Source organism: Nicotiana tabacum, chromosome 3, assembly GCF_000715075.1.
Source record: "Nicotiana tabacum cultivar K326 chromosome 3, ASM71507v2, whole genome shotgun sequence".
Taxonomy (NCBI): domain Eukaryota; kingdom Viridiplantae; phylum Streptophyta; class Magnoliopsida; order Solanales; family Solanaceae; genus Nicotiana; species Nicotiana tabacum.
Window position 1 is genome coordinate 188,221,918 of NC_134082.1, and position 63,520 is coordinate 188,285,437.

The 63,520-nt window shown below is 38.7% G+C and overlaps 2 protein-coding genes and 1 non-coding gene across 3 annotated transcripts; 1 reads left to right on the top strand and 2 right to left on the bottom strand.

The window, feature by feature from the left end:
* The first annotated feature begins 36,257 nt into the window (after positions 1 to 36,257).
* On the top strand, positions 36,258 to 39,581 carry LOC107774530 (myosin-3-like). The gene is made up of 6 exons (XM_016594082.2): positions 36,258 to 36,735; positions 37,636 to 37,768; positions 37,948 to 38,091; positions 38,175 to 38,290; positions 38,386 to 38,574; positions 38,858 to 39,581. Exons 1-6 carry the CDS (start codon positions 36,406 to 36,408, stop codon positions 39,293 to 39,295), a joined length of 1,350 nt encoding a protein of 449 aa, XP_016449568.1. The 5' UTR covers positions 36,258 to 36,405; the 3' UTR covers positions 39,296 to 39,581.
* A 1,297-nt stretch (positions 39,582 to 40,878) lies between these two features.
* On the bottom strand, positions 40,879 to 43,646 carry LOC107774531 (F-box protein At5g03100-like). The gene is made up of 3 exons (XM_016594083.2): positions 42,507 to 43,646; positions 41,607 to 41,777; positions 40,879 to 41,371 (listed from the first exon to the last, which is right to left on the bottom strand). The coding sequence occupies exons 1-3, from the start codon at positions 43,476 to 43,478 to the stop codon at positions 41,066 to 41,068; spliced, it is 1,449 nt and encodes a 482-aa protein (XP_016449569.1). The 5' UTR covers positions 43,479 to 43,646; the 3' UTR covers positions 40,879 to 41,065.
* A 53-nt stretch (positions 43,647 to 43,699) lies between these two features.
* On the bottom strand, positions 43,700 to 43,771 carry TRNAD-GUC (transfer RNA aspartic acid (anticodon GUC)). Its single transcript has one exon. It is a non-coding gene; the product is annotated as a tRNA-Asp (tRNA).
* Positions 43,772 to 63,520: the final 19,749 nt, after the last annotated feature.

Here is a 63,520-nt window from a genome sequence, read left to right on the forward strand (position 1 = left end):
TCCACTTCCTAGGATCGCGGCTGCGACCTTCATCGTAGCCTTGGAAATGCTAAACAGCGGGTTTGTACCAGGAAAAGGTTTGGGGGTTGATCTGCAAGGTATGGTCCAGCCAGTTTCTTTGCCCAAGAACTTGGAAACTTTTGGGCTAGGATTCAAGCCTACGGCAGTAGATGTAAGGCGGGCCCGAAAGTTGAAAAAGAAAGTCTAGGTCCTTCCCAAGCCCATCCCGCGCCTATCCAGATCATTTGTCAGGGCAGGTATCAGAAAGTTGTCGGTCCCGAAAGTTCTCGGACCATTGATTGGGCCAGATGGAGATTTGAATTAGGGTTTTGAAAGGCTGTTCGCCGATGTCAACATGATAGAAGCTGGAGAAGGGTCCCGTAGGTTAGATGTACAATTTGTGGACAACAATTGGACAGCTACTCCTCTTCCTACCCGGAGGGAGTCTTGGTAGTAGGCTCTGAATTTTCTTTCTTATTTTTGGATTATTTCAGGGTTGTAATCCAGTTTTGTTTTGTATTCGGCAAAGTGTGAAACTCCGTTATCCCGTATTTTTATAAAGTGAAAGCTTTTCTTTTCTTATTTTGTTTTAATTTTGTTTTCTTCTTTTCTCTTTCTGAACAGTTCTCTTTATATTGGTTCTAATGACATGACATGCACAACGAATCTTCAACCCAGTCTAAAAAATCAATCTGATTCCGAACTAATTGTACAAGAGGTCGATTATGATGATGAATCGAAATACGATGAGGATGAAGCCTTCGAAGAGATAAACAGAGAGTTAAGCCAGTTTGAAGAGAAATCCAAGCCCAACTGAAATGACACAGAAGCCATCAATTTAGGGGATATAGTTGATATCAGGAAAACTAAAATAAGCATCTACATTGCACCGAATATCAGGGAAGAACTAATCAAAGCACTTTTTGAGTTCAAAGACGTTTTCGCATGGTTTTATGATGACATGCCGGGGTTAAACACGGATTTAGTAGTTCACAAATTGCCCATTAACCCGGTATGCCCTCCCGTCAAGCACAAATTGAGGAAGTTCAAAACAGACATGAGTGTGAAGATTAAAGAGGAAGTAACCAAGCAGCTGCAAGCAAAGGTTATTCGGGTCACTCGATATCTTGATTGGTTGGCTAATGTGGTGCCAGTGCCGAAGAAAGATGGGAAGATCAGGGTGTGTGTCGATTATCACAATTTGAACAGGACAAGCCCAAAGGATAACTTTCCATTACCCAACATCCATATCTTGACCGATAATTGTGCCGGACGTGAGATCCGGTTTTTTGTGGATTGCTATGCTGGGTATCATCAGATTCTGATGGATGAAGAAGATGCGGAAAAGACAGCTTTCATTACACCGTGGGGGACTTATTGCTATTAGGTAATGCCATTTGGTTTGAAGAATGTTAGGGCAACGTACATGAGAGCAATGACTAATGTGTTTCATGACATGATACACAAAGAGATTGAGGTATACGTGGACGATGTGATCATAAAATCCAAGCATCAGGAGGACCACGTAGCAGACCTAAGGAAGTTTTTCCAAAGAGTTCAAAGGTACGATATTAAGCTCAACCCGGCCAAATGTGCATTTGGTGTTCCATCTGGAAAGCTGTTGGGATTCATCGTCAGTTGGCGAGGCATTGAGTTGGACCCGTCAAAGATCAAATCCATCCAAAATTTGCCACCGCCGAAGAATAAGACAGAAGTAATGAGTCTGTTGGGAAGGTTGAATTATATCAGCAAGTTTATTACGCAACTTACAACAACTTGTGAGCCCATTTTTTGGCTACTGAAGAAAGATGCTGCGGTAGAATAGACGGCAGAATGTCATGAAGCATTTGACCAAATCAAAGGATATTTATCAAATCCACCTGTGTTTGTTCCACCTGAGTCAAGAAGACCATTAATTCTTTATCTAACGGTCCTGGAGAATTCATTTGGTTGTGTACTGGGGTAACACGACATTATAGGAAGGAAGGAGCAAGCCATCTATTATCTCAGCAAGAAGTTTACAGTATATGAGGTTAAGTACACTCAACTTGAGAAGACATGTTGCGCCCTAACTTGGGTGGCCCAAAAGTTGAAACATTATCTGTCATCCTATACCACTTACCTCATTTCACGTCTGGATCCATTGAAGTATATTTTCCAGAAGCCTATGCCCATAGGGAGATTGGCGAAATGGCAAATATTGCTCACGGAGTTCGACATCGTCTATATGACGAGGACGGCCATGAAAGCCCAAGCATTGGCCGATCACTTGGCTGAGAATCCTATTGATAAAGAATACGAGCCATTGAGGACGTATTTTCCTGATGAAAAAGTGATGCATGTAGATGAGTTGGAATTATCTGAGGAACCAGGTTGGAAGCTCTTCTTTGATGGAGCCGCAAATGCGAAAGGAGTTGGAATAGGAGCGATACTTATTTGTGAAACAGGACATCATTATCTTGTTACGGCTCAGCTCCGTTTCTATTGTACCAACAACATGGCTGAGTATGAGGCATGCATTTTGGGTCTACGGTTAGCTGCAGACATGGATGTACAGGACGTCTTGGTCTTGGGAGACTCGGACCTCCTGGTGCATCAGATTCAGGGTGAATGGGAAACAAGGGATTTGAAGCTCATACCATATTGACAATGTTTGCACAATCTAAGCAAGCAATTTTGATCAGTGGAGTTCAGACGCATCCCAAGAGTTCATAATGAGGTTGTCGATGCTTTGGCCACATTAGCATCAATGTTGCACCACCCAGATAAAATTCATGTTGACCCATTGCATATCCAGGTTTGTGATCAGCATGCTTATTGCAACATGATAGAGGAAGAAATGGATGGCGAGCCATGGTTTTATGATGTCAAGGAACACCTCAGGATGGGGATATACCCGGAGCAGGCCACCGGAGATCAAAAGAGAGCCATTCGGCGATTGGCAAATGGATTTTTCCTCAGTGGAGGAGTGTTGTACAAAAGAACACCAGATTTGGGATTGCTGAGATGTATAGATGATAGTCAAGCCACGACAGTTATGACAGAGGTACATGCTGGAGTTTGTGGGCCACATATGAGCGGATATGTATTGGCGAAGAAGATTCTTCGAGCAGGGTACTATTGGATCACTATGGAGCGTGATAGTATCAGTTTCGTGCAGAAATGCCATCAGTGTCAGATACATAGAGATCTGATTCATTCTCCGCCGACAGAATTGCATACAATGTCAGCACCATGGCTATTTGTTGCCTGGGGCATAGATATCATTGGACCTATTGAGCCGGCGGCTACCAACGGTCATAGGTTCATTCTGGTGATCATCGATTATTTCACTAAGTGGGTTGAAGCTAAAACTTTCAAGTCGGCAACCAAGAAGGCAGTGGTAGATTTCGTTCATTCCCATATCATCTGTAGATTTGGGATCCCAAAAGTGATCATCACGGACAATGGTGCTAATCTTAACAGTGGTTTGATGAAAGAAGTATGTCAACAGTTTAAGATTACACACCGCAATTCCACCCCATATCGTCCCAAGGCGAATGGAGCAGTTGAGAAAGCCAACAAAAACATAAAGAAGATACTTCGGAAGATGGTAGAAGGTTCAAGGCAATGACATGAAAAATTACCATTTGCATTGTTCGGTTATCGCACTACTGTCCGTACTTCAGTAGGGGCAACTCCTTATTTGTTGATATATGGAACTGAAGCAGTAATACCGATGGAAGTTGAAATCTCGTCCCTTCGAATTGTCGTTGAAGCTGAGATTGATGATGATGAGTGGGTCAAAACTCGTCTGGAGCAGTTGAACTTGATTGATGAAAAAAGATTGGCAGCAGTATGCCATGGCCAATTGTATCAAAGGAGAATGGCAAGAGCCTACAACAAGAAGGTGCGCCCTAGAAAATTTGAAGTGGGGAAGCATGTGTTGAAATGAGTCCTGCCACATCAGGCCAAAGCAAAAGGCAAGTTCGCCCCGAATTGGCAAGGGCCATTCATTGTAACCAGAGTGTTGTCCAATGGCGCTCTGTGTTTAACAGATATCGAAGGGAAATGCGTCGACATGGCTATCAATTCTGACGCAGTTAAGAGATATTATATATGATGTATTTTGATTGTAATTGTTGTTTGTTTGTACTTGGCATTTATCGGAGAATGAAATGACGGAGACAATTATTTCTTCTATCCAAACACTTTAACCTTTGCTTCCCCTTTTGAGCCTTATTTATTCTTTCATACCCCTCTTTTGGAATCAGTAATGAAAATGAAAGAAAAAAAGAACAGAAAAATAATGATAATAAAGACAAAAGAAAAGTCATAAGAAAAACAAAGGAATTGGGAACTACGTTTGACCTGATTCCTCAAAGAGGATACGTAGGCGCCTCACGGATCGGTCATAGTGTAACAAAAAACAAAAAAATCCCCAAGCAAAAAAAATTGGGGCCGAAGTTGTGTTTATAATTTTGGGAAAGAAAGTTGATTCCAAGAGCTGTAATGTTTTACCCATCAAAATTATTTTGAACCTTTTACCCTTTTTCTTTTAGCCATATACAAAAACCCATACTGATGTCCAAAAAAGACCTCCCGATCAGTATCCGAGAAGTGCCAAGTCATACAAACGGAAGTCGGGAATAACCTCTGATCCCCAGCAGAGAAGAGGATCATAAGCTGGAAATGAATTAGTAGCCGAAAGAATCCCCAGCAGAGAGAGTCATATCGGTAACACTCCGATCCCCAACTGGAAAAAAATAAAATAAAATGAGAGAGTCTTATCAGTGAAAACCTCCACAGGCACCATAAGGCGACGTAAGTTGAGAGAAATAAAACGAGAGAGTCTTATTGGTGAAAACCTTCACAGGAACCATAAGGCGACGGGAGTTGAGAAAAACGAGAGAGTCTTATTAGTGAAAACCCCTCGAAGGGCACTATGAGGCGACAAGACAAGATTGGCGGAAAGGATCCGCATTTGGCAAAGAGTTGAGTGCATGTTTATCCCCAACAAGTTGAGGCCGTCCGAAAGATTGATTGATACAAGTAGACTGGGTGGATTAATCTAGAATGCACGACGTGATCGTTGGGATCGGTTATATCATTCAGATAAGTTCTTTTCTTTCCTTTTCCCCAGCATTTGTTCAGAAAGATTTCTTCTTTTTCTATCTTTTGAAATCATCACTTTTTCATTTCTTGGTCTAAAGACTTTATCTCCCCAGCAATTTATTTTTGAAAAGGATTTTCAGAGCTTATTACCAGTTGCCAAGATGGTGCAAAAACACAATGTGGATAGGACGGGCCGAAGATAAGGTGACAAAGCGAAAAGAAGTTTGTCGCAAGACCAAATGATGAATGAGTCTAGATTCCAAGAGGATCAACTTTCCAGGGGAAGTTGGAGAAAAACAGAAAAAACAACAGTTGAAAAGTTATGGATCAAATTCTAAGAGGATCCCTAGCAGATTTGCGAGGTGCAGGAACAACTCCGACATATTATCGACCAAATTCCGCGATGGTCGGACAACACAGAGCGGGGAAGGAAGAGAAAAGAAAAACCATCCCCAGCAGGAATATCATCCCCAACAAATAATATCATCCCCAACAAGTTTTGTAATAAAACGCAAAGCAGGGAAAGGGAAAAGGGAAAAAACCATCCCCAGCAGGAGTGACACGACCATTCACCATGTTTTAAACTAACAAAATTTTTGTCTTTGATTTGAATCAGGGATAGGAAATGTTATAGATGATGAAAAGACATCATGATACAAGAAAGATTGTCAAAATTGGGCAGAAAATTTTCTTTCATCTTGAAAATTTTCTGGAAGTCCGGTACCCATTTGGGGAAGAGGCAAAATAACACAAGTTTTGGGAATGGTATCCCCATGCAGTCTTCGGAAGAAGGCCAAACAAGTCTTAAGGGAAGTAGTTCCAGTGGAAGAAAGGCACCAGCTTTAAAGGAAGTAGTCTTTAAAGAAGGAAAATAACATATTTGTGAATAAAATACCGGTGTTATCCCCAACAGTTTTCAAAGGAATAAAACACCAGTTTTGAGGGAAACAGTTCTGAACGAAGATGATTCAAGTTAGAAGGAAAATGGTTCGGGAGGCAGGAAGGAACAACAACAATAAAACGCATTGTTTAAGAAGAAGTTGAAGTCAGGAACCCGCCTGGAGAATGGAGGTGTTATATTTTTTAAGTCATAATTGAAGTCAGGAGCCTGCCTGGAGAATGAAGGTATTGTATTTTTAAGAAGTTATTGAAGTCAGGAGCCCGCCTGGAAAATGGAGGTGTTATGTCTTTAAGAAATTTTTGAGGTCAGGAGCCCGCCTGGATAATGGAGGTGTTATATTTTTGAGTTGTAGTCGAAGTCAGGAGCCCGCCTGAAAAATGGAGGTGTTATATTTTTTGAGTTGTAGTCAAAGTCAGGAGCCTGCTTGGAGAATGGAGGTGTTATATTTTAAGAAGTTATTGCAGTCAGGAGCCTGCCTGGAGAATAGAGGTGTTATATCTCTAAATTGTAGTCGAAGTCAGGATCCCGCCTGAAGAATGGAGGTGTTATATCTCAAATTATAGTTGAAGTCAAGAGCCTGCCTGTAGAACAGAGGTTGTTAATTTTAAGTTAAAGGAGTCAGGAGCCCGCCTGTTAGAACGGAGGTCGTTATATTTGAAGTTGATGAAGTTAGGAGCCCGCCTGGAGAATGGAGGTGTTATATTCTAAGGTTTATTGAAGTCAGGAGCCCGCCTGGAGAATGGAGGTATTATGTTTTACGAAATAGTTGAAGTCAGGAGCCCGCCTGGAGAATGAAGGTTGTTGTCATTTCACGTTGAAGTTGAAGTCAGGAGCCCCGCCTGGAGAATGGAGGTATTACATTTTAAGTTGTAGTTGAAGTCAGGAGCCCGCTTGGAGAATGGAGGTTGTTGTCATTTCAAATTGAAGTTGAAGTGAGGAACCCGCCTGGAGAATGGAGGTGCTATGTTTTTGAGTTGTAGTTGAAGTCAGGAGCCTGCCTGGAGAATAGAGGTATTACATTCTGAGTTGTAGTTGAAGTCAGGAGCCCGCCTGTAAAACGGAGGTTGTTATAATTTTAAGTCAAAGAAGTCAGGAGCCCGCCTGTAGAACGGAGGTTGTTATAATTTTAAGTCGAAGAAGTCAGGAGCCCGCCTGTAGAATGGAGGTTGTTAAAATTTAAGTTGATGAAGTCAGGATCCCGCCTGGAGAATAGAGGTGTTATATTTTTAAGAAGTCGTTGAAGTCAGGAGCCCGCCTGGAGAATGGAGGCTTTATTATCTTTTAAAGTCAAGTTGGAGTCAGGAGCCCGCCTGCAGAACAGAGGAATACATTTCAAGATCAAGCTAGAAGTCAGTAATGTGGAGGGTTACAACAAAAATACCCCCAACATAAATCCCATTTCAGAAATTTGAAAGAAGACTACAAGAGCAAGTCGAAGATAGATAAGATTCTGTAATCATTAGTCTAGTCTAGCTTTTTGTTTTCTTTCTAACAATGGTGTAATAAGGAGGTCGGAAAGCAGTAATAACAGCATGCAACAGCAGTAACATTGCAGTCCCATGGTAGTCCCAGCTACAAAAACTTCCCGAACTACATTAACCTGATTCCCTTTTAGCCAGGGATATGTAGGAAACCTGTGAAGCAAAGGTTCGGTTAAATCTTTTCAAAAAATGCTTCACACGGAGTATTCCAACAGGCAAAAATTGCTCGTATCCGCTCACTTTATCTTTAAACGAAAACTCTTTGTGTTTTCGGACAAAGAGGGGCAGCTGTGAGCACGTGATTTTTGCTTCACGAAAACTACTCCCAAAGAAATCGAAAAATAAAACAAATTGCCTTTGGGTACAATTTTGAGAACTTTGCGTGACATTTTGGATAATTATTTTTGTCTGTAAATGTTTAGTTTGTTTTAATTAATTAAAAATACAAAAATATATGTTGCATGCACATTTAAGATTTAATTGTGCATTTAGGAATTAATTGAACCATGTTTTGTTTTTAAGAGAAAGAAAATCACAAAATAATGTATTTTTGCATTTTTAGCATTTCATGTCCAAGTTATGTGATTTTATTTAATTGTGTGTGTTAATTGTTATTAAAAGTTAGTTAGTACTTTAATAAATTAATCTAGTCCTATAAGTTAATTTAGGATTTTTGGAATTTTTAGTTTTATTAGTTTAAGAAAAGAACGGCAAAATAATGAGTGTTAAGTCATATTTGGGCCAAATCAATTTAAAGTCCATCATCCCAAATAATTTTTCTTCCCCTTTGAAATTGAAACCCAGATACCTAGCCCATACCTCATCCCCGACCCGGTCTGCCCCATAGCCCAAACGACCACCCCCTTCTCCATTTTTCATTTTCATTTCCAATCCAAAAACCCTAAACCACGCCCCCTCCTTCTTCTTCTTCGAACCAACGACCCCCCCCACTGCCATCTCCAAAGCTCCCTCGACATCCATGGCTGCCCTTCTTCTTCTTCGAACCAACGACCCCTCCACTGCCATCTCCAAGCTCCCTCGACCTCCATGGCTGCCCTCCTTCTTCTTCTTCTTCGAACTAACGACCACCCCACTGCCATCTCCAAGCTCCCTCGACCTCCATGGCTGCCCTTCTTCTTCTTCTTCTTCTTCTTCTTCTTCTTCTTCGAACCAACGACCACCCCACTGCCATCTCCAAGCTCCCTCGACATCAATGGCTGCCCTCCTTCTTCTTCGAACCAACGACCACCCCACTGCCATCTCCAAGCTCCCGTCGACATCCATGGCTGCCAACCTTCTCCATCGACGTCCAACGACCACCGACGACTCCATCACTCGTCGACAGCCCGCCTCACGCCCACCACGACCACCTCCCCTCATGCCAGCCTTACTACCAATGACCGCTGGACAGCCTTCTCCATCAGTTCGTTCGACCACCTGAAATAGCCCGCCTCACCTTCTCCATAGCCACCCTCCAGTCCAAAACGAGACCAGCCACCTGTCACACCTCCTTTTTCCGCGCCCGCGGGGGCGCAGGGGAGTTTTTCCAATTAAAGGACAATCGAAACGGGATTGGTTTAGTTATTTCAGAGTCGCCACTTGGGAGATTTAGGGTGTCCCAAGTCACCAATTTTAATCCCGGATCGAGGAAGATAATGACTCTATATTATAGTCTGCGTACTAGAAATCCGGATAAGGAATTCTGCTAACCCGGGAGAAGGTGTTAGGCATTCCCGAGTTCCGTGGTTCTAGCACGGTCGCTTGACTGTTATATTCGGCTTATTTATCTGATTTTAAATACAATATGAACTTATGTGCAAAAATTAATTTTTAAACCGCTTTTGTCATTTACTGTTATTTTATCAAGAATTGCAACGTCGTGAAAACATATCTCGAACCACGTTACATCAATGCACCCGTGGTTGTTGACATATTTCGACTCGGTTGAGATTTGGATTTGGGTCACATAAATGTGCACCCGAATTAAGGAGAACAAATTATTAGGACGTGCCTAAAGCAACTAGCGTATTGTTGTTTTAGGTAAGGCCGGAAAATTCGCTAAATGGCCTGTCCCGAATTCTAAGTGTTTTAATATATATACAGTTAGAGGGCCCCGCAGCTGTGTATATTTTTATTTGACGAGGCTCGTCTCGTTCTACTTTTAAAAGGAATTCGCGACGTCATGGATATGCCTCTCGGATCACGTCACAATCAATGTACCCGTGATTAGAAATATATTTCGAATCCGTCGAGATTTGAATTTGGATCACATAAATGTGCACCCGAGTTTAAGAAGGTAAGGCTTATTAAAGCGTATCCTAAAGAGACTAACGTGTTGTTATTTTAGGAGGGTTATGAGATTTACTAAGCAATCCGTCCTGGAAACTAAATGCTTCAATAATATACATTTAACAAGGGCCCCGCATCTGCGCGTTTTGTTTATTTTTCATCGAGGCTCGTCTCGTTCTTATTTTTAAAAAGGATATCCTATAGCAACTACGTTTCTTGCCGTGTTTGTCTCTATCAATTGAAAGCAGTAAATAGCCTTAGTCGATTATAAAACCGGATTTAAAGTGCTTTTACAGAATAATAAAACGTGACTGCACTTATGGACAACTAGTCGCAAATTATGGGCCCAAACCTAGCTCATGCGTGATGGCCAGACTTGGGCCCTGTTTTTCCGATACAGGCCTAGCTGATTTTTCGATTTGGGCTCGGCCTTCCTGAGGTTGAGGCCTAGAACTGATTCTTTGTTCTTTATCAATATATATGTGACAAACTAGCAAAAGGAGAAAGAACTTTAACTCATGTGGATAGTTTTCCTACTTGGCCTACATTATAGAATATACTACACCATCAGACTAAGTCTAAAATACAACTTATTACACTGGGAATGTTTTTTTTTTCACCTAACAGCATACATACATGACTATCATTCATTAACCTACATTGATATACTGAGCATGTAGGCTACTTCTATTATCCAAACGAAAATGCAACTATTTTATGACATTTAATGTAACAGTTCATGTATACATAAAAACAATCTGCAGGTCCTCTCTTTTGCATTCATGCTCAAACTCTCAGTTACATTGGTGGTATTAATTGTGTACCTGGTATAGAGGAACAGAAGAAGAAGGAAAAGGATCAGCTGAGTAGCACACAGCAAACAACAGCAATCAGCAGATTCACAGCAATAACACAGCAACAAACAACCAGCCGATAATGATGAAGCTCAGCAAAGAGTCGGACAACAAATGAACAATCCCAGTGGTGTCCACAGTCCACAGACAAACAACAATATTTCCCAGAACCAAAGAGGACCAGCAAATAGTCGAGTACCAAACCAGTGAACCCAGAAAAGAATGATGAAACAACAGCAACAACAGAGTATTCAATGCAGCAATACTACCAATTCAACAACTAGAAACAGTTCAGTCAATGCAAACACAGAACTTGGCCAAGACAGCTTGACCAAAAAGCACTCTTATACAGCTTTCAGACAGTGTTTGGTTGCAATGTCTTACTGGAACTCTCTTATGTTTTCAGTCTTTTCTTTTAACTCACAAACCTTTCTTAAGACTTAAAGATTCCAGCCTCAAGACTCAAAATTCTTCCTTTTTTCTGAAGACTAAAAATCCACTTTGTTTTTCTCTTTTTTCTGAAGACTAAAAGTCCAGCCTAAGACTCAAAACTCCAGCCTCGTTTAAGTTCTCGAATGGCCTCTTTATAAGCCAAATGACCAGTGCAGTTAAGCTGCACTCATGCTGCAACTTGCAGCCTGCCCATACTCTGTTAAACCCATGCTTGAGCATCTCTTGATGTCAGCCATTGGTTCCCCACGCTTGGTTTTTGTTTAATCAAGAGTTATGGGCATCATTTTATTATTCATTTTAAACCCCATACTCTTGTGTCTTGTTCCCCATTGGTATTAGTTTAATCCCAAATTAGTACCCTACTTGTCAGCTCATTTAAACTAATCATTTTTGTTCTTTTCACACCCCAGACTACCCCTGTCAACCTTGATTATTACTGCCCCTGCCTATTGCAGCATCAGGGCATTTTTTTGAACTGATGAAAGTTCGAACTCAAGACTGCCTGGGCTGAACCTTTTCAGTCAGTTTTACAGTGCAAACAAAACAATGCAAACAATGCTGGGCATCCAGTCAGTGACAAGGTACAATTAGACATGCGACATTATTAGCTCATTCGACTCATTAGTTATAGAAAACTAATCGACGACATTTATAGAGTCGACTATACTAATTATAACTGGTAATAACCAGTCACTCATATAAACAATACGTTCAGGGACCTAAAGGGTATCAGACAATTTTTGTTAAATTACTGGGCCTATATGAATTAATTCATTTGACGACTAATCTAACTGACGATCATGTTTATCATAGAGTGCATTTAGAACACAAATAGAAAGCAAATGACCAAATAAGAGGCCTTCTGACAGAGATGGAGGAAATCCGAATGAAAAATAACAAAATAACAAACAAACATAACGAAGCATGCTGACAACTTAATTAGAACCAAAAAAGAGAAAAGGAAACTTACCGAAAAAGTTTTGAAATCAAAACGGACCCAAATCAGATTCGACTTCGAACTTTTGAGGCCGAACAAACTTTAATCAGGGTGTTCTCACATGAGAACACCTTGATTAAGGTCTATTAGACCTCAAACCCTTGTCCAGACCGGCCGAATTCCCCAGGTGCATGTGTTCTAAAGTCTGGATTTCCAGATCTGATTTTTAGGGAGTTGTGGGTAGATTCGGACCAAACCAAGCTTGGTTTGGTCACGAGGAAGGTCAGGGGAGTGGCTGATACAAAAATGGTGAGGTTTGGTGTAGATCGAGTTTTGTCTCGAATCTTCAAATCCAGATTCGAGGCGATAGGAGATGATTCGAGGTTCGTGGTTAGTGGATTCGTGTTCAGGGGAGTGAGGGGGTCTCAGGGTGTTCAGGGGGTGGCCACCGGCGTTCGTGCCGCCGGCTTTAATGGCGAAGGAGACTAGGGCGGCTGCTAGGGTTTGGGGGTTTCAGGGTTCGGGGAAGGAGATGACTGAAGGGGGGGTTCGGATAGGGGGCGTGGGGTGAAGGGTTGGGTTTATATATGGGGAGGCTGATTGGATCTGAGCCGTTAGATCATATGATCTCAACGGCTTGGATCTGAGGGTGAGAAATGAGACGGGGTCGTTTGGTAGTTAAACGGGGTCGTTTGGTTTAAGTGAGGGGTTGGGTCGGATTGGTTATTGGGTCGGGTTTGAACACGGGTTGCTGAAAGGGATCCTGGACCGTTGGATTGGATTGATTGGAACGGCTGAGATGGCTTGGCCTGAAACGGTGTCGTTTCAGGAGGTGTCTGGGCAGGCCTGGACTTGGACCGGATTTTAACTGGGTCTGAGTGCTGGTTGGGCCTGTTATTTTTGTTTAATTTCTTTTGGCCCAACCCAATTTCCTTTTCTTTCACTTTTGTTTTCTAATTTCACTTTTCTTTTAAAACAAAAATAAAAATAACAAATAATAAAATAACGAAATTAAACTAAGCAACAATGCAACATTTTAACACAATTATCACAAAAATATTTAAGTAAGTTAGCTAAAAGCCTAGAACGAATGATGCACACATATATATATTTTTTGAATTTTCTTTTACTGACCGAATTATGGTTTAATCATCCTAACATACATATTTTGTATTTTGTTTGTTAATGATTAAATACAAAAATGGATAGATCCACAAATGATTAACAACACCTGTCAATGAAAACTTGAACAATTGTACAGCGAAACCATTTGTCACTATTTTTATTTTCTTTTGGAGCGATTGCTCGTAAAGCAAAAATCACGTGCTTACACCACCCTCCAGTCCAAAACGAGACCAACCATCCGAGGTCGTGCTCAGTCGTATGTCAAGGCAGTGCGTCGAGGTTCCGTCCGAGTCTGTGTTTGTTAGTCAAGCGTCGAAACAGTGTTGTGAATGAAGCTGTGTTTCATCGGAAGTTCAGCATTGTTCGACGTCAGATCGTTAGCATAAAGGTCAGCCATAACTCGTTCACAGATTTTTTGTTTTTTCTTTGGAGTTTCGTTTTCACTGTGCGTAACGGAGTAAGAAAGTGCAGTAGTAAAGGTCATATCTCTTACCTCGAATCTATGTTATTCACGGATCTATTTGTGGTTTCGTTTTAATGTGGGTTCATTTTGATAAAGTTTTCGCATGAAGTATCCTACTGCATATTCGTTGAAATTATATGTGTATGCATTTTGACGACTTTCCTACTGTTTTGAGTTCATTGATGATTGTGTTTAGTGATTTGGATATACTTGATTGTTCTGTTAAGTTTGTTCTGATATGAATCTGGCCTTGTTAAATTGTCCTAATGTTGTTGATTTGGAGTTAGTTTCATGTGTTTAATTAGTCAATTGTTAGAATTTTTCAATTAAGATTGGTTATAACTGCTATAGTTTGGTTAATTGATTAGGAGGATTGGATATAGCTGATGGGGTAGAATGATAATTTTAATAGTTTCAGGGGTATTTTGGGATTTAAAGTTTTAAAAATGATTAATTTGAATGCTCTGTCCACTAAGCACTAATAATATTAAAATAAGGCATTGTTTAATACATAGTGGGGGACAAGACATTTGCTAGTGGGGGACAAGACATTTGCTAGTGGGGAACAAGACATTTGCTAGTGGGGAACAAGGCATGCAAGTGTGGGGAACAAGGCATGCAAGTGTGGGGAACAAAACATAATGGTATGAAAAGCTTAAAAAAAGATTGATTAAAATATGTTGCCCATACCTATTTTTGGGTTATAAATAGGGTCATTTCAAGACAGAAAAGAGGCTAGTTTTTTGGAAGGAAAAGAGGAGTTCTCTTTCAGTCTTTTTTCCAGAGAGTTTAGGCTGGATTTTTAACATTTAAAAGTTCAGTAATTTAAGAGTAAAAAACAGGCTGGTTTTTAATCCTAAAAGGTTCAGTGTTCGGAGAGCGAAGAAACTGAAAAGTGAGTCTTTTCTTTTACTGCTGAATATCAGAACTAGTACTGTTGTTGTTTCATTGGTGTTGTTGTTTGGTATTTCTGGGGTTTCAATTGGTTCTTCCTGAGTTTGCTATTGGTTATTGGCTACTGTTTTCATTGGGTGTTGCTGGAACTCTGCTGGTTCCTTCCTTTTTAATCTGTCACTGGGTTGTTCTGTCACTGCGTTGCTGTGTTATTACTGTTGCTGACTGCTCCTTCATCTTCTTGTATTTCCATTATCCAGGTACACGTTCTAAAGCTCTCAAATTTAATGGAAAGGAAGTAAAGAGTTGTTGGAATAGATTTCTGAATTTCCCTTGTTTCTTTGTGTTTAATTTGATGTATAAGCAGTAGTTCACTTGATATTTCATAGTATGTATTGGAATGACTTTGAAATGCATAAACTGGACTGATTGAATCTATTTCTACAAACATGGAATATCAATTGTAATTAATCTTAGCTGGTGATTACTAGTTATGAAATATACTGTATTTAATTCTTTTGTTCAGTAGTCGTGAAACAGTTTCAAATAGTTTATGTCACAAAACAGGTTCAAATAGTTTATGGAAATTAGCATGTTGGTTTAATAGGTCTAATTCTGAAATTGCGAGTTCACTTGAGTAAATAACATCATTTTAAATAGCAATGTAAATAATGTTAGTAACTAATGTTAGTTCTCAAATGTTAGTGATTAATGTTAGCTTGATGACAATTTTTTAAGCATTGATGCATTTTTCAACAAATCGTAAAAAGAGTTCAAAAAATGGCTTTGTATTACACATAGTTAATTCCAATAGTCCAATTCATCTAATAAAGCTAAAGTTGAACTGGATCGAAATGGTAGCTGGTTTGTTAATATTTACAACGGCAGGCGGCAGATCTTAAGTTAGGTAGCGGGTTCAAACTAGAAGGTGTTTCCTTTTGTTTGGACCCGGACTTGAACTTGAAGCCCGAACTTTTAATACTAATTGATTAGGATTTTCTTTTATTCATAGAGACAAATAAATAGAAAATTAGTCACTTTAGGATATCCTTGAATAAAAATGAGATGAGCCTCGCCGAATAAAAAATACAAAATTGCGGGGCCCTCAATAAATATTTGTTTCAAAATACTTATATTTAGGGACGGGCCGTTCAGCGAATTTCACGACCTTCCCCAAAAGATAATAACGCGCAAGTCACTTCCGGCGCGCGCTAAAAATTTACTCTCTTAAACTCGGGTGCACATTTATGTGACCCAAATCCAAATCTTAACGAAGTCGAAATGTGTCGCTAATCACGGGTACATTGATTGTGACGTGGTTCGAGATGCATTTCCACGACGTTGCAAATTCCTTTAAAAAAATAATGAATGAGACGAGCCTCGACAAACAAAAATACACAAGCTGCGGGGCCCTCTATATGTGTTGGTAAAATTACTTAGACTTCGGGATGGGCCGTTTAGCAAAATTTCACGGCCCTACACAAAAATAATGATACGCTAGTCGCTTTAGGCGCGCCTTTAATAATTTACTTTCTTAAACTCGGGTGCACATTTATGTGACCCAAATCTAAATTTCAACAGAGTTGAAATGTGTCAATAACCACAGGTGCATTGATGTGACGTGGTTCGAGGTGTATTTTCACGACGTTGCAATTCTCGTTAAAAATAATAATAATAATAAAAGCGGTAAATAGTTAAAATTTGCACATAGGTTCAACATGTATTAAAACTAGATAAATAAGCTGAATATGACAGTTAAGCGACCGTGCTAGAACCACGGAACTCGGGAATGCCTAACACCTTCTCCCGGGTTAACAGAATTCCTTACTCGGATTTCTGGTTCGCGGACTGTAATACAGAATCAATCTTTCCTCGATTCGGGATTCAACCGGTGACTTGGGACACCTAAATCTCCTAAGTGTCGACTCTGAATCTTTAAATAAAGTCCCATTTCGATTGTCCTTTAATTGGAAAAACTCCCTTTTACGCCCCCCTGCGGGCGCAGGCCAAAAAGGAGGTGTGACAACATGTGCCTCGTTCAGGGTCTTGATTAGTACACGGGCATGCTCTTTTGAATGTAGGAGCAGAGATAGTAGAGAGATTTGGGCAGGAGTCTTTCTTAGCTAGTTAATGATTGAGTAATCGTGAACTTTCATCTTTTTCAAGAAATTTTCTGCCTTTTCTTCAGTGACATATTTCTTTATTGGCAATTGTCCTTCTCTGATTTGCTTGGCCTTCCTCAACTCCTCTGAAGAGTAACACCTCCCTAATCGAGTCAAACCTCCAGTTTCCCCCACTTCTTCTATGATTTTCTTGCCTTTGTACATCATCACGTTTTGTTGTTGTTCCAAGGAATGGTTTTTGTATTTGTCACAGGGGGTTGCACGACAGGTTTGATTATGATCGGCTCTATTATACCCTTTGTACTGCCCTAATTCTGCCTTGTGATGGGGTGACCTCCAAGGACATATAACCTTGGGCTTGGAACATTAGAGCAAACTTCTAACCTTGTGACCTTGGGAACAAATAAAGTTACATTTTCTGAGCTCGGGGAACCTTTCACAATCAATGGAACATCTCAGCTCGGACTTACATCCCGTTTGGTTCCCTCTTGAATTGTTCCTACGGTCATCTCTACCTGATCAAATGGCTTGTGTTTCTGATCTCGTCCAATCATTCCTACAAAATGAACATCGTTGTGTGCTAGCAATGGGTTGTTTGTAACATTGGGAGGGTCTTCGCCATTTGTTACCACAATCAACTTTTTAGTGATGAGTCTTTCTATAGCTCTTTTCAAAGTCCAACAGTCATTAGTGCTATGCCCCGGGGCACTTGAATGATATTCACATCTAGCATTTGCTTGAAATCCATGTGAATCAGGATGCATATGGTGGGGAGCAATGGGTCCAATCACGCCCATCTGTTTCAGCTTCTGGAAAAGGCTAGAGTATGGTTCATCCAATGGGGTGAATTTTTCCACCAGCCCCTGCTCTCGATCGTAATCCTGCCTGGAACGAGCATTGTAAGGTGCCCGAAAATTTTGCTGCTGAGGTCGGGGGTTCCTTGGAGCCGGTGCATGTATCTGTTGATTGGTAGGTCGAACATAGGATTGAGCATTAAACACTGTATACTGTGATGGGTGCACTGAGTATTGAGGAATTGGTGGAGGATAATAATGTTGAGGGTAGCTGGATTGCCCCTATGGAACTTGTACATAAGGGTGTGATGCCCCTCTTTGAACTTCCCTAGATCCTGAAGTCATCATAGAACCTTCATCTCTCTTTTTCCTATTTGCAAAACTTCCCAACCCATTTGGATCGCTTGGGTGGTGGCTTTGAGAGCAGCCTGACTTACATTCCTGCCAGCCTTTAAGCCATTTTCGACCATTTCCCCTATCTTGATTGCTTCAGCAAAAGGCCTACCCATTGCAGACATCATGTTTTGGAAATAATCAGGCTCTTGAGCCTCCAAGAAGACAGTGATCAACTCATGATTATCCATGTGTGGCTTAACTCTGGCCGCTTGCCCCTCCACTTGATGGCATACTCCCTAAAGCTTTCCGTCAGCTTTTTCTTCACATTGGATAGGGAATTGTGATCTGGTGCAATATCAATGTTGTATCGGAATTGCTTGACAAAGGCCTGGGCCATGTCATCCCAGACATGTCAGTGAGAGATGTCTTGGTCAATGAACCACTCAGAGGCTACCCCTATAAGACTTTCTCCAAAATATGCTATCAACAATTCTTCTTTTCCACCTGCACCCCTCAGCTGGTTGCAATACCTTTTCAAGTGGGCAATAGGGTCGTTGTGTCCATCATACTTCTCGAATTTTGGGGTCTTGAAACCTGGTGGCAAATGGATGTGAGGGAACATACATAGATCACTGAACGAAACACTTTTATGACCACCTATTCCATGTATGTTCTTTATGTTTTATTCAAGACTTTTCATTTTCCTGGCCATCTCATGCGGCTCACTTGTCTTTGCAGGCTTTTCATTTTCCGCTGGTGACTCGTACTGAGGAGTCTGATTGTAGGGAGATGAGACCCTGAAAGCCATATTTGGGAAGTAGTATTGGCCATCATAAGCTTGAGGTAGTGGCTCGTTGTTGGGCCTCGTCATAGGAGGTGGTGGTAGGATTATATATACTGGTGCGCTAGACACAACAAGAGGGGTGTTCCTGACCGGTGCAACTAGAGGTCGCATATTAGAGATACTAGGGGCAGCATGGAGGCTGTAGTTTGGAACATACCCTGGTGGTAGAACATGATCGCTCGCTACATGGAGCAGTGGTTGAGTAGCTCGGGGTATGATGGAAGTTCCCTCAGAGAGACCCTGGGGTGGAGGTTGACCAGAAACCCAAGCTTGATATACATCTAACAGTTGCTGTCTCAATTTTCTTATTTCCTCTAACTCTTGCTCGGCTGACTGACCCTGGGGATTGTCACTGAGCAACTCGATTTCATTAGTGTTATCCATTACTACTAGTCCCTTAGATCTTGTGAAGTAATGATGTGTTGCCAGATTCACCACAAACCAACCACTTTAAACTTACTGGATCAAGAGACAACAAATATGTTAGGGTTAGGCATTTTATAGATATGAATTACACGTAATATGCCATGATCCTAACATCGTCACCATTTCTAAAATGCTTTTGGAAGGATTCATGTTTCATTCCGGCTTATCAGCTTGTTGCTTATTGACATTGTTATTCCCTTCTCTCTTTTTTCTCGTTTTGTCCTTTGACTCGCCTTATTTTGATCCCTCACTTTAGAGTCATTAAAAAATATTTGATCGAACCTTTTGTGGGTTGCCTCGTATCATGTCGCCGCATGAATCATATCATTTACGTAGTTCATGACCATTTTTTACACAACAAACAATCTTTTTGGTTCGTTTTCGAATTTTTCTAAACAAAATCTTTTCAGTGATTTTCAATATATTTTTTTTGATACAAGACTCAAAAAATAAGAATTAAAAAAAGATAAACAATTAAACAAGACCATATTTGGCTCAAACAGACTTTTTAAAAAAAAATAAAAAAAATATAAATAAATAAATAAAATAAAAGGCAAAATAACATGACTTAACACAACAAAAGACTCTTACAAACTCAAAGATAACAAAAGAATAATCAAAATGACTACTAACTAAAGAAGACTTTGATCTCTGCAGCAGAATCCAACGGCATCACTGTAATCAAGGCGATTGTTCCTGTGGTTGGCCCCCAACATTGCGGTATATCCTCTCCAAGTCTGCAGATATATGACGAGCAACGTTCAGTGATACTTCTGCAAACCGCTCATGCGTCATTCCCTGGCAACTCATGCATGCTCTTGAGGTATATGTGGCTACCTCGAGGATCTTTCCCTTAATGTATTCATGAGCCAAATGCAACCCTTGGTTTTGCTGACCATGGGTCTCAGCTAGATCCAGGGCATCACACTCACGGTCCAAGGCCATATCTCTCTCGCGCCCATTTTCTAGTAACTTCCCTTCCAACCGATTGATCATACTTTGGTAGTGATGTCTTTCTATTTCAAACTCCGCGATCTGGCTCTCCTTGATTGACTCAACTCCCCCTATTTGATCCCTCAGACCTTGGATTAATGGAGCAAAACCTCTACGCTCATGATCACGGACCACCTTGAACTGGGGTTCTTATTCTTCTTGTTGTTGAGCGGTAGTGATCACTTTTTTCTGTCTTATTTGAGCTTTGAGTGCTCGCCTCTCTTGTGCCCATTGAGCCTTTTCCCGCTTGAAATCAGCCTGTTGTATGTCAATAGTTGTCTCCAGAATGCCCTTATCTTCTTGTAAAATGTCAATACGAGATTGGAACTCTTGTGCCACTTCCTTTCTGGTTTCTCTAAATCTGGCCTCGATCTCCTCCTCCCAATCAACTGCATGTCGTATGGATCATTCTGGCCTTTGCTCGGGGATAGCCTAGTTGTGAAACCACTTAAGGTATGCGAGGCTCACCTTCCCACGTTCACAATCAACTACCATCTCATCCAAATCAGAAAATCGACCACCAAATCAAACCTTTTGTGCATATGACTCCCTTGGAGGTTCCTCTCCCTTGAATTCCCATACAAACGGACGTATGTCCTCAATCGGGGGCCTCTTTTGCTCTCTCCCAAGCTGGCGCATGACACGTAAGGGTGCATAGGGTTGGAAACCTCTGAAACCCATGAGTATGAATAATGGACGATACGTTGACATATGTATGACCCTAGCATAAGGTAACTAATAATAGTTCCAAGTGATTCTATCAGCACTCAATAAACCAAGTAATGTCCGCCAGGCCCTCACCCCCTCTAGAAGATTACAACTCGCAGCTCTGTCTGGATGACATCCAATGTAATTCAACCAATTATCATTGAAATTTACTACTATTGGATGATGATAAAGGTGCTCTATGAACCACATCTGCAGCAGAATGTTGCATCCCTCGAAGTAATCTTCACCTTCTTGACAATGGGTCAAAGCTCGAAAAATACCTCCCAAAATCATGGGAAGAATGGTATGATCTTCGCTAGTTTGCAAATACGAGACTACCACAACCAATCAAATTCTGATGCGCCCACCATGCTTTGGAAAGACCAGGATCCCTAGAAATGACATTATGAATGGAAAAATTCTCAACTCCCTCCAAGTGTTGTAACTCAACTGGTTGATGAATTCTATGCCCAAGAAATTCTCAAAACCTTTCTCGTCCCCAAATCTGTCATAAAGATATTCCAACGGAACCCAACCTTCGTTTAAGCAAACCATTGGAATTCGACGGAGGCATAACTTCTTTAAAAAGTTGTTCACACCAACTTTTCTCGGAGCAGTAGGCTTTTTCCTACGAAGATCTCTCCCCAATCCTATGAACCCACCTAATTCTTCCAATGTAGGCGTCATTTCACAATCTTTGAACCTGAAGACAATGTTCACGAGGTCCCCAAAACCCACTAGACCCTCGATTAAATCTCTATTAGGCTTAACTCCAATGATGTTTGTGAGGAACTTGAGGTGCTTAAATACTTGATTCCGTTCCCATGTAGTAAAACTAGCCCACCAATTACAGAGACTACTCGGGGTCTTATCTTTGATCAAGAATATATGAGGTATCTCGTCACTTACTCTTTTCTGACTGTTTCTTTGTGGAGAACTCATGGTGAACCTAAGAATAAGATAAAAAAGGTGAGGACTTACCTAAACTATATGTAAATTCTGATCATTCTTTTTTTTTGCCAGTTTAGGACTCGATCTATTTTTTTTAATATTATTAAAAAAAATTACCGTACACAAAAGTTGAGATGATAAAAGCAGAAAAATGGCTATTATTATGAAAATGGTCCTTTGATACTTCCACATAAGGCATAAAGGATGTCTCGGCAAAAACAACCAAACATAGAAACAAAATAAATAAAAAAAATAGACAAAATAAATTTAAAAAAACTATTTTTACGAAAAAGACCCTTCGCTACTCTCGAGAGGGGTTCCAAGGCTGTCACAAGACAAAACTAGATAAAAATAGCTACTTTTGTAAAAATAGCCTTTCGGTACTTCCTGAAGGATTTAAAGCTGTCTCGACAAAAATGGCCAGACATAAGGGCAAAATGGTAAAAGGAGAATAAAGATGGATAAAGTAGTTATATTTCAAAAATGGCCTTTCAGCACTTCCCTGGAAGAATTTAAGGCTGTCTTAGCAAAATAGCTGGAGTACGAGGGCAAAACAGTAAAAAGCTGATGAAAATAACACCTTTTTTTTTTCAAAAATTTTATGCACATGTAGAATTTTATGTTCCTTTTTTTGAAAAGTGTGGGCTGAACCCGATGGAGGTTGCCTACGAATCTCACTTTCGGTGAGAATCAAACCCGCGTAGTTCGATGAAACTAGGTACTTTTCTCTTTTGATTTTTATGAAAATTAATCTTTACACCTCACACCAAACTATTATAAAATCTCTCTTTTTTAAAGGGTTTATCTGCGCTAAATTAGGAGAATGACTCTTTTTTTTTAATAATTCCGCTACACTAATTTTTTAAAGCCGGTCGACAACGCAAGTAAGCCTTCCAAATGATGTATCAAGTAGCACATAAGTGGCCATGATGGTCTCAAAGAGGATACCTATCTTATACGGACCCAGCCCCTGTGCCGCGTTTCACTAAGTCAAATGCATGTGATGCACATAAAACAAACCTACTAGGGATATCCGGCATGAGGTTTGTTCTTCTAGATTCAAATCCTGGTGGAGAAGGTATCTAGACCGGCTTACTCGAGTGGACAACTCGAGCCGAGGAGGGTCAGTGTACCGGTAGCACTGCTTTCTGGCTTAACTGGTGGTGCTCCCCACCTAAAAACATGTGTGACTAAAATCCTTCACCGGGTGACAAGCACCTCAGCTATTTCAAAGAAAGCGAGCTATGTCAAGCAAATGCCCAATTTTTAATTTCAAGAAGACTCAGAGGGGGTGCGTGAGAAGACAATTTATATGTACAGTTCAACAATATCGAAGTAGTAAAAAGCGAACATGTATCACATTAGGCACAAATAAATCACAATATTTACATAATTAATAAAGCCAAAAAAGTCAACATGTACAAGCTCGAATTCTTATCAGTCCCCAGCAGAGTCGCCAGAGCTGTCACACCCCTTTTTTACCCCTCCAAAAAGATATGTGGTGTTATGGATTGTGGGTCAAAGAGTTTTTCCAATTAAAGTGACAAACTTGAGTAGGAATTATTTTATTTACAGAGTCACCACTTAGAATTGATTTTTAGGTGTTCCAAGTCACCTTTTATTTGAATCCCTAGTCAAAGGAAGATATGACTCTATTTTTTATCGGTCTGCAAAAATAAAGTTCGGATAAGGAATTCTGTTAATCGGGGAGAAGATGTAAGGTATTCCCCGAGTCCCGTGGTTCTAGCACGGTCACTTTATTGGCTATATTTAACTTAAATTAATTTTGGATAAACTGTAATTTATTTGATTTTTATGCTTTTCCTATGTCCCTTTTATTTATTAAAATAAAAAAACAATATTTGAATAATATTAAATTGTCAAACGCGTCTACTAGTTGCTTAGCGTTAAAAGAAAAATGACAAAATATAGAGTATTCTTCTAAGCCTAAATTTCTTCTTCACGTTAATGTCCAAAAAAAACATTGTTTTTCACAACGAGACTTACATGCTAATTATTACATTTGCTCTTTATCTCCTTAATCAATTATTTCTTAAAGATTAATATAATATTTCTAACTAATTATACATGAACCTTAAAAGTAATTCACATAAAAGATCTCAAACTAAACAAGCATGATTAAAAATGAGGTATTTAGCTTTTCCTTAAACTAAGTAAACTTAAAAGAATGCAATTTCAATCACATACATAAAAGAGAAAAGTTAATTTAACTAATTTTTTGAAAGATTTACATGATAATAAGACTAATATAACATTTATGTTGAAGCAATAAATAATCGGATCTAACATGTTCCGTCAATCCAGACCGGGATCAAATCCTTCTTATTATCACAAAGAATCTGCAATATAAGAATTTGAATTACTTGGTTTGCAGAATAATAAAATATAGCAGTGCAACAACAGAAATTTAGCAGCAACATACAACAGCAACAACATCAACTCAAATGTTAAGAACAACCCAAAAACTCAACAGAGATGCTTGAAACTAGTAGCTATCAACTTCACAAAATGCCTAGGGGATCTTTCTATTTTGTTTAAAGTTTTTGCATTCAAATAATAATCACAAAGCTCTTAATTTCAGCTGCTAAATGATCCTATAGCTACCGATTTTTCTCTCTTTTTTATGTGTATATCTCTCTGTAATGTAAGATAGAGTGTCCTCTTCCTCGAAGGTGGTTTTTTGCCGATTGATATAAAGAACCAAAATCGAAAGAAGAAAAACGTGGTGAAGCTACGGTCCAAAAATAATTAAATTTAGGTGCTCCATTTTTCTCCTTCTCAGATTGATTTTCCAATTTTTCAAAATTCTTTCCTATTTTTTTAACGTTCTTTTCCTCCTTTTCAAAAGATGCCCCCTTTTTCTCATGTTGTCCCCCTCTTTCCTCCTCCCTTTTTGACTTGTTATTTTCCATCTTTTCAAAAGCAAATCTCCCATCCTTCCGTGTTGTTTTTCCTCCCCCCTTTTTGACTTTGTGTTGTAATTAGTTTATTTAGTAAGGCAGAGTGGGAAAGTTCAAGCATGGTAAAAAATTAGGCTCTCAGAGGTGGCTATTATGATTCAGAGTAGAGGGATAGTGATATTGATCTGTTTTCCGTTTGTTGTTTTCTTCCCAATTTTTCGTTTGTAGTCGATTGTCGTTGTTCCTTTCTTCTTTTTTCCTTTTGTTTTTATGTTGTTGACTTGGGTCTTATGTAATCCGCGACCATTTGCGCGGAGACTTTGTATAAAGGAAAATTTTCGTTGTTATTTGTCTTGTATTCTACCTTTATTTTCATTTCGCGTGATTTTGGTGCGAGATAGATTCCCGCATGGAAAATCCCGGTCTTTTGCACTTTCTGATGGTCCTTGGCATTAGGACTATTTTGCACTTTTTCTTTGGCGATGGCTTATGGACTTAAAGGATGTTTGCCGAAATAGTAACCCGTCTACGTTCGATCGAGGTCGAACTCTCCTCTTGGGCGAAGGCCATTGGACTTAAAGGGTGTTATTTCGAACTTATCGAAATAGTAACCCGTCGTCATTCGATCGAGGTTGAAATCTTTTTTTTGGTGAAGACCCTTGGCCTTGAAGGGTGTTATTTCGAACTTATCGAAATAGTAACCCGTCATCGTTCGATCGAGGCCGAACTCTTCTTTTTGGCGAAGGCCCTTGGCCTTAAAGGGTGTTATTTCGAACTTATCAAAATAGTAACCCATCGTCGTTCGATTGAGGTCAAACTTTTCTTTGTTTTGGCGAAGTCCCTTGGATTTTAAGGGTGTTATTTCAAACTTATCGAAATAGTAACCTATCATTGTTCGATCGAGGTTGAACTTTTCTTCGTTTTGACGAAGGCCCTTGGCCTTAAAGGGTGTTATTTCAAACTTATCGAAGTAGTAACCCGTCGTCGTTCGATCGAGGTCGAACTTTTCTTCGTTTTGGCAAAGGCCCTTGGCCTTAAAGGGTGTTATTTCAAACTTATCGAAGTAGTAACCCGTCGCCGTTCGATCGAGGTCGAACTTTTCTTCGTTTTGGCAAAGGCCCTTGGCCTTAAAGGGTGTTATTTCAAACTTATCGAAATAGTAACCTATCATTGTTCGATCGAGGTCGAACTCTTCTTCGTTTTGGCGAAGGCCCTTGGCCTTAAAGGGTATTATTTCAAACTTATCGAAGTAATAACCCGTCGTCGTTCAATCGAGGTCGAAATCTTCTTCTTGTTGGCGAAGGCCCTTTGCCTTAAAGGGTGTTATTTCGAATTTATCGAAATAGTAACCCGTTTTTGTTCGATCGAGGTCGAATTTTTCTTCTTTTTGGCGAAGGCCCTTGGACTTAAAGGGTGTTATTTCGAACTTATCGAAATAGTAACCCGTCATCGTTCGATTGAGGTCAAACTTTTCTTCGTTTTAGCGAAGGCCCTTGGCCTTAAAGGGTGTTATTTCGAACTTATCGAAATAGTAACACGTCGTCATTCGATCGAGGTCGAACTCTTCTTTTTGGCGAAGTCCCTTCTTGGCCTTAAAGGGTGTTATTTCGAACTTATCAAAATAGTAACTTGTCGTCGTTCGATTGAGGTCGAACTTTTCTTCTTTTTGGTGAATTCTCTTGGCCTTAAAGGGTGTTATTTCGAACTTATCGAAATAGTAACCCATCGTCGTTCGATCGAGGTCGAACTCTTCTTTGTTTTGGCGAAGTCCCTTGGCCTTAAAGGGTGTTATTTCGAACTTATCGAAATAGTAACCCTTCGTCGTTTGATCGAGGTCGAAATCTTCTTCTTTTTGGCGAAGGCCCTTGGCCTTAAAGTGTGTTATTTCGAACTTAACGAAATAGTAACCCATCGTCGTTTGATCGAGGTTGGACTTTTCTTCTTTTTGGCGAAGGCCCTTAGCCATAAAGGGTGTTATTACGAACTTATCGAAATAGTAACCCGTCGTTAGTCCCAGTTTTTGGATAGCTAGACATTTTTTGGGAGAGTCCCAGTTCGTTTGACATTGCTTGCATCAGAGGGAGAAACGTTGGAGAATGCGAAACGTTGCTATTTCGCTTAGGTTCGTTCTGCGCATACATTGTAGTTTCCTTGTCCGACTCCTGCCTTCCGGCTTGGAGGTGTCACCGGCGGGCGGTATTTCAGTTGTTTTGCAGTAGTTTTTCGTTCTTTAATTGAGATGTTTCTTTACTCGCTCGTCCGTGCGACCTTTGTGTTCCTGCTTGAGCAAAGAGCAGAAGGTGAGTTAAAATAACACTTTCCTTGCCCCTACCCGGTGGTCCGATGGGGGAGAACGGGTTGGTAACGTTGTTCGTCTTGTTTGACATTTCGATGGTTGATGGGGTGAAGATTTCTAAATTTGGTGATGCTACTCGACTCTCCTCCCCCTACCGTGTTGCGCTTTTGTCCCGTGTGGGTTGGGTTTTTCCTTCGCGCTCTTTTTGGTGGGTGATCGTATTTTTCGTCTTTGATCTGGGAGAGACTAGGAAATTTCACTAAGAAATCCCCACATACGGCGCCAAATTGTTTGACTCAAAATATATCGGAACCTTTTTGAACAAATCAATCGAAGAAAATGAAGGGTAAATCTTAGTCAGACATAATAAATTCCAGATCAAAGAGCTAATAGTATGAATTATACATAGGATGAAAAAGATATAGTCAGACTTATTGAAATTTAACATTGTGACCCCCATCGATCGATGAGGGAGATAGTTTTACATGTTCCTCTGCAGATTACTTATTTCCTATGAAGATTACAAGAAGAGAGCTTGGGGGATAGAAAAGGGGAGGAGCCTCTTCCTTATCGATGGTTTTCCCTTCCTATATATAGTCAAGACACCCTTGCCATTTACTTAGTCCGACGCTCTCTTGCTCTAGTGTGTCTTGGTCGTTCTTTTAGACATTGCTTCTTCCGACTCGACGGGTGTCAAGAGTGGGATGTAGAGTGGACTATGTTATTTTTTGCTGCCCGGTCACCGGGGCCGGACGTTGATCAGTTCGATCGTGACGGTCAGATTTTTACCAATACAGTAAGGATTGATGGCTAGAAGGGAAAGATGAAGTTCTTTTTTTGATTCTTTCACTAGTGGAAATTCTTATCGAGTATGTTACGATAAATTTGAAGAGACTCCTAATGAAATTGGAAGCGTTAATTATGGAAAAGGTATTTTTAAATTTAAAATGTGTAGGGTAGAGATTAGAGAATGTGTCTTTGAAACTTGCAGATTTCATTAATCCTTCTCTTGTTGCTAGATTGAAGTTACATTATGACACTTTTTTAGGACTCAAAAGTAAAAATTAAAGAATAAAGACGAACTATCGAGGTAAATCCAAAAACCAAACTTATTTTGGTTTGGTAAATGACTTGTTGATTTTTTATGAATTTCTGTTTTGAATAGATGAAATGTAAGCCCCCATTTGACATTGCCCTTGTTAGGGTAATTTTATGTTAATCGCTATTCGCTATATTCATGACCTCAACAAATATGAACAGAAACATTAGACAATTTTGGTAATTAGTGCACTCTATTTACCTAAACAATGTTCTGATAATAATAAAATTTGACTTTTCTTACTGTGAAATACTAACTCCTTAACTTTAGTCAAGGAAAACTCAAATGAGACATAATTTGTTGAGACGTTTTTTTTTTCACTCTTTCTTTATGTCTTGATGTAATTCTCGATCATTATCCATGATATAAATGCACTGTAGCAACTGCTTTGTCAAGATTTATATAGAACTACTAAAACTATATGTAGCACTTGGTGAAGTTAATTCGCATTCAAAAACCTTGATATGGTACATGCATGTTTTACCAATTAACTTGAAAATAATAGAATTGTGCTACGTTAATTATGTTAGGTGACCTTTACTTTAATTTAGATGCGTTACTATGAAATTTATTTCCTAAGAACGAGGGACAAGTGTGATATAGTTGTATTTCTAATTTAATATTCTCACTTTAACTTATTTAGAAGCTCCTTTCAATATATTATTTGTGTCATTCTAAATCGCTTTTATGAATATTATTTTCAATTTCAAATGAAATAAATGTAGCTCATTATCCAAATATTTTCATCAATAGTATGCCTCCTTGAAAATAAAATACTAATATCTGTATTTTGAAAACACAAGCTGGATAGTCATAATCTATCTTGATTCTTTCGACCAAAAAAAAAATGAAAATCAAAATGGTGATTTATTTTCCAAACTGTTTTCTTTTCCACTTGATGTTTTATCATTCAATATTAGTAAAATTTCTTATATTTATGCTACACGTTGGGAATAGATGATCATTTATAAACCATTTGCCAAACACAGAAATAAAATAACAAAGCTATGGAACTATTTGTGTTAAAAATAATCAGTACAGTATTTGATTTCAAAGTAAATTAATCGATCAATAGAGCCACCCTCATCCAACGTATTTGGCTAAAGTTCCATCAACTTTAGTCGGTTGTATGGGTGGCCAGGGTCCAATCTAACTAACGGCATGTGCAACTATAGATTGGTCTATAGATGGTTCATTTGGTTTCACTTTTTAGATATCCATCCATTTTGTTTCCATTCTCTTGGTTGGACCACAAATATATATAGTAGAAAATGTTTTTTCTTGTTATTTTATTCTTAGCTTTTTAATTCATTTTAAGTTTTTTCTTTTCAATTATTTGTTGTGAGATAATAGGAAATACACTATAAAGTAATTTGAATATATAGGTGGAAAAAACATAAAATCGAGTTCCTATATGATTTCTTTGTTAACTTTTACCTCACAATGTGCGCACATAAAATGCCATGGCCAGATAGTGCAGATAGCTGCCAAAGTTGTGCATCTATATTCATTGGTTCCCTCAAACATGTGCATTTAACAAATTTGATGAAAATTATGACATGTACAACACAAATTAATATGAATAAATGGTAAATTGTAAAGGTATAGTTCATATGTTATAATTCTGTTACATCTCTCCCTATATAGAGAATTTTAGCAATCTTAATATTCCTAACATGTGGCCGTGGTCTTTTTTTATCAGAAGTATCACTCTATATATATATATACACGCACGCATATATATATATATATATATATATATATATATATATATATATATATATATATGTGTGTGTGTGTGTGTGTGTGTGTGTGTGTGCGCGCTCCAGTTGAGGAGGAATTGCTAATTAAGAGCTTGGGTTTATTGTAAGGAGGATAATTGTACCACAAATTTTAGTTTTTTACAAACAGTTGATAAATCCGGCAAAGTATTTTGTATAAATGCCATTAAAATATGCAAGCTTTTAACAGCCATAAATAGGAACCTTCTATAAATAAGCTTCGTATTCTCAAACATATTAAAGTAGAATCACTTAATAAAAACTTAACATTATAAAATCAAGAAAAAAGCTTATACTTCTTAATACAATCTAATGAATATATCAGGTAAAAGGAGTCTATTACTTGTAACAAAATAGAGGAACAAAAGAGGAGAGTGGTTGGTTAGGATAAATATCATTATGTGGTCATGGAGAAGGAACATGATTAATATATAGCCTGATGCTATTAACATTAAGCTCCCTAGCTCAATGAAATTTTGTTGCCACCCAAAATTAAAGGTTGTTTGCTTGCACGAGACAAAAGAGAGATATATGAGATTATTGAAAGAATTTATTACTCAACTTTACACATATCTCATAAATATAGTTTTGAGAATAAACAAACTATCTTCATCTCCTAGCCGCCACTCTAGGAAAAAACACAAAGCAACAACAGAAGTCCAGAACTGATATTCGATCTTTATTTAGGCATCAAAATTCAGACATGGTATTCTATTAGAAGTCTATTTCTATTCGTTTTACCAATATAACCAATAGTTTTATGTTAAGATTAATACAAATAAGGGCATAAAAGTCGACTAATATTTCGAGGCTATTTTAATCGTTCAACATTTAGCGTGTAACATTGATGCTTTTATAATAACTAGTATTAGTGTACGTGCATTGCACGTGTACATCACGTCAATTATTGTTAAACGTATACAAGATGAAAAAATTATTGAAAAATAACAGTTGAAGTTAAAATAAATTTAATCTATGTTTAAATAATAAAAAAATTAATTTTCATTGATAGAATAGTTAAATTCAATATCTTTTGAACATGCAAAAAGATAATAAATTTAGTTGGATTAGTTAAATAGTATAGTATTTGATTATAAATAATTTATATAAAAAATATATATTTTATGTCGTTATATTTCACCTAACATCTCTTCATAAATGTTATATTCATAATATTAAGAAAATAATAAATTTTAAAAAAGGCAAGTAATGAATATAAGTAAATAACGAATATTTTAATATTAATTATAAATTTTAGACAATCGATCATTTTAACAGAACTAATAGCCTGTTTGGCCAAGCTTCTAAAATCTGTTTATTTTGAAAAGTACTTTTAAAAAAAGTACTTTTAAAAAAAAATACTTTTAGTGAGAAGCAGTTTATATTTGACTAATTAATTTAAAAAGCACTTTTGAGCAGTAATTAGTGTTTGGCCAAGCTTTTTGAAAACTACTTCTAAGTGTATTTTTTTCAAAAGTGCTTCTCAGAATAGTGTTTTTGGAGAGAAGCTACTTTTTTCTGCTTTTCAAAAACTACTTCTGCTTCTCCTCAAAAACACTTTGTTTCCTTCCAAAAGCTTGGCCAAACACCTCATAAGAGCTATCTCTTTCAGTTGGTATGAAATGAAGTATAAGAACTTTATGTTAATTCGTATCGTGTAACGAATCAATTAGTTTTTTACTTTTCTAAAAAATAAAGAAAATAATATTTAATTTTAATTTATCAAGATTCTAAAATAGTTATTTTATATAGGAAATGAGGTTAAGCTACTTTTATAACAAAAGAGATTAAGAGTTTAAAAGGGTTCTATGCTCTTTACTTTATTCTTTGTCCTTTTCTTGGATTGATTTCACTCACATTTTGTCCATAAATATTTTGTACTTGAGTTTTATACTTTTATAATACTATAAATAAATAAATATATATTATTTTGGAACTTTTAGTTTTAAATCATCTCAAATTTTAAATATTAATTAAAATTTTTATTTTCAATGTGTTCAAATAAGAAAATTTACGTAAGATGAAATATTAATTAATTTTAATTCATTAAACGTTAGGAGATCCTACATATTCGTTCAAATAAGAAAAAATTTAATAAGCAAATTATAATTTTAGCTAATAAGAATTTTATTTTTAAAGTGCTTAATGAGAAAAGAATTTATAAAAATAAAATTTAAGTGATTTAGTCATAAACGTTAGGAATTCTTAAGTATAATCTAAATAAAAAATAATTTCTTAAGCTAAATGTTATTATTTCAACATTTTAAATATAAGAAAAATAATAAACTAATATTTTTGTCAAATGTAAAATCAAATTTACAAAAATTAAAAAGTCGATTTTCTTGAAATTTAGTGCATTTGTAATTGCAAGTAGATTGACAGATCAACTTATTTTACATGGTTTGTTATGAGCAGAGTTACTCATCTTGATCTAAGTTATATTCCATACATTAACTCTAAATAAACTTTTCTTTTTAGGAGAGTGTTTATTTGTCTATCATTCATTAATGCCTAGAGCAATTGTTCATGCATTTTTGGAGGTGTTTGACGGTGTTTTCCTCTTTTCACATGTAAGTTTCAATTTATCTTTTACGGAAGTCACTTTAGAATTTTTACAATTTATGAAAATCAAGCTATTCAAAAAGTAATTTTAAAATCCTACAAATTAAGAAAATAACTTAAATTACTATTTTGTCTAATGTAGACTTCTATCTTAAAGGGTAAAAAAGGCGAACGATATTTCGCTAAGAGCCTTCGTGATTTTAATATAGTGATACGCGCGTTGCGCGTGTATTCTGTCTCAATGAGTATAAAATTTTAAAAGAAATATGCATATTTTATATTGACATTCATTTGAATTATAAACGAAAAGGAAAAAAGGAAGGTATAAGTTTTTGAAAATGATGATTGTTGATCTTATTTAATTTTTATTAATTACTACGTGAAAATATTACAAAACAAGCTTAGCTATTGATCTTATTTAGCTAATTACTCAATGAAGGAAGAAACTCGCCTGGTAAAAATACCCAATCAACTCAATCAGTTAATTCAACTTAACACTTAGTTCAATTTTATAATTTTATAATTTTAATTTCATAAGTTATATTATGACAGTAAAAGATACAAAATATAACTTACATGTGACAAATAGTTATGGTCTAGTTTTAGTGAATTATATTAGTTCAATTCAAGGTGATTTGATATAAGCTTACACATATGAATAATAAATTAAATTAATCAGATTTTTTTTTTAATATTACTTCACTTAATAGTTTTTTATAGACAATTGTTTCTTTGTGCATATTCCCTATATTGTCTCGAACATGTCCTGGAAATACATTAAAGGAACAAACATTGAATTATAGTCTTTTGCTAATTAGTCATTTCAATGAGAAAATATTCTTGTTCTCAACATTAAGGAAAACAATTGTTTTTATTGATTCAATTTTTAATATTAATTCATTCTAAAATTTTAAGTATTTAACTATATTTTTATCCAATGGAAAGTCTATTTTCAAAAGGTAAAATAACTGATCGTTACTTCACTTTTGTGTGTGTTTTTAGAATAATCAAGTCAAAGCAGAAATACTATCTCATCTACTTTTCATTAGATTTTCCAATGTGAAAGTCAAACGTTTGAATTTTCATCTTAATTTGAGTAATTAAACAATTATAATCAAAAGTATTTAAAAGAAGTAATTGCAAAGATTAAGAAAAATGCATAATGTTGAGAGAAATTTAACGTGATTTCGATATTCTAATAAAACATGACAGTAAGCATATGAGTATTTTATAATTCTGAGAAATTGTAAATATCATGAATTCAATATTCTATATATCATATCCTAGTAATGGTTTGAGTAACATTAACTATTTAATTTTTGTGTGTCATAAATTTTAATAGTTTGTTTCTTAATAAGTTAACTAAAATAAATTTTAGTTGTTATAATAGAAATTAACCCGAAAAATTCATCCATAATTAGTAGGAGATATCATTCTTGTCAATATATATTAAATAAAAATCAAAAAATAAGGAAAAAAGGTGAAAAAGTAACATGTTTATGAACTAAAAGTCACCTGTCTATCTTTGATGGAGTTAACATGTAATTTACTTTTACTCGTTTTCATAATTCGTGGGCTTAAAAAAACCCTTATTAGACTTTCGAAATTTTAAAAAGAATGCCATTTTCTTATAGTTGCACGCATAGTTTTCAAAATTTATCCTGAAAGTTAATACATGGGCTTTAAAAATTCACATTCCTTAAGAATCAAATTATTGTAGAATTCAATGCCACGTCAAGGGGTAGTTTTCAAATTTGCAAGGTCCTAAATATTAGGAAAAATAACATGGAAGGAATTATAATTATATTACATAGTTCAAATAAGGAAAGAAGTTATATAAGTTCAAAAAATCTTAATGAATTTTAAAACCTAAAAATTAGGAATCCTTACGTAGTTCAAATAAGGAAAGATTTAATAAGAAAGTTATTTAATTTTATTTTAAAGTTTTAAATATTAGAAAAATAATTAAATGACTATTTTGTCTAATGTGAAATTAAATTTAAAGGGAAAAAAAGGCGAACGACATTTCACTAAGGGTCTTGGTGTTTTTAATATAGTATAGATATATATAATTATAAAAGAAACTTAAAAAGTCCAACTTAAAAGATTTGGCTTGTGAGTAGGAATGTTTTAGGATTTGAACTCATTAATACAAAGTTTTGTATTAATAACGGTGATGTTTATGTTAGTTTGTGCATATTTTAACTACTTTATCCTATTATTATAGGTATACGAATAATCACGTCCACTAAACCACCTAACATATTTTATCTTTACTAAATGATAAACCCTCATATTTTCAGTGTCATGTCCTACAATTATAGTTGATTCATTGACACTGAACTATCCCACTTTTTTGGCCTATGAAAATGTTTAAGCAAATTAGAATTAGAGGTATTTTATTTGTAGGGTACATCTTTCCATGAATCACTTTAACCAATTGGCTTTTGTGTCTCGTCATATGAAACCAAGGCTTAAAAATCAATGATATCCAAGTCCCAAAGTTAGCTACTTATTCAATTTTTATTAACACATTTCAGGCGCTCGAGGCAACATTGATCATAACCCTTAATCATTTCCCCCACCTTCTCTTTCAAACTCTTATTATGACGTAGCATAATGCATGCAACTCAATAGTCAATTCATGGAAAAACTTTAGTAGTACTAGTTTTTTCATATCCCAATAATTTTATCAGCTTAACCATGCATTGGATCTAATCACCTAAATTATACTACTTCACTAAATTCACTGGATCGATATAGTCCCAAAAAAGATTAGGTCAATGAAATCTTGTTTAATCATAATCATAGTTTGCAAGAGTTGAACAGTTACATCCAATTGAGATCTTGCTAAGATTTTTAGAAAAATAAAAAATAAAACATAAAGTGCAATATTGATTTTGAAAATCTAAGCTTTCAACTAACCCAATTCAAGTAGTTCTGCGACGTGTCATTCAGACATCCACTATAGAAATTCTTTTTTTTTTTTTTTTGGTTTTAAGTTGAAAGTTTTTGCATTAATTCTTCACTTCAAATGAGGTGGTACTTTAATTGTTCAAGTACAAATATGGCATGATACGAAAAAAGAGGTTCAAATTAAAATCCTAAGCTAAATTTAGTATAGAATTTGATTAATTGCTTAATATTGTTTTCTAAGTTTTGGATGTTGATGCCAAATATTACTTTGAAGTCAATTTAGGTTACTTAAACTGAGCAATAAAACCAGCTCTTCTAAGTGGACGTTTGGACATAGGAATTGTAAAATTCCAAAAAAAAGTGATTTTTTTTCAAGTAATAATTGTATTTGAAAATTAAAGTTGTATTTGGACATAAATAAAATTTGGGTTGTTTTTGAATTTTTGTGAGTGATCTGAGTGAAAATTTTGAAAAACAATTTTTTTTGTTGAAGTTTTTCAAATTTTCGAAAATTCCAAAATTCATCTTCAACTTAAAAAAGTGAATTTTTTTTGGCCAAACATTGATTTCGAAAAAAAAATGAAAACTTCTTATATCCAAACGGGCTCTAAGTTATAGTTCACAACACGACAATTATAAGGGACAATTCTTAGAAGAAAAATAGAAAATATTAAATTCTACATTGGATTCATTATTTTAAATTAGGAAAATAATAATTATAAAATCTATAGGGGATGTCCCCTAGAAGTAATAATACCAACCATTCTTGTTTCCATTTCTTCATCATCCAGCAACCCAATGAGTCCACTGGCCTCAATCGGTTTAAAATATCCATTTTGTCTTCCAAAAATTGCTACAAAAATTCTTTTTTATTTACATATTTAATTTAATGGTCCTCTGCTATGATAAAAAAAACTGGACCTACATAAACCTCAAGACTTCTTTCAAACAAAGCAAAAGCTGAAAAAAAGCAAAGCTTTCTGACAATATACACATGCAATTCCTTATTATTCCTGCCATAGAATCAAACATGCTTAGATTTTGGGCATCTCAAGTAAGCCAAACTGCAGCTTTTTCAAATCCTTAAGACTCAAACTCCCAGTTCTTGGATATGTTGTACATATTTGTTTGTTTGTGTCTTATGTGTAATTAGAACTGTAAGTTATGTCTTCAGTGATTGTGACAACTTATCAGAATATGGGAAGTCTTAGTACTCTAGAGCTTATGCTTGAGGAACTTCAACAACCAGAGGAAAATACAAATGATTTGCCACCACCTTTGCCTGTTAGGCCAATCACAAAGGCTAGGTTGCCTAAGGGAAGAAGGAAATTGCCAGAGTTTGGTAAAGAAAAGAATAGAGATGAAGAAGATGGATATTCACAGGTTAAGTGTGGTTTGTTTGAGAGCACAAGAACAAAGGAAGATGTATTTCTTGATCAACCAGTTCATCAATGGGATTCAGCAGAGAGGGATTCTGTAGCCATGACAGATAAGGTAAATGGAAATGAATTAAAGCTTCTTATGTGTTTTGAGGGAAAATTAGGGGCAACTTGAATCTTGTTTTCAAAGTATGAAGTAGATTACTTTTGTTAAAACAGTCTGAGCCACCTTGCGCATACCTCGACTGTTGCATTGGATACCTGCTACCTTCCATCATCACACTATTAGGTAACTCTGCTTAAACATGGAAGTTTTTGCCGCTACTGGTATTCAAAATCCTAGTCTGTGATAGTTTTTGTTGCAGTTTCATTGACCGTTATGCCACACCCATGGGTGCATAAATACATTATGTTTATTTCCATTCCTTTCCTTTTTCTACTAATTCCTTCAGAAACAATTATAATTAATTATCACCTATGTAACAACAACAACAACAACAATAACAAACCCAGTGCAATCCCACACAGTGGAGTCTGGGGAGGGAGTGTGTACGCAAACCTTACCCCTACCTTACGAAGGTAGAGAGGTTGTTTCCGATAGACTCTCGGCTCAAGAACAATTATCACCTATGTGTTGATAATATTATTAAAGATTAATAAACTGTACTCTGACTCTGTGAGTGCCAGTTTCCTACATTAAGTTATAGCAGGCAAATGACTCTTGGGAGAAGTAAAACATTACATCTTCTCCTAATGCAAATTTTGTCTTCATTGGTTGGCAGATGTGATTAGTTCTTAACTTATTTAAATGAATGCAGTCATCCGTTTATTTGCTAAGGTGTATTTTCTTTAGATGTCAGGATGTATAAAGGAGGATGCATTAGTGTATTCAGATTGCATTTTATTCATATTTAACAGGAGACTTGGTAAAACTGAGTCATAGTCATATTTCTCATATAATTTCAACTGTTGCCAGTTTCAAAAATTGCTGAAATTCTTGTGGTTTCTTCCACAGTTTTGTTTAGTCGTTGATCTGAGAGAAGGAGCTGAACTCAGTGCAGTAGTGGGAATTCAGAGATGCTTTCGCGGCTACCAAGCCCGCCGGTACTATCATCAGATTAAAATTGGAGTAGTAGCACTACAACAATGTAATCCACATTATCCAATTTTTCTCAAAAATTCATATGCTATAATACTTATTCCAGACTTGAATAAAGAAGAAGTACTAAAAAAATACCTGATCCTCAAGGGCAAAGAGCTTCATGTATTTCATTTTCCTTTGAAATTTTGATGATTGTAGCTCAACCATAGTCATTCATTCTTGCAGTTGTGCGTGGTGAAATTGCAAGAAAGTATCATCAGGATCTTACTAGGAGGTTGACGGCAATTATCATTATACAGAAACACATAAAGGAACACCGTCATAGAAGAATAGAACGGCAGCTTACTGCAGCCACACGTTTGCAATCTGGTATAGATTGTAGAATCCTTAATCCAAAGATTTGAATATATTGTTTTAGAAGATAGTCCTCAGCTTCTCTATGCATTCTGCAGTTGTTCGAGGTTGGTTGACTCGCAAACAGTTCAATCTCTTAGGTAATGGGAAACCAACATGTGATCAGAACATTAGAAAAAAGAATGACCATGCCGAGAAGGAGCAAGAAACTAAGGTGTGGTTTACTTCTTAAAAAGTAGGTTTCTGAGTGTTGTAAAAACATCAACAAGAACATATCTTAACCAGTTTGGTTGCTTGGACTCCCTTCAGGTACCGCGTTCAGTTCTACTTGATCTTCAGAGGCATATTCTGAGGACAGAGGCAGCTCTGGAGAGAAAGAAAGAGGAAAATGCAGCTTTGAGGCTACATATTCAGCATTATGAGAAAAAGTGGAATCAGTATGAATCAAAGATGAAAGCTATGGAGAAGATGTGGCAAGATCAGTTAACGTCTGTACAAGTGAGCATTCTGTGTCTTCATGTAAAAGCAAATGTTGTTCAGTTTTTGATATCTGAATTTCTTTCGAGCTATGACATTTTGTATGGAGATCACCTCATGAATTGCCAAAGATACATATTCTAGTACTTTCTTATTGAACATCAATGACCTTAACAGTAAACGGAAAGATGTTGTTTATTTGCTTATCTTCATCCAATCTTGTATCTGTTCAGGATTCGGAAAGCAAGAAACTTATCATTTTGTTATTATTTCTGTAACCAAGCGATAATTCCTAATCTTGCAGACAAGTCTGGCTGCAGAAAGGAAAACACACAGCGGTGAAAAAACTAAGGGAGAACTAAGACTACTGATGCATCAAGATCAAGACGAGGATGATGGATTCCCAAGAACGACGAGCCTTCAAAGTAGTGCACTGAATCTTTCCAATGAGGTACATGATTCACAATCACAACAAAATGGGAGAATAAACTCCGAGAACCAGCTTAATAACCACCATGTGATGGATATGGTCAATCATTTTCAAAATTTTGTCCATGATCAATGTAAATCAGGGCAGGAAACGTCCACCCTCAGGCCTAACGATGAGCTTCAAAAGCTGAAAGTTAGATTTGAAGCATGGAAGAAGGATTACAAAAGTAAACTGCGGGAGGTAAAAGCAACAATGAAGCAACTTGGACACCCTGAAAGGGGGAAGGGTACAAAGATATGGTGTGGAAGATGAAAAAGTTAGTGTCTTATAGCTTTCAGCCTTTTCTTTTGAAGGCGTATATTTGATCTTTTAGCTCCTAGAATCATCTGCTTTGTCAAAGTAGATGTCACATCATCTGCTCCACTCGTTTATTCTTCATACCTCAAATTAATTTTCTTACTAGTTCAAGGGGAAAAGGGATGACATGTTTTGCTTTTTAGTATGTGTATTAGGGGGAGATGGGAATACATGTACAGAAACAAACATAGAAAATTATCATTGTCACACAATCAATGAAAAAATGCAGATCTGATATCACAAATCATTGTTCCTCTGAAAATTCCCATTGAAATGAGTTACAAGTTAACGGATTTATGAGTCTGGAAAAGACAAGTGGCATCTATTCAGGCACTGTTGGCTACACAATGGTCAAAGTGATACACTCAGGAGGTCCCTTGCGATCTTGGTTAAAAAGTCCAAATATTGTGAACAAAAATAGTTGGCCACAAAAAGTAGTAGACGCCGTTATTTATATAAATCTAAAACGACTTGGCTGTATGCTGTTTAGATAATATGTTATTTATTCACTAACTCTCCTTCTGTCATTGCATATAATATCTAGTTATTTATATGCTAACCAACTATGGAATCTCGCAACTGGAGAAAAATCTAAAACGATTTACAAGATGAGCAAGGGAGAGAGGAGGATATAAACATAAATTTATATGTATGACTTAACTAAGTTATAACTCGCTCCATTGACTTTGAGTTGAACAACGTCCCTTCCTCGATCCACATATACTTATTTTGTTTTATCCGATTACTTTTTTTAATTATAAGTTTGCATTAAATCAATAAATACAAAGCAAGTGTTTGATACATGAAAAGAGTTTCACTTAACTGTTACTAATTAACTATTAGCTCAAATTTGTAACTAGTGATCTTTTCTAAAGTTAAATCAATCTAGTTTGTTGGTACAAACACCAAATGCTACTAAGTTTCTTTACTATTTCTATTTCCTTCCTTGAAATAACTCTTTATCTTCATATTGCCATTGTGCAAACGAGTACGAAAGCACCAAAAATCAGATGCAAAACAGAATAGTACCTCCATAATTATTTATTACCAAAACATTACTTGTTAATCAAGTTTTAGTCAATTTTTTCAAGTAAAACACTGTACTATTATGAGACATCCATTGGGGTGCATATATGTAAAGTTTGAATTCTATACACAAGATCAGTTAAGAATTTCATAATGGGCAACTACTTGGAAAACTACATCACAGGTACTATTCCATATCAATTCAACATTTAGTTGCAGAGTTTGTGGAGTTCAATTACTATTACTACGAACATGGAAAATCAATTGTCTCAGGCCATTTCATGAAAGACTTTCTCAAGTTTTATATTCTCTTTAAATCTTCACATAGTGATGGATTTGCTAAGGAAAGGGCATGTAAATTAATAAAAGAACAAAACTTTCCTACCTTCTGCTCCCTGAATAACAAATGCAAAGATTTACAACACAAACATATCAAACGCTAATAAAGGGAAAAAAAAAAGGATAGCTATCTCAACCGTTTAATCTAAGATAAACGAAGAACCCTTAAATTATCAACTGCCAACAGGGCTGAGGGAAGCCCTCATTTGCAAGGAATAAGATATAAATTCACAGAGAGAAAAATTGTCTACTGAATCAAAAGAAAAAAATGTTTTAGACAAGCATCGAGCTTAACTTAAAAACATCTAAACATTTCAGAAGCACATTTTTTTAATTAAACATCTAGACATAGTTTAATTCTCAACCAGAGAACAGAATAACAGCATCCTTTGATGATCTCGGAAAGCTTAGCATCTTATTTGCAACTCTTCTGTAGTCCACATCTGTAGGAATCCATGGTTCATTTTTAGAGGAGCCAATGAAGATTTTCTCAAGCACCATTGCATTCTTTAGCACAACTTCCAGAAATGAAAGGATGTATTCATTCCCACCCCAGAAGCCGTAAATCCTTAAAGTCTTGAGATACAGCACCCAACAAGGCCTTGATATCCAGTAATTTCCTCCACTAAAGTCGTTAGATTTCTTAAAATACGACCCAAAATAATACTGCAACATAACGTTCCAAAGTTATTTGGTTAAACAAGGATCAGTCCAAAATATAAGGCAGAGACAGATTTAGGGCTGATTTGACTGAACTCGTTGCTTTCAACTCAAACTATAATAAGATCACACTGATCATTTTGAACTCATTAACTCTAGAACCTGGGTTTGCCTCTGTTTAGATGATCTTGTGAGAAGATAAGAAGAATAACAAAGTAGTAGAAGGAGGGAATTTGCATACCTCTTCGAAGCGGGATGTCATGTCTATGTTCAAGGTCTCAACCTGAGGACAGCTTTGTAGAAGGATTGTTATCCCAGGAAGCTCCCATTTCTTCATATGAGTGTTTAAGGTCAAGTATTTGCATCTCATCCTGGGGCATGGCAAGGTTCTCATCTCCAAAGTCGTAAGGACCTAGGCCATTAATTATCAGAAGATTGGGTTATACGTTTAACTTACAGCTAAAACAATCCAAGATCTAAAGAACACCCTAGTATAATACTGTTGGATCCATTCTGGTACCTATTTTAAATCCGCAAAACCACCATGGTTGCAAAGAAATTAAAGTGTCTCCCTCTTTCTTTTGTTTTCCTTTTTCCTTTATCTCTCTTTCTTTCTCAAAGTTTTTAACTTTGTGAAATTTGAAAGAAATTCAAATTATTCAAGCAGGTTTAAGGTAAGAACAATCGAGGAGCTGTTTGAAGATCAGAATATATGTTTGAAAGCTGGCGCTGCATAACTGCAGAGATCCATAAATATAAAGGTACAGATAGAGAATAATGCTTCTGAATCAATGGAAGAGTAGTAACACTAACATAAAGCTATTGCTTTGTTAACATATGCTACTTCAAACACTTTGCATTGTGCAGTAAAAAAATTTCCAATTTTCCATATAAATGGTAGTACTACCATAGCAAGGGATTTAAGTGTATATAATGTCTATACTATTCGTGTAGCTTAATCTGCAGTAGCATGTTAGTGACCATTTTTATCAGGTTACTCTTATCGTAGAAATTTACTGGTAATTATCTTATAAGTTACATGATTGTGTAAATATTTCAGTGCATAGAATTATAAACTCTTCAGCAAATAAAGAATACTAAACTTTGTCGAGTAAATGAAGTATGGAGAGATAGCTCAAACCTGCAAACACCATGTTCCGATGGAGAGTTTCTCAACGTGCTGGAGCGACACAAGGAGATCTTTCACCATATTCTGATCAGTTTTAAAATCACCCTCGTAATTATGTATGTACTCATCTGGCTTCCTATAAACATTTAGCTTAGCATCGACCAGAGCTTTTACATCCAGAAGAACAAGTATCTTTTTATGAAAATGGCCGCTAATCTCCAGTGAAGTAACATTCCTAGCATATATTCTCAGCTGTTTTTCTTCTTCATTATCATCATCATCGTCATCCCAACAGCCTTTGATCGCCAACTTTTTCACACTTTTGGAATCAATATTAAAACAACCAATCCCGTAACAACTCCTAAACTTCAGAGACTCCAAAGCAGGACATCCAGAACAAATCTTTTTAATAAAATCCTGGTTCAATTCAGCATATCCAATTTCTAAAATCCTAAGGGAAGGCCAATTAATCTCCCCTTTTGGTACAAGATTACAATGGCGCAAACTTAGGTCTCGTAAGCACATATTGGAGTACATAAGCTCGGGTAAATTGTAAATCTCATTCAAATCTCGTGACCTTAGATGAAGATTCAGTTCCTCCACATATTTATTCTTGACGAATGTAATCCATTTATTAACGTGTCGAACAAAGCGTCTGCTGTAAATAAAATCGACCGAAAACTTGTTCAATTTACTAGGCTGGCAACGAAGTAGGGTATCATCAATAAAAGTAACGAACTTACTGTAGGTACCATGATCATGTGGGCCTGAGTAACTGAAAATTAGGGTTTGTGCTGAAGTCCACAAGAGGTGCCACCTTTTTGACAAAACTCCAGTTCGTATAACTTCATCCATCTGCAAGAAAGAGAGGATGTGAAGTATCAAAGAATCTGGCAAGGCGCTAATTCGATCTGTTTTTTCAGTTTTACGACGTTTCACGTGAAGCAAATCCGCCTTTTCTTCTTCTTCTTCTGATTCAGACATTGTCGCAGGTTTCTGATTGAGAAATTGGAAGAGATGATTTGGGAATTGCTGAAAAAGTTAGTATCTTCTCATTATCTTTCGTAAATTTTGGTGTTATTCAGAAATCATGGGGCTGGAACCTTGCCTTTGATAAGGAATCACTAAGGGGGTCGTTTGGTTGCAATAGGATTTATACGGATTGTTGTTTATTCAAAATTTTCAGAGCGAAAAAATTTAAAAGACGCCGTTGCCGGGGATCGAACCCGGGTCACCCGCGTGACAGGCGGGAATACTCACCACTATACTACAACGACTTTGTTACTCAATACTGATGGGTTAGCATTATATTTTATGTTTCCAGATACTTCTTTTTCACGTGCCACTTAAATGACACTCAAATATAGTGCAGATAATAAACGGTATTCTCTCTGTTAAGGGGTCGTTTGGGTCATGTGGAATAAGGTGGTATAAAATTGGGATTAAATTTATTCCATATTTGATTTAGGGTATTAATTAAGTCAAGTATAAAATTATACCAAATTGAAATTACATAACCGATCTCCTAGGTGGGATAAATAACGCCAGGATTAATTACCCTGGGATAAAGTTATAAACATATGCTTTGGATCGTTATATGGTATATCCCATTTTCAATCTAATCAACCAAACAAAGCAATAATGTTAAATAATCCAAGAGATTATTAATCTCAAGATTATAATATCATAATTAATTTCAGAATAATTTTGCCGCAAACCAAATAATTCGTTAAGGGAGAATATAATTTCTATGGAATTATATGGAGCTTGACGAAGCTAGAGAAAAATCTAAGAACAATTTACCTGAAAAGGGGATGGGTGAATATATGGTTAAACAAAGTTATTTCATTGGAAATGATTGCTCTGTTCACTTTGCATATTTTCGTTCCTTGTCGGTTTTTTTTCTTTGGTCGAAAAAGATAAATTTTATTCAACCAAATTGAGCAATTTACAGCACATGCTTTTGTGTATTCAAGAGACAGGATCAACAAAATAACCAAATCAATTACTCTAAGATATCCTAGTGTGTCATCAATTACATAATTTATCACCTTCTAAGAAAGGCACAAGTTCAGTAATCTCATACATCAATCGTAATACGTATTAACAAGGAAAACTATTTAAATTGTTTACAGTATGCTTCCATTTTGTTTTTATTCCTTATTGGCACTTACATATTCTTAATTTATTGGTTACTTTAATTGTCTTTGGAAGTTCCTTTTAAAAATTAAAACATACAGTAGTAATTTTTCCGAAAATTATTTAATTGGATGTAATCTTATTTCATGACACGTTAAATTACAATATTCCCAAAAAAAGGGGGGAAAATCTAACAATCTAAGACTAGCGGTAGATCACAAAAAGAGTACTCCTATATGTTGTTGGACCTAAACTGACATGCTGTCACATAGGCGTTTTCTTTCCGCCGAAAAACAGCCCGCTATGCGGTAGTCAAGTCTCAAATTGGCTCAGCCTTACTCCGATTTTCTTTCGCTTTCGACGTTTAACACTTAGAATATTTTCAAGGCAACATAAATAAGTAAAGGGATAAGCAGATTTACAGGAACTCTTTCCCAACTTTTTATAATATATGAATTACAAAGGAAACTCTCGAGTTTGGCAAGGTGTTGTCACCTTGGCAGACACCAACTTATAAAATTGCCGACTCTTGCACAAACTGCCCTATAAAAGCCCCTGCCTAAGGCATTTCGTGCTGCTCACTCTTAGCGAGGCAATGTCACATAATTTGTCATGCTCAAGCCTTGACATAGACAACCCTATGCCTACATCTTGCTCAGTTTCCCTCTCTAGGTACTTAGCCCGTTTTAGGGGCTGCTAACACACATATTTATAGTGTAGTCAGCCCATTTCAGTATTCATATTTCAGTTGACACCCCAACTGATAGGCTATGATCACCCATGATAAAAAAACGTGCATGTCATGCTAAATACATGCCTAAAACGTGCATGGACTTCGCCCCATTATTAGCAACTCTTTGGACAAGGCAGTTGTAACCGCCTAATTGCACAGCATGTGCATCTTCGCCGTTGATCATAGAGATCAATGACCACAAACGACCATTCCTAAAATAAACTCAAAAGACCCCACACACCCTATCATTCTATACTACCCGCCGCCCTGAAACCCCCTTCTGCTCTCAAACGCTCTCAAAACCTAACCCTAACAACCTTACTGACCCTCGTCCATGGCCATATCCGATGACTTCTCACCACCTCTCAGGCCTCCAATGGCCTCCCTCACGTTAATCTTGTCATCTCTAGGGCCCTCAAGGGACCAGGGCTAGTTGGCTTGCATCTATGATTCCTCTCTCGCCTGTTTCAGGCCATTCCAGTGTGATTCCGAGTAAGATTGTCCTATATTGACTATGATCTATGGTTTTCTGAGTATGTTTTTTCACCTCTATGTTGTTCTCTTCGAAACCCTAATTTCTTTTTCTAAACTTCTTAGATATATACAGTTCTGAAGTAATTTGGGCTTGTTTTATGTGAGTTTTACAACAACCTTAAGATTCTTTACAAGAAACGTATGACTTTCAAGTGATTTTCATCTTTTCCTAAACTAGGGTTTCCAGAATTTCTTTTTACAAATTATTTGATGACTTTTTGTGTTTAATCTTCTACTTCTCATCTATTTTTTTGACTGATTTTGTAAGTCTGCTACAACCTTATCTCGCTTGTACTGAAAACCCTAATTTTTGGGGTTCTTCGTTTGGTTTCTGAGTATTGGTACATCTGATTGTGCTCTTGCTTTGGGTTCTTGTGATTTCTCGTGATTTTCTTGTCCTAATATGCTTCTACTGAATTTTTTAGTTCGACCCTTTCACTGATTCTATATGCTTATGTTCATCCTGACTATTCATGTTAAGACCTGTAACATTCTCCTTGAATCTGTGTCGTTCTACTATTTGTTTTGTTAAAGTTATGGGGAATCCTGACTATCCATGTTCTACTTTATTTTATATGCTAAACATGCTAACTCTTTCATGGCTTTCTTTTTGATTATTCTGAATTCCTTGTTTCTTGGTTTGATTTGAACACTATCCCTTAAACTTTCGATTCTTACCTCTCTACTCGATTTGATTGAATTGTTTGCCTTAATTATTTTTTTCTTGCCTTGTTTGTATTTTGCCGATTCTTACTAGTTTGTTTCCTTAATTAAAACTTCTGTTCATTTACCCCTAATTACCTACTCTATACCTAAACCTTACTTGATTTTTTCCTTAAATACTTAGTATGTTGTTACAGTTGATTTAACTGTCCCTTGATTAAGGGAAGGACCTGCTGATTTACATGTGACTTCCCTAATTTGCTACTTAATTAATCTTTTACCTTATTTGTTAAGCTTTTGATTACTATATAAACCTCCACTTATTTTAATTTTTACACAACGAACATTAGTTTAAAAATCACTACTCCTTACACTCTAAAGTTCTCTTTCTCTTCTACTACTTGCGATACTCACTGATCTAGCCGGCTGAAAGCCAAGGCTAGATATTGGAACTTTATTTGCTTTGTATTCTGCACCATTTTCTTCAACTGGTATGTCTCTAGTTAAGTTTTGAAATTCAAACCCTATATGTTTCATTCCTGCACTAGTTCATCAGTTATGAATTTAACTTGTGTTCCGGCTTATTTCTTTGCTTAGCATGTCTAAACTCTGTCCTATTCAATGTATGCTTTATATTCTGCACTCTTTCCTGCTTCAAGATATGTCATGCTTCCTGTATCACCACTATGACCTATTCTTAACTACTTACTGTCCTTGTTTTGTCTGTTAAGTCTCTAAGTGTTTTATGTAGTTTTGTGACTATATGCTTCCCCTATCCCTATCCATGTACTCCAATATGACTCTTATGTGCCCCAATCCCTTTATCCTCATGAGAGATCTGTTTGTTAAGTATTTTTTCTGAATCTCGATGTTTTATGACCAACTGATTGTTTGTTGTTTTGGTACTCTCCTTAAACTGTTTCAGTACTAATGATTTTCAAAAGTTCTTTTCAGTCCTAATACCTTTCTATTAAACTCTTTCAACTGTTATGCACTCTCACTTTACTTTTAGAATACTAGGTTCTGCCCCCTTTGACATGTGTACTGCCTTGAGATCCTTGAGATCTCTCTGAACTATGGCATGTCAGAGCTAGCCTTTCCACACTGCACCTAAATCAGTTATTATTTGAGAAAAGGTCTAGGTGTGAGCACTGCCCGGGATCCTTGAGACCCTTAGGGAACTCTGACATATCTGGACCCCAAATTGGCTATGGAACTTTGGCATTTGAGGCTATTGGAGGCTTGGAAGTCATTTGGGCCTACTGCAGGCTCCATATAGATTAACTACTGTTTATTTATGCATTTTGATTCATTGGTCTGTCATAATTATTGTAGACAACATTGGGGTGATTAGTAAAAAAGGGGTGGGTAGTTATATATATGTTGGGTAAATCGGTTAGATACCATACCTATAGGGATGCGTTAATTCAAAAAATGCATTTGCTATGTTTGTTTTACTTTCACAGTATTAGAAACCATGCCTATATGATTTAAATGGCTTTAATAATAGAAATCATGCATATAGGGTTAAAAGTCAGCTTTTATATTTAGATATCATGTCTATAGGTTCAAGAGTCAGCTTTAATAACTAGATGTCATGCCTATAGGTTTTAAAATCAGGTCTAATAGAAATCATGCCTATAGAACTTAAAATCAGTTTAGTTAAATAAATCAGTTTAATTAATGTTTGTTCATTCTGAATTAGTTTAATTAACTGTCCGTTTCTCTAAATGAGTTTTCAAATACTGCCTTAATTAATACCGCTAGAAAGCATGTCTATAGGATCTCAAGTTATCCGTTTTAGAACTGTTCACTGTTTTACTACATTTCTAATCAATATAGATACCATGTTTTTAGGACGTCACTGTTATGCGTTTAGGCAAACCTCTAAGGCGATTTAAATTCTGCAACTATAAATTGTGCTTTGTTATTTGAGACTATGCATATTTAACAGGTATAAAATTAGTAGGCAAGCTAATAGGCCCTTGACACTTGATCCTAATTCATGTCGTATATTCCATGCTCACCTAGATATCATGTTCTAGGATTTTCTCTTAAATACTTGACTGTTGTTTGAAGACGTGCATTTATTTGTTATATTTGTGGAGGTGACTGTGAGCCTGTAATTTGTTCTCTTTAAATGCAGTCCTAATTGTTCTTGATTGACGCCTAGACTTTTTATCCTTTAAAATCTTAGGAAGGTCTAGAACTGTCCAAAAGTAGAGGTCCTAAATACTTCCAGGGTCACGAGGAAGAGACGGGTAGTGCATGCATAAGACATTTACAAGGTTGCTAGAGCGCTTTAGGCTATGACTAAGGGGAGAGAATTGGGTAGTAAGGATATGATGACTACACGTTAATGTCATGTGTAGCCCCTCATTGAGGAGTGATTATCGAGCATTGCGTGGGGTGATCATGTAGGCTAACCAACTTAGGACCCCTCTTTCCCAATTCCTGATGTTTAAACTTTACTTTTCTCTATATATGCAACTTGCTCAAGTCTTTTCCCTTTGTCTCATTACTTGAGTCATACAATGTCCAAAATATGCCTTTATTTGCAATTATGTATTTAAACTATTTGCTTGTTAAAATGACTAATTCATAAGTACAAGTTTGGTCGAGACCCACCGTTATGGACCGAGAGGGATGTCTAACACCTTCCCCTCAAGTTTATTTCGAGCCCTTACCCTAAATCTCTAGTATTTCAAATTAGTCTAAGAGTTAATCGCTCTAGGTGCTCTAACGCACCATAATCCGTTAGGTGTGACTCTTCAAAACCCAAATTTCTAAAAGGAAATGAGTTATTACCTCCATGAACGTCGGAACCCGCACTTCTCTCTCCACATAGGGGAAAAAGGGGGCGCGACAACATGGTGACTCTGCTATGTCTTTAGGCTCTTACCATAATGAACTTGCCTTTTGTGAATTAGTCCAAGCATGCTCCATCCCACATACCCTTTTCCCCTTATTTGAACTTAACTGTCTATTTTTAAGCATTTATGATTTCTTTATTACTGAAATTGACTTGTCTCCTTGTTTTCTTTTTCTGTAACTGTCTTTCAATTATTTAAATACTGCATTTATTATTTTCTTACGTACAAATACTTGACTACATGCTATTTATTGCTGCATAAATCATGCTCTACATCATATTCCACTCGCGCGTATTAAATCCTATAGCAATGCTTGATGAGTGGTTGCGCTCTTCCTATTTTTTACCCTTAAATTTGGAAAGGCTTATTTGCGGTAAAACTAGTCGATCAGCAATGCAATCGATGGTTCCATACCTTTTCCCCTCAAGTTGTCTGCTTGAGGGTACTAGTCTAGACCCACATAGTAACCTTACTCTGATTATAATTGTGCATGCATCATGGTCAAACCTAGTCGGATTAATATGTTGTCCACATAATAATCCTTTAAGACAAGCCTTATCCAAAAGTCCATCAGGGTTTCCATAATCCCAACGGACACAACCACGTTCTACGCATTAATTTGGAGAACTAAATGCCAATATGCTAATCATGAATGTATAAATAGTCGAGTCTGGTGGGGGAGAAGGGCCTAACCCTTTTATTTTGTAGAAAATAAGGCACGAGGTCCCCATATTTGGTATGGTTAGCATTATTCCACCATTGCTGCTAGATTGGTGGGAGGAACTTTCCTCAAGTTACAAGAAACATGTAAGGAAGTATCTGGGTAACTTGCCTTCCCTGCTAGACATTGAGCCAAACAAAGGTTGATCGAGGTTGCCACTTTATTCTGGGATAGTGAAAGGGTTGTGTTCCGTTTCAGCAACATATAAATGACACTACTTCTAGAAGAAATTGGAGGGCTTGCAGGGTTGACTTGGGATAGCCCTAGGTTATTGGTGCCGGAGAACCGTACTGGTAAAGGGTTCTTAAAGATGATGGGGCTGAAGAAAAATGTTAACCTAGTATGCCTGAAGGAATCTTACATACCCTTTGAATATCTGTATGAGAGATATGGCCATAGAAAGTCCTACCATACCTACCATGATGAGCTCTCTCTCACTTCTCTGGGCCACATCCACTACATAGTGTTCGTGTTTATTTTATGCTTCTTAAGCCTAATAGTATTCCCAATGAAAAGGGAAAAAATCCACACTAGGTTGGCCAGGGTCTCCAAGACTTTGATGGAAGGGATCAATGGATAGACATACACTATAGTCCCCATGATCATAGCCGAGATCTACAGGGCTCTGGAGCGCTGTCAAAGAGGGGTCAAGCATTTCAAGGGTTGTAACTTGTTGTTGTAGTTGTGGTTATTAGAACATATTCAAAAAGTCACTATCACCAAGAACTTTCGCGAAGGGGTTGGAACGACCATATTGTATTCCATTACTCCAAGCGGATGACTTACATTCCAGACAGGTTTGCTCAGTCGGAATGTGCCAAAGAATAGGTAGAGTTCTTCGACAATCTGACCGAGGAACAGGTGCAATGGATGTTTGAATGGTTCCCAACAGATGAATTCATCATCAGATCCAGGGACGCTCCACACCTGGTGCTGATTGGGTTGAGAGGGATATACTTTTATGTCCATATCCGAGTTATGAGGCAAGCATACAAGAAACAGGTTGTACCAAGGGTTGCTAAGATGAGTCATTTCATAGCAAACTTTCAAGACAACGACGTCCCTTACAAGTGTCAAGCTCAGCACATGTGGCACTGCAAAATCTTTGTGGAAAAGAACAACATTGATCCAGACAGGTATCATGCGGGGTGTGAACCTCTCTACCCAGCATGGCTAGAGGACAATCTAAAAGGAATGGCGATGCCAGGAGTCGGCCGAGGGAATAGAATCATAGACAAAGAAGTTGAAGCTCAAGTCAAATACAACAGGCTACGCAAGAGGGTCCACAACTCTGAGAATGAGCACCAGGAAATACATGAGAGGAATGTGAGATTGATCGAAGAATGGAAAGAAATGGCAGTCACTTCTAATAGGAAGTTGGAATATCTGGAGTGAGGAATAGTGGAGCTGTAAGTTAAAGTCATAAAGAGATCGAGGATTGCCAAAACGCTAAAAGGACTGAAGGAGGACATTTGGCCAGAGCCTACTTGTTGCTAGGTCTGCGCGAGCTGGGGGACCTATATGATGGAGTTAGGAAGATCGAATCTAGGGAAGGTCCTTCTAGTACCAAGTAGGCTAGATTTATTTGCTTTCCTAAGTGTAATAAGGCCAAGTGCCAGTAGTGACTTACTTTTCCATTATCTTAGTGTCGTTTGGGGGTTCGTCTTTTTTTACATTATGAAATGAAGTATTTATTGGCATCCAAAGTTCTCCAAACATATTTGTCGCTAGGCCTACGTCGGGCATAACGAGGCTTCCAAATTAGGACACGAATTTACATTTCCATAATATGTGTTTAAATATTGCAAACGTTTCAGAATCCTTACTGACTTGTTACCTTTTGTTTTTCCTTATTTTGATTATTCCCATCTCCTTAGGTTGGTTCACTCATACAAGCATCATCAACGTATCATACCAGATCTAGAGGCCCTCGACCTTCTCCTTCTCCAATAAATACCAAAGGTAAAGGAAAAACAAAAATGGACGACTTAAGTGGTGTCTGAAAGGAGAATGTTGAGAACGCAGAAACTTCAGATGGACGAAGTACTCTGGCACCAAATGATCTAGTCCTGAGATTGGAACAAAAGATACTAGAAGTGCAAGGAGAACTTGAGCAAGTTCGGAACTTAGCAAACTTGTCACTCACCCTGAATGTCCCCTACATCAACCAACAGAACACAAAGAACCCAACACCTCCCCAACATCCACAAAATCCTCCTGTTTACCGTGAAAATGGTAATAACAATTAAATTTGTTGATGGGATTCTAAAAATACGTGATATATTTTTATGCTAGTTGTTAAGCAGTTGATGCTAGATATGTGAAGATAAATATAAAATGCAAGCTAAACTGGAATTATAACCTAACCAAGGGGTTGGTTATTCGGGCCTCAGACTGATCAATGAGGGATCTCGAGGTCGATGCCTGAGCTTGGGCTCGAGTTAGCGGGGATAATCGGGAAAGGGTTAACAGTTAGGATATAATTGAAGGGGCTCTATATGGCCAATGATAAGCAGTAAATGAAAAACAAGTATGAAGGCAATAAATATGAGCAATAGTTTCGGGAGAATACGTTAGAGAGAAAAGAGAGTGAGAGAAAGAATTATTATTTATCTCATGTAGAATAGTTGGAGCAACAACGGGAGAGCCCTACAAAATGGCAAGGATCCCCTTTATATAAGAGGGGAATCACAACATAGTACAAAATACATTAATTGTAAAGGTATGGAGATGGGACGGCTAGACGTGACGCTAGGCTCTGTCAGTGCTACCTGCTCATCTTGGGAACTCCCCATCCCCGACATCGTTGTTGGGTAGGGCATAAATGGAGATCGAGGGAGAGAACTCGATCGCAACCCTACAGCCTCGGGATCTCGAGATGACTTCCCAAAATGCCTTAATGACGAGGAATTGGACACTCTGATTTCACCGTATACAAATAGTCTCTGCGTTTCCTAGAACGAAGTAATAGGAAACAATTTTGAGTTGTCGTTCCGAGGGCATCATTGCCATGTCATCAACCTGTAAGAGCATTAAATGCCATGCCCCAGAAAATCATGCAAGGGTCGCCATCAAATGCGATTATCGAGGAACCCACGAATCGCTATTGGCTCGTCCTTTCCGCTGCCCAAGCGGTTCCTATAAATATATCGACTATTTGATAATCCTTATCTTCGTAGCATCTTCAAATTCATGAGTCCATATCCATCTTCCTTTACACTCTTCTATCTTGCTTTCTGTGAGAACATTTTACCATTGTTATGGTCAGGACTTCTAAAACGGTTCCTCGGTGGAATGAAGCTGCATCTTCATCTCCGTCATCTAAGGAGAGAGCCGAAGTGATACCCACTTTGGAACAGTGCACTCCCTCCATGCTTGATATGTCAAAAGATTTTACCATCTATGCCACTTCATCCACATCGGGCCGATGTGAACATGTGTCCCAATACATTAGTGTCGTGACCAACGTAGAAGCGGTAAGGACAGACTGTCTATGGAGCGAGGCAGTGGAGGTGGAGATTCCCGACCCTGATGAAAATATAACGGACTGCAAAGCCGGCTTCCTTCACTTCTATTCCTACCCGTTTACCTTGGGTCCCAATGATTCCTCTGAATCTTCCTCCCCCCCCCGAAAATAGATCCGATTATCCTTGATTTTTGTGACAAATATCAAGTGACGCTCGGTCAGATCTATCCTTCGGTCTGGAGGATAGTACTGATGCTCCATCATTTTACTGAAGGGGTTGTGGGCGATACTTTTACCCTCAGCCATTTGATTAGGTTGTACAGCTCTCGATTTTATCGAGGTTTGATCAGGCTGCATAATCGATCCAAAAAATCATTTTTCTCGAGCACCAATGAGGGGAAGGATTGAGGATGGATGAGTAGGTTCGTTCGGGTAAGGACCTCGGACATCATCCCGGCTCGAAAGATGCCTTTCCTGGAGAGATGGAACACACAGCGTAAGCGGTTTTCCCTTAACCATGTTTTGTAATTTTCTTCCCTTTCCCTCGGAATGATGACCTCTTTGTCGTTTCACATAGCCATCGCTTGGTACCTTGAGGCGGTTTCGGATTTTTTGGGGTGGACCAAACGGTTGGACATAGCGTTCCCGTATCATGCTCGATCTTGGACTGACCTGGCTAAGGAGCGATGGGTGGCCAAGAATCATGGTAGAACTCATTTGTTGTCTATGTCTTAGATTTGCGTTTCTCTCTGCGTCCCTTATGCTGACAAATTATGGTTATCGTGCTTGTGCAGGCCTCGATGAGAATATGGAGATGAGGCCGCCCTATGGTGGTGAAATGGAGGCTTCGGAGCCTGGCAAGGGCAAGAAGAGGTAAAGTAAGGCAGTTATTAACCCTCTTATGGCAAAGTGACCCAGGTCACTCCCGTATCAAGATGCTACTAGGACCTCTGCTTTAACTTCAGAGGCAAATCCAGACACTGAGGATGAGGATGAGGATGAGTGCCAGTTAGTACGAAGGATGAGGTCGCGTGCGGGAGCCTCGCAGGTGCCTCAATCGGATGATGCTGACTCTGGAACGACCGACTCAGGTTGGTCCCGCAAACCGGAGACCCTTGAGGAGGGTGTTAGTGTGGCCTCAGATCACATGACCGGGTTTGGCACGGTTTCCGTTGGGGGGACCATTGCCATTGATCCTGAAGGGTCGGGGTCCGGAGCTTTTCAGGAGCAGGGGTTGCCTTTTATGAAATCGGCGACAAGAATGATTTCATCTCATGCTTTCATGTCTTGTCAGGGGAACTGAGGGACACTCAAGAAGCGAACACCGTCAAAGCATGGATTCCTTTTAAAGGGGGGAGGCTCCCTTGCCAACATCCTTGACAATGTTAGCGATAACTTCGGTCTTGACGCTCTTGGCACCATCAAGGTGGCGGAGGGACTCATGCAGCAGGTGATGGCTATCTTTCGTATATTTCTTTTAGTCTTGGACGTCATTCTTCACTTTTCTAACTCTTCTGCTATGATGCAGTGCAAGGATATGTATGATCATGCCCTCTTTCAGCTCCGCGAGGAGCTTTCTTATCGCGAAAAGGAGTGTAAGAAGCTTACCTCGATGCTGCGGGATTCGGAGGCTCACTCCGCCTGAGGAGAGAAAGAATTAGGAGAGCTCCGAGCTACTTTGGAGAGAGCGTTCCGGGAAAAAGCTGATCTCACTGCGTAGGTATTTTGCCCTGCTTGTACCCGACCTTTGCTCCCATATTCCGACACAAGTTGGCTTACCTTTCTTTTGTAGGTCGAGCAAAATGGTTCGCAAATTAGTCGACTGAACGCAGAGATCCTCGGGCTGAGGAAGCAAAGTGAGGTAGCGACTAAGGAGTTGGCTTCATCCCATGATCTTCTCAAGAATGCTCACAAGGAGATTGTTGCCTTGGCCGCGGCCAAGTCCGAGATTGAAAGAAATGTTGCCACTTATCTAGATGACGCAACAACGACGCATAAAATAGCTGGTGACGTATCGATAGTAGCTGAGCAAAAGCTAGCTACCCTAGAGGAGATCGAAGCCAGGGGCATCGATCTGTCAGTTGATCTCGAGGAAGCCTGTGAATTGGAGAGAGAATTGGCGATTTTGTTTATCACAGACGAGGGCAAAGATAGCGGTAATGAAGAGTAGTCCCCCCGTAGTTTTACGTCCTTTCTTTTTCCTTTTGTATGCAATCCCCAGGGGATGGATTTTGTAAAGATGCCTCTTGTGGATACGTTTTTGGCAATGTAAAAAAAGGGACTTTTCTTCTTTAAGTTTTTTTTGTTCCTTTGATTTTGCAGATTTAAACTTTTGACTTTTGACGTTAGCCTTTCGAAACCCGTTCTTAGAGCGACCGGGGCCCTCAAATCTGGCCATGCCCTGGGGTTAAATTGACAGCTTCTAACGGACCGGCGCTGGCGATATTGAGGAGCCCTCGAGGTCTTGCAGCTTCTCGAGTTCTATGGGGTAGCAACATTTACTTAATCTAGTAAAGGGGCCCTAGAGTGATTCTGTTAGTACATTTCCCTAGGAGAGGGTGATGTTAACGCGATCAGAATTAATTGGCCTTTTGGGTAGGCGTGAATTTGCTGCTTTGCCCCTATATATCCATTCACTTGCCTTTCCAATGGTGATTCTACTACTTTGAGGGACTACCTCTTCCACAGAGCCTAGGTTTTGTGCTAGTTCTTCCGTTGCTTCAACTCAAAATTTTTGCTCAGATCCACATCTTTCTCCTCTTATTCTGTCGTAGCCATGATAGCTACGTCGATGTCCGACCTCCAAGGAGAAGGGAGTTCTTCCAACGCTCCGCATTTGGTTGGTGATGGTGACGCACCGCTGGTTCCCGGTGAGCCAGCCTCGAGGAGAGCCATCATGCTGGGGAGGCCTCCTAATGTTCTGGGTCACCGGGAGAACGTGTCGAGGATCATCTCATCCGTGGGAGAGGAAAACCTTGAAATAATTAGAAAAGATTACGGATAGGGATAAGGTGCGGTATTATAAGTACCTTCTTCCGAGGAGATCATCGTGACATACGTTGAGGGGTTTTTTGAGCATATACATGCATATTTTTGCATAAGGTCCCCCCGACCAGGTCGTGCTTGATTTCTGTTGGGGATATCGGGTTACCTTGGCGCATGCTCACCCCTTCCTTTGGAAAATAGTGCAGACGATGAGATATTTCGCCAATAAGGCCGGGATAGAGTTTACCCTCACTCATCTCGTGAGGTTATATCGACCATTGTGTTACCGGGGTTTGGTCACTCTACAGCGTCAGTCCACCCGAGCTCCTATTGTTGGTAGCGAAGAGGACGAGGACCGTGGATGGATGAATTAGTTTGTTCAGATCCAAATGACCGATGCCATACTTAGAGAATTTTTGCCATTTCCTGAGAAATGGAACTTCACACGTAAGTGTCTCACCTGAACTATCATCGTTTTGACCGGAGGCGGGCTCCGTAATGATATCTTTCTGTTCCATATTTGTAGCAACTCATTGGTCGCCAAACGAGGTCCTTGATTTAGCTGAGTGGTCTCGTAAGCTGGCAGCTTGCTCGATATATTATAGGCACTAGTGGCGAGATCTGTCCAAAGGGAGATGGGAGGCGAAGTGTCATGGTAGGTGTCCGGTGTTTTGCTTCCTGAAAATGGCACTTTTCTTTTCGGCTTATTAACTCAACTGCTGCAGGTATCGGAAATTTTTCCAAAATGAGGTCATGTCCTCTGGGAGAGGAGGAGAGATTGTCGGCCTCGGGATCGAGGATTGATGACAAACGAAAAGGGGCTCCGGGGTGTGAAGGGGCTTGCAGTGGGGCGACTCCTTCTCAACGGTTAAGAAGAAGCGATTCGATTGGTTGGCTATCTTCTGAAGGTAGTAAGCCATCGGATATTGGCTCGGTCTTTGGCGAGGCTCAGTGGCTCGGCCTTATAGTAAGCTTTTTATCGCTATAAGATTATTTCGGTCTCGTGCCTTTCTTTTTTCATTTAGTTTTCTTTCACAGGCCTTCGACAGGCTCAAATCCGAGCTGCTTCGCTGTGAGGCCCCATTGCGGGAGGCTTTAGATAGGGAAAAATCCCTTAAGCTTCTTTGTGCAGAAAAGGAAAGCGAACTGGTTTCCCTGCGGCGCGAGGTGGATCGGGTCCAGAGCCGTGAGAGCTGCCTGGAAAAACAGGTACCCTGCATTCCATGCTGGCTTGCACTCCCCTTTTCATCTCAGCGGATTAATGTTTTGATATTTCAGTTGGAGAACAAGGCGGAGGAGTTGGGCCAGCTCTAGGGCGAGGTTGGTCGAGCCAAACGCGAATTCAACGAGCTGCATGAGCATGTAAGTACCCATTTTGCAGCCAAAGAGAGTTCTTTAGCCATGGTTTCTGCTCTTGAGGTGCAAATTTGGTCTGTTCGCGCTAATGATTATGCATGGGCGAATATGATCGCAAGGCTTTCATCCAAGTTTTCGAAGGCGAAAAACGAAGTGGTGAATGTCCAGGTCAAGGTCATGATGAGCAGCACTAGGGCGGGACAGAAAGCGGCAGCATATTCAAAGAGTGCTGCCGTTGCTAAAGCTGAACTGAAGAGAGCCCTCAATTGTACAAGCAGTAGCAAGGAGTATATGAAATGCAAATCTCGGAGGGAAATTCTCGATGAGATTCACACCAGGGGCTTTGATCTCTCGGAAGAGATCGAGCAAGCCAGGGGGAGGAGTATGATGCCAAGTTCCTTTTGTCCAATGTTGAAGATGGCGATGAAGGGGCCGTCAGGCCATAGTCACTGAGGGTGGACGTTTATTTCCTGCCTTGTTCTTGTGTATATAGCTTTCACAGTATGTTGTAAATGGAGCTTGTATTTTATCACCTGTATGTATAAGGGGGAAACCCCGCAATTTTTGTCTTCTGTTGTCAAGATTTTACCCAGGTCGATTCGACTTTTGAGCCAGTAGAAATCTTTAGATTCGTGATACGACCCTGAGGCTCGTTAGGTCGGTGACAGCGGCTCTTACGCTTTGCCCTTGGGCATATGCATTTTAACTATTTTGGGTTTAGTCTCCGAGTCGGGTTTCGACTCGAGCTCAATCGACCCTCAAGTTTTGTATTTGAGTGGGCTGGCGACAATGGCTCTTATGTCGTGGGTCAAAGCGACCTTTTATGTGTGTGGCCCTGAGGCTCGTTAAGCTGGCGGCAATGGCCCTTATGCTTTGCCCTTAGGCATGTATAGTTAACTATTTTGGGTCCAGTATCCGAATCGGATTACGACTCGAGCTCATTTTAACCCTCAAACTTTCAAATTTTAAGCTAGCGACAGTGGCTCTTACGTTTTTGGTCATTGTGACCTTTTATGTAGGCTTTATTTTCCTCTCGTTAAGGATTTTTGAAATGATTTTGCCTGACCCGTCGTCGGTTCGAGAAGAACCTCGATTTCAGGTTGTTTGCGGCAATGTTCGAGCACTTCGCAAGGTTTGGCTCGTGGACTGAATAGCTCGAAGCCTTGTTATTTGGAGCTGACATGGTTGAAGCTCTTTTTCCTGTCAAGTGTAGCATGTTTAACCGGTTCTTTTCGAAGTATATTCGAAGTAATGGCCTATGATTTTGTAGCAACGGTCGGGCATCCCCGAGTCGCATTAATTTGGCTGGTACAACCATAAGACCGTAGTCATTTGTGTTTGGCCGGAGCCATTTTTGGTCCCCGAGTGTAGTAGTTTAGGCGTTTATATCGAGGGTATGCCTTTTCGGGAGTCTTACAAATGCGATATACAACCTAAACTTCAGGATTGAGTTTATGCATGTAGTAAGGTCTTACAAAATTTTCATGCCTTTTGAGGTCTTACAGTTTTGTTGATACTTGTACAAGTATGATTCATGCCTTGCTTGAGGTCTTACAGTTTTCGTTGATACTTGGCACAAGTATGATTCATGCCTTGCTTGAGGTCTTACAGTTTTCGTTGTTGCCTTAAATAGGTATTTACCAGACCGAGTCTGCCTGCTCGGGGTCTTATGGCCTTAGGTTTGTAAATGAATGGCGATTGGTGACAGTCTTCGTGTCATCGAGTTTGTTTAGGCTCGGGAGCCATTACTCAAGCTCGGGATTGCCTCGTTGAGGGCTTACGATTTTGGAGATTTCGACCTTGAGGTTATGATGCCAGTCTCTGAGTATTCGGGGCGTTCTTTTTTCCTGGAGATGTTTTGTAATTTCTATGCTGCCTCATTGAAGGCTTATGAGTTTGGAGTTCTGATCCTGAGTTTATGTAGGTGCCGAGTTGCTAACGCCAATCTCCGAGTATTTCGGGGCATTTTCGGTGGAGGGATCCTTGTTTTGAAAATGTTGAGTTTCTTTTGGAGTACGATATGCTTTGGTGAAAGATATTCCTTGATTGCTTGGCATAAGTACATGTTGTTTTGTTGCCGTGGGTCCGGCCTATGCGAACACGGTTCATTTGACCATTTGGCCTGGTACATCATCTCTTATTGGAACCGTGTTTGGCGTTTCTTGGTTTTTCCGAGTGGATGACCTTTAGAGGGATGCCCTCCAGTGTTCGGGGTCGATTGCAAAAGAAGCCTTGTACGCCTTTTGGATCTTCCTTAGGTAGCGCATGGACGCTGCCTCATTAAAAATCTTACCGGTAAAAACCCATTTTGGGATAAAAACTCAGTCGAAGGAAAAGAGTACAACGGACACTTCGAAGCCCTGAGGTCCTCGAGCTGGATCAGCATCTCGACTACTTTGGTCAATGGCCTGCGCAAAAGTTATCCCAAAATAAAAAATAGAAAAGGGGAAGATGATTATACCTTAGTGGCGATGGCGCTCTTGGATTTCGGCGTTTGTTTGGCGGATGTAATGTGCTCCTTTATTTGAATACAGTTGAGGGCGTGTCTTAAAATATCGTGTGGATGACGTGTTGGGATTCGTCTGCTTTGTTCTTTTTAGTTGTTTCTCTTTCTCGGGACCGGTTCTTAGCTCGGCCACTCAAGAATTCCCGAAGGTGTCCGTTATCGAGTAACCGGGCCATTTCCTCCCGGAGCTGTCGGTAATCCTCGATTTTGTGTCCGTGTGAGTTGTGAAACTCGCATACCAAGTTATAGTTCCTTTGTGAAGGATCCGACTATATAGGTATGGGGCATTTGGTGTCCCTGATTTTGCTGATGGCGAACACGATGTCTGATACGTCGACGTTGAAGTTGTATTCTGATAGGCGAGGTGCCCCTGTTGGCCCTGTGTCCCCATCGAATCCGCCTCTATTGATGAGTCCCATGAGTTCTGTCCTTGGTTCACCAATCGATTGTTGCAAGGCGGATTGCATCTTAGGGCATTCCTCCTATCTTCGGGGTACGACTGATACCTCTCTCTATTCGGTTTCGACTCCTTCGCCAGGAGTCTGCTCGGATATACTAAGCCCGAAGGGGCTCCCAGCTGGTCATCCTCGACCTTGATCTTTGACTGATACCGGTTGTGGACGTCCGACCAGGTTACGACGGGATACTTGATCATATTCTCTTTCAGCTGCCTTGAGGCCACTGAGCTTCGTTCATTCAGGCTATGAGTGAAGGCCTACACCGCCCAGTCGTCGGAGACTGGGGGTAGTTCCATTCATTTCGTTTGGAAGCGAGATACGAATTCTCGCAACATTTCATTCTCCCTTTGCTTAATCTTGAATATGTCGGACTTCCTTGTTGCTATTTTGATGGCACCGGCATGTGCCTTTATGAAGGAGTCTACTAGCATGGCAAATGAGTCTATGGAGTTGGGAGCTAGGTTGTGATACCACATCATGGCCCCCTTAGAGAGTGTTTCTCCGAACTTCTTTAGTAAGACGGACTCGATCTCATCGTCTTTTATGTCGTTGCCTTTTACTGCGCACGTATAGGCAGTGACGTGTTCGTTGGGATCTGAGGTCCCGTTGTATTTTGGGAGTTCTGGCATTCTGAACATATTTGGAATGGGTATCGGCGCCGCTTCCTCTGGGAACGGCTGTTGTACGAAATTTTTCAAATCTACACCTTTCAGGATTGGGGGTGCGCCCGGGATTTGGTCGACCCTAAAGTTATAGGTTTCGACCTTCTTGTCGTTGGTTGCTATCATTTTCTCGCCCGATTCGATCCTTTTGGTGAGATCCTCGAGCATTTTTATGATGGCAGGGCCGGCTACCGATCCGTTGTTGCTCGATCTCTCCGGTATCTATTCGGCCGGGGGAGTAGCTTCCGGTGCTATTGTGCTGAGAGTCTTCGGGTGGCTTTGTAGCTGAGCGAGGGCTAGCTATTGTGCCTGCAAAATTTCAAAAATAACATAAAGACTAACTTGTCGTTCTTCCCGGGCTGGGGTTTTTTAGGCTTCCTGTTGGTCGCCATGTTGTATGTTCCTGTCGGTGTGTGTGGTTTCATCGACCTGTTGTGCGTCTTGCGAACCCGCTTCCACTGGAATCGATCCAGGTGCGTTATCGGGGTTCTGCGGTGGCGCGCCAACAATTGAAACATCCACCGTGGTTTTCAAGGTTGTCGTTCTCAACTCTGTTTACTGAGCCAGTCATTTTGACCTGAAATCGAAGATCTTGGATAAGAAAAAGTGTGAAAGATAACTTTACGTTGTGTAACAAAACCAGCAAGAAAATAATCACTATTATTTTTAGCCCTACAGTGGGTGCCAAACTGTTTGCCGTAAAAATGGTAATAACAATTAAATTTGTTGATGGGATTCTAAAAATATGTGATCTATTTTTATGCTAGTTGTTAAGCAGTTGATGCTAGATATGTGAAGATAAAGATAAAATGCGAGCTAAGGTAGAATTATAACCGAACCGAGGGGTTGGCTATTCAAGCCTCGGACTGACCGATGAGGGATCTCGAGGTCGATGCCTGAGCTTGGGCTAGAGCTATCGGGGATAATCGGGAAAGGCTTAACAATTAGGATATAGTTGAAGGGGGCTCTATATGGCCAATGATAAGCAGTAAATGAAGAACAAGTATGAAGGCAATAAATATGAGCAATAGTGCCGGGAGAATACGTTTGAGAGAAAAGAGAGAGAGAGAAAGAATTATTATTTATCTCGTGTAGAATAGTTGGAGAAACAATGGGAGAGTCCTACAAAATGGCAAGGATTCCCTTTATATAGGAGGGGAATCACAACATAGTACAAAATACATTAATTGTAAAGGTATGGAGATAGGATGGCTAGACATGACGCCAGGCTATGTCAATGCTACCTGCCCGTCTTGGGAACTCCCCGTCCCCGACATCGTCGTTGGGTCGGGCGTAAATGGACATCGATGGAGAGAACTCGACCGCAACCCTACAGCCTCGGGATCTCGAGATGACTTCCCGAAATGCCTTAATGACGAGGAATTGGACCCTTCGATTTTACCGTATACACCACCTACACCAAATCAATACGCAACTCCACCCCAAAATCTCAATCCCTTGCCAATACCAACTCCGCCACAACATCGCCATCAACTAACTCATTACCCACAACCTCCACTTATCACACTCCTCAGAATACGCCACAACCCATTCCCGATCCTCAAAACTCAACCAATTACCATCATTACACCCAAGTCCCTGGCACCCATCAAAGCAACCCTATATACGTAGAAATTGTACCTCATTCTATCCAACCAATCTCCTATACACCAAAATCCTCCAAGAAGGACCTGCTCATTAAAAACATGGCTGAAGAACTCAAGAAGTTGATGAGTCGAGTTCAGGGTGTCGAAGATGGTAAAGGAATAGAAGGGTTGAACTATAAAGACATATGCATACAGCCAGATGTAGAACTGCCAGAAGGGTATAAACCTCCTAAGTTCGAGATGTTTGATGGTACAGGTGATCCCAGGGTTCATTTGAAGACCTATTGTGACAAGCTCATCGGGGTCGGAAAGGATGAAAAGAT

Coding starts and splice junctions, on each gene's coding strand:
- LOC107774530 (XM_016594082.2), top strand. CDS start 36,406: ATGTCTTCAGTGATTGTGACAACTTATCAGAATATGGGAAGTCTTAGT. Junction 36,736..37,635: donor CTGTAGCCATGACAGATAAG/GTAAATGGAAAT, acceptor TTTCTTCCACAG/TTTTGTTTAGTCGTTGATCT. Junction 37,769..37,947: donor AGTAGTAGCACTACAACAAT/GTAATCCACATT, acceptor TCATTCTTGCAG/TTGTGCGTGGTGAAATTGCA.
- LOC107774531 (XM_016594083.2), bottom strand. CDS start 43,478: ATGTCTGAATCAGAAGAAGAAGAAGAAAAGGCGGATTTGCTTCACGTG. Junction 41,778..42,506: donor TCGGAACATGGTGTTTGCAG/GTTTGAGCTATC, acceptor TTAATGGCCTAG/GTCCTTACGACTTTGGAGAT. Junction 41,372..41,606: donor TGACATCCCGCTTCGAAGAG/GTATGCAAATTC, acceptor GTTATGTTGCAG/TATTATTTTGGGTCGTATTT.